The following is a 60,948-nucleotide window of genomic DNA, read 5'->3' on the forward strand; positions in this document are numbered from 1 at the left end:
AAGAATCATTCAGAGGACCCGTAAACATGTCTATATTGGGCTGGAAACAAACATGCTCTCTAAATGCTCCTATTAAGAGAATCATCTGCTCTCTATCAGAAAGCTGCTGCCACTGAGGCCAGCGGTATTATGGTGCACATGAGATGGAATTTGTGATAAACGCACTGAAGGAACAGAACCTCTAACCCACCACACTATAAATCTCCACTTTTCCATCAGCCAAAATTTATTACAGTAGGCAATTGGATATGAAGATATGGTTGAAAGCTTGAAGTTACAGCATCACACTATGCAATCAAATATTTTATTGGCTAATACTATTGTCTAAAATAAGGATAATCCCTGGTTTGGTTTTTATGATTTTTACTAGTTTTCATTTTGTCCCTTACTATTTACTATTCAGGTCAACTTTGAGAGGAACTTTCTTTTGGTGAACTTTTGGTAAAGATTGATGTGACAAATTGTGGCGCTATTTAAAAACTTCCTTTTTTTCCCACAAACACAGTATCTGCTCAAGACACTTTCCCCACCCCCCACCCCCAACCCCCAAGACTTTAGTTGCACTACATTTAGAATAGACCATCATGACTAACAAAGGCTGGGAAATGCACATTTTAAATAGCTTTAAGAATATACAGTAAGATTCTTTTTGAACAGATCATTCAGTCTATTTAGGGTCTCAGGAGTGTCTAGCACCCCAAAGCTGTTTTTTTTTTCGGTTATGAGTCACGTTAAGCTGTCCAAAGCACTAAAAACTCCCTGTGTGAAAACAATTTGTACAAATAGCTTACAATAATTTCCATCTTTTCGTTCTTATTCTGCAATAACTTGCATACTCCACATTATTAATGTTTCTAGTTAATCAGATCAACCTTTGCATTCAATAATTCATATTTGTGGTGCATTAAGAAGGCACTTATGCATTAGATAATTGAAATGAAGGGTATTCTGACCTGAAGGTAGTCACTGTATAGTTGGTGTAGAAAGTGTTCCGTGGGTGGTTTGGTGTTTGGTATGTTAAGAAGTTGGAGAGGGAGAGGTTGAGGATTATGGGGAATATTAATTAATAGTTCAGTGCTATAAATGCATACCAAAATAAATATGCTATATTTCTGAAGGTACATGTTGACAAAAAAAATGAATAATATGAAATGTTGAATTCAAGCGTAAAAAGCAATACAGTATATTTTCAAACAAAAAAGAAATCTGAAGAAAAAATAGTTTAAACAAACTTTTCCTATCAACAGTTGTAATATCTTATATATTTTATAACCTTTTGTATTTGTTTTGACTATATATCTTTATATTTGTAAAATCTGTACACAAACCATATCTATTGGCTCATTTGCCTGTTTGAATTATATTTAGCAGGCCACAAAGTATTCACTTTGTTTCTCTGTCATTTTGAATAAATAAATTCAAGGAAAAACAAACAATGGCTTAATAGTCTTATTTTTCTAATGACCTGTATTTCCCTACATGTTGTCTTTACCATTTTTAATGGTGAATGGCACAGATGATACCAAATTATGGTGTTTGAAATTATACAACAGAACCATGCTGAGGACAAAGCAGGTACTGCATGTGATGGTTTTTCTTACACTGTGTTCCAAATTATTATGCAAATTATATTTTTCTCAGATTTTCCTAAATAGTCGATGCAAATAACAGTCAGCATAATTTTCAAGTCATCAACTATTAGGGTATAATTCGAATGTTATTGAACAAACCTTCCAATGATAACAGTATTTTTTTCGAAAATAAAAAACTTAAAATGCACTGTCCCAAATTATTACGCACAACAGAGTTTCAAAACATTTTGCATTTGGTCATTTGTTGAATTTGCAGCATTAGGAGGTCATATTTGCTGAAATCAAAAGCTATTTCAATCAAAAACATCTTAACAGGTCAAGTTACATTTTAACATAGGACCCCTTATTTGATAGCAGCTTCACAATTCTTGCATCCATTGAACTTGTGAGTTTTTGGAGAGTTTCTGCTTGAATTTCTTTGCAGGATGTCAGAATAGCCTCCCAGAGCTGCTGTTTGGATGCGAACTGCCTCCCACCCTCATAGATCTTTTGCTTGAGGGTTGAGGTCAGGGGAGGATGGGGGCCACACCATGAGTTTCTCTCCTTTTATGCCCTTAGCAGCCAATGATGCAGAGGTATTCCTTGCAGCATGAGATGGTGCATTGTCATGCATGAAGATGATTTTGTTACGGAAAGCACGGTTCTTCTTTTTGTACCATAGAAGAAAGTGGTCAGTCAGAAACTCCACATACTTTTCAGAGGTCATTTTCACACCTTCAGGGACCCTAAAGGGGCCGACCAGCTCTCTCCCCATGATTCCGGCCCAAAACATGACTCTGCCACCTCCTTGCTGACGTTGCAGCCTTGTTGGGACATGGTGGCCGTCCACCAACCATCCACTACTCCATCCATCTGGACCATCCAGGGTTGCACGGCACTCATCAGTGAACAAGACTGTTTGAAAATTAGTCTTCATGTATTTCTGGGCCCACTGCAGCCGTTTCTGCTTGTGAGCATTAGTTAGGGGTGGCCGAATAGAAGGTTTATGCATAACTGCAAGCCTCTGGAGGATCCTACACCTTGATATTCGCGGGACTCCAGAGGCACCAGCAGCTTCAAATACCTGTTTGCTGCTTTGTAATGGCATTTTAGCAGCTGCTCTCTTAATCCGATGTTTTTGTCTGGCAGAAACCTTCCTCATTGTGCCTTTATCTGCACGAACCCGTGTGTGCTCTGAATCAGCCACAAATCTCTTAACAGTACGATGATCACACAAGTTTTCGTGAAATATCTAAGGTTTTCATACCTTGTCCAAGGCATTGAACTATTTCACGCTTTTCGGCAGCAGAGAGATCCTTTTTCTTTCCCATATTGCTTGAAAATGGTGGTCTGTTTAATAATGTGGAACGTCCTTCTTAAGTAGTTTTTCTTTTAATTGGGCTCACCTGGCAAACTAATTATCACAGGTGTCTGAGATTGATTTCAGTGATCCAAAGAGCCCTGAGACACAATACCATCCATGAGTTTAATTGAAAAACAAAAATTTGTATCTTTATGACACTTAAATACAATTTGCATAATAATTTGGAACGCGGTGTAGACCTTGCAGTCTGTACATTTTTGAACAGTGGTAACATTTCTATTGTTTTGACCTTAACTTCAGCCCATTGGATGGGAAATAAAGCAATTAATCTAATAACTTTATATTCAAACAATACACATTTTGGAAGGATTATACTTAGATGTGATGGATGTTAATTTGATAAATGTCTTATTTGTTTTTGTCATTGTATATACACTACAATCCTCCAAGAGGGCCCACATCACCCCGCTGCTAAAAAAGCCTACTCTGGATCCCTCCATCATCCAGAACTACCGCCCAGTATCTCTTCTTCCTTTTTTGCCTAAAACCATAGAACGAGCCGCTTCTAGTCAACTTTCTTCTTTCTTTTCTAACAACAACCTGCTAGACCCCCATCAGTCTGGCTTCAGATCTGGCCACTCGACAGAGACCACGCTCCTCTCCGTCAGTGAATCACTCCATGCCGCACAAGCAGCTTCCCTCTCCTCTGTCCTCATTCTTCTAGATCTCTCTGCTGCCTTCGACACTGTGGATCACTCCATCCTCCTGTCCTCCCTGTCAGCAATGGGGATCTGTGGCACAGCCCTGGACTGGATTGAGTCCTACCTCTCTGGTCGCTCCTTCCAGGTGTTCCCCAGGGCTCAGTCCTAGGCCCACTTCTTTTTTCTCTTTACACTCGTTCCCTTGGCCCTGTTATCACTGCACATGGTCTATCCTACCACTGCTATGCGGACGATACCCAACTCTTCATCTCATTCCCACCATCTGACACACAGGTTTCAGCCCGTATCTCTGCTTGCCTGAGTGACATCCAGAGCTGGATGGACAACCACCATCTAAAGCTCAACCCAGGTAAGACTGAAATGATATTCATCCCTGCCATTCCCTCTCCCCATCTGGATCTCTCCATTTCCCTCGGGGATACCACACTTACGCCATCACCCAATGCAAGGAACCTCGGTGTGGTGATGGACAACAGACTGTCCCTCTTCGAGAACATTGCGGCGGTGACCGGGTCATGCAGGTTCTTCCTATACAACATACGGAGAATCCGCCCCTTTCTCACCCCCTACTCGACCCAGCTCCTGGTCCAAGCGATGGTTCTGTCCCGCCTGGACTAGTACAATTCCCTCTTGGCTGGCCTCCCAGCATCCGCCACCAGACCCTACACCCCTGCCAGACCTCTTCGTTCAGCCTCCACAGGCCGCTTGGCACCTCCCCCTCTCCGAACTTCCACCTCACACTCACGACTACTGTCTGTTCTGGCTCCACGGTGGTGGAATGAACTCCCTGTTGAGGTCAGAACTGTAGAATCTCTTCCAATCTTCAAGCGCAAACTGAAGACGCACCTCTTCAAGCAGCACCTCTCCCCGTCCCTACCTCCCTGTGAACCTTAATTGTTGTCTTTCTGTGATGTACTTTTTTGTGTATCAGTATTTTTAGTTTGGCTAGGGAAGCAGTATTTGGCTAGTTAAGGGGTTTGGTCATACTTTTGCGTTTGTTTGCTTGTTTGTTTGTTTGTTTGTTTGTTTAAAAAAAAAAAATTCAAATAGGCCCTGGTCCTTATCTTTGTTGTGCAAGTAGCAGTTGAAATTGTACTTCCCTCTAGGGTCTTTCAGCGCACTTATCCCTGGTTATAGGTATGCACTTTGTTGTACGTCGCTCTGGATAAGAACGTCTGCCAAATGCCATTAATGTAATGTAATGTAACAATGCTTTGCAATAAACAGCTAAAACGATACAGCAATCAACACAGCCTACTTCTCTGTATCGGAAATGGTGCTTTTGATTGAATAATTTTTTACAGCTACTGGACACATTCCATATCCGTTAGATCCAACAGGCATATATGATGTTTTTGTATTATTATTTTGTTATATGAATTTAAAAATGAGATTTTGGGCACTAATATGATTAACGCGAAGAACAAAAGGGCATCACAACAACATGTATCCTTTTCCTCCAACCCACTCTGTTCTATGCTTTAGCAAAAGCCCGATGTTCCTCCTCGCCAACGGGCGGCGCGACAACAAAGAAGCCCACTCCAGTTAACAGAAAAGTTTTTTAAGCAAATCTTTTCCGGGTATAGTGCATTGTGGGTAGAGTGGTGTGCTTTAGTTGTGAGGTGCCATTTTGTTGGCTGCATCACTCAGATTTGTGAATTGCCTCCACTGTAATCAATGATTTAAAAAACAAACAAAATCGTATCCAACTGCCAGACTTGAGGTAAAATGTTGTCCGCCGCCCAGTTACTCGATGAATTAATGGGCAGGGATAGAAACCTAGCTCCCGACGAGAAACGATGTGACGTCCGTTGGGACCACGAGACGGTAAGTTTCTTCACCATTCTAACCGTTAGCTAATATTAGCTAACGTTACTAGCTAGTACAGTTAAAAGTCAGTGTTATTTAGCTAGTTAATATTGAGATATAATTCATGAATAAACCCTTCTGGCTAACTATTTGGCTTCCATCACAGGGTTACCAGAAAGATTGGAGCATGAAATTAATACATTTTCTACGACGAACTGGCTTGGAAGTGTGGGTGTGAAATGGCTAGCAAGCGGAAAAAACATTTAGCTAGCTAAGTTACTGTGTTCAATTTAGTATTAGCTGCCCAACTAGTTGGCGAGCAGCACTTCGCGAAACTGACTTTCTTTTAATTCGACTGGCTAGCCAGCTAATTTACTTTTGCAAATTAACAAAACATGCAGTCCTAGCTAGCGTCGCTGTAAATATCTAGGTAGCTAGCCAAGTTGTTGGTATTCACTGTCCCATCGCCACGAGTGTCGCACTATCTAAGTTGCTAATGTTAACGTTAAGTATTCAGTCTCAGAATTAGTCGTTTTGCTAATGCGGGACAACTGGACCAGGGCGAAAGGACTATGGTAGATAAATAGATTTAGTGGTTAAGTGATTGGACAATCAGTCATTGTTAAAATTCGTAATTGTTCAAAGCAGGGCAGTTTTGAACTTCCCTACTAACGTTGCTAACAACACGGCACGCTGCGTCACACAATGACGTAATAAGGTTTTAAGTTATATTACTTTCCAACTTAACTCCAAGTCGGTCTGTGTGCTGTCAATTACGGCATGCTAGTGGCAAGCTCTGCACAATGGGACTCGAGTAAGTTAGTGAGTTTTATTTTGAAATTGCTTTCCATATTTAATCTGTTAGGTGATTATGAAAATGCATTTCTCCTCAAATTAACACAGTTCTGGATGGTTCTTCTTCCCAATATTCATTGTAATAATACTTACCATCCACCTTATGTATGTACAGGTATTGCTAAGTTGAAGATTGTTTTTGAATCACGTTTCTATTTTTTTATACAGGTTTGCAAATACTACCTGTGTGGATTTTGTCCAGCAGAACTATTTACAAATACACGATCTGACTTGGGTAAGTTAATTGTTATTATGGAGTTAATGTAATGACGGCTGCTGGTGTTTTTGTCATATAAACTCAATTCAGCATGTTGCTCTTCTAGGTTGACCGTTTCCCATCAACTGGTTTCCATGCTAAAGGTTTTGTATTTGTGTTTCCCCTTGTCCAGGTCCATGTGAAAAGATCCACGATGAGAACCTGAAAAAAATGTAAGGGGAACATTCTGTTTCTTAAGCGTGTGGCCCTGTCCCTTCAGGCCATCATTAGTGCCCGTACGTGACTGTGCTTGTGCACCTGTGGGATGTGTTCACAGGTATGAGAAGAGCTCTCGCTTCATGAAGGATGGGTATGAGAGAGAGTTTCTGCGCTACCTGCAGTCTCTCCTGGCTGAGGTGGAGCGGCGCATCCGGAGGGGCCACGCCCGCCTGGCGCTGTCCGAGACGCAGCAGAACGCTGGGGTGAGTGTCGGGGTCGGGCAGTGGTGCTGTGCTCCATATCGTTTAGGCCAGCATGCTGTTGAGTTTGTCTGTGCACAGGTAGTACAGCTTTTAGTGGGCCTGCAGGTCGGGGGTTGCTAGCAATGAGAAATTCCCTCAAGCTGCGACTCGGATATTGGTTTTATGTGACTTCTTTTGTTGGGATTTTCTGTTCCAAACATGAAGCGTGACAAGCTCATTTTCACATTTAACTTCTCCCTGTTGAATGTTACACTCCGTAGTCCTGTGCAATAGCAAGCACCCACCAAGGAAGCACAGTAATTGTGAGGTTGCTCTGCTCTGTCCATTCCGTCTAGATCATTCTCAGGCTTTTTTTTTTCTTTCCCTGCAGTATTTGCCATGATCCTGTTTTTTATTGTTTTCTTTAAAGTTGGTGTGAATTGGTTTAGATACATACTTAACACGGTCTACAATTTCTCTCAGGGTTTGGGACCATCAGCTAAGAATGAAGAAAAAGCTAAAGTCTTGACTGAAAAGATTGAGGATCTTGTGCAACAGGTATAGTATCCACAGTGATTGTGCTGCTTGTTCTACATAGAATTTGTGAAAAGACATTTGATTATTACTTCATCTTAAAACATTGTCCTTGCAGTGCAGTTAAGGGTATTGGAAAAAGAAAATGCTATTGCGGCGGCCTGTAGCGTAGTGGTTAAAATAAATGACTGGGACACACAAGGTCAGTGGTTCTAATCCCGGTGTAGCCACAATAAGATCCGCAGCCATTGGGCCCTTGAGCAAGGCCCTTAACCCTGCATTGCTCCAGGGGAGGATTGTCTCCTGCTTAGTCTAATTAACTGTACGTCGCTCTGGATAAGAGCGTCTGCCAAATGCCAATAATGTAATTTCTAATTGCTTTTTGCTAGTTTATAAAACGAAAGGAAAGGCATTCTTTAAATTCCCTTGTATTCAGGCCTCTTAGGCATGCGGTAACTGTGCTGGTGTGTGTGGGTTTGCAGATTGAGGAGCTGGGCTCTGAGGGCCGGGTGGAAGAGGCCCAGGGTATGATGAAACTGGTGGAACAGCTGAAGGACGACAGGGAACTGCTCAGCTCCACCCCCTCTGTGAGTAGCCCCACCACCTCAGTGCCCCCCAGCTCCACCCCCTCAGTGCTGCCCAGCTCCAACCCCTCTGTGAGTAGCTCCTCCCCCTCAGTGCTGCTCAGCTCTGCTCCCTGAGAAGCCCCTCCTACTTTCCTTATCTCCACTCTCCTGAGAAGCTCCTCCTACTTTCCTTCTTATCTCCACTCTCCTGAGAAGCTCCTCCTACTTTCCTTCTTATCTCCACTCTCCTGAGAAGCTCCTCCTACTTTCCTTCTCTCCACTCTCCTGAGAAGCTCCTCCTACTTTCCTTCTTATCTCCACTCTCCTGAGAAGCTCCTGCTACTTTCCTTCTTATCTCCACTCTCCTGAGGAGCACCTCCTACTTTCCTTATCTCCACCCTTGCTGGGCCAGGGTTAAGGGGAGGTTATGGTGCTCTCTGCGATGCGGTTTAGGTGCTCTCCGGTGCGGGGTTAAGGTGTTTTCCGGGGTGGGGTTAAGGTGCTCTCCGGGGCGGGGTTAAAGTGCTGTGGTTTGTTCTTGCGGTGCTCCTTCAGGCCATCGAGAGCTTCGCCTCTCAGGAGAAGCAGATGGAGGTGTGTGAGGTCTGCGGGGCCTTCCTCATCGTGGGCGACGCCCAGTCCCGGGTGGACGACCACCTGATGGGCAAGCAGCACATGGGCTACGCCAAAATCAAGTCCACCGTCGAGGAGCTGAAAGTGAGTCCCTCTACCTGTCTCCACACCAAGCTGCATCAGTGTGGCCGAGGACCAGAACTTTCGCTGGCTGTTTCATTGCTCTTTGTAGTGTCTTAAAAGGTCATGGAAAGTGGTTAAACATCCCTCTGTGATAGATTATGTTCATGTTAAACCAATGAATATATTTGCCTTAAAAAAATATGTTCTTTAATGCTCTTTACATAAGGTGTGGGTTCAGGCCCTGTTTGGGCGCAGTATTGCTTTAGCGTGGGTATCAGTACAGTAGCGGCTCCCTGACGCGTCGGCGCTCTCCCGCAGGAGAAGCTGCAGCGGCGACCGGCGGCCGAGGCGGAGCGGGACGAGAAGGGCCGCAAGGAGAAGGAGGACCGCGAGCGCGAACGGGAGGAGCGCGAGAGGAAGCGCAAAGAGGAGGAGGAGAAGAAGGAGAAGGAGCGGGAGAAGGAGCGCGAGAGGGAGAAGGAGCGGGCGCGAGAGCGGGAGAAGGACCGGGAGCGGGAACGGGAGCGCGACCGGGACCGGGAGCGCGAGAGGGGACGCGACCGCGACAGAGAGAGAGACCGCGACAGACACGGCCGCCGCAGCCACTCCCGCAGCCGCCACTCCAGCAGACCGTCCGACCGCCGGCGCTCACGGTCCCGGGACCGCAAGTGGACCAGGAGCAAAGAGAGGGACCGCAAACGCAGCAGGTAACTTCCTGCGGGACAGCCCTGGGTAGCGAGTGTTCGTGGGTATGGTTTCATCGAGCACTGTACTGCTGAACCAGTTTAAAAAAAGAGTGCTTGCAAATGTTGATGCAGTACTTTCAACTTGAGAAGATTATTATTCTTTTTCCAGAGCTCTACATGCATGTTGTACCTTTATTATCAATGAATATAGCTGGAAATGTACTGAAGCAGTCCCATGGTGCACTGTGCCACGGGTTCAGTCAGCGTTTTCCTCTGCAGCTCAGTAAGTTGCATGGTAGCGAATGAAGAAGGCTCTGGATAAACATTCTTTTATTTAATTGTGAGTCATGCCGCTTGGCGATTAGTCATCGGCGGGGCGGGTATTGGAAGCGTTCAGTGTTGACGCTGCGTTAAGGGGGCTGGTGTGTGCAGAATGTCCTGGTGTCTGGCCGTGTGTTCAGTAAAGGTGTGGTGACCGAACACTGACCGCTTCACGCTGCACCTTCCCTCCCTACCTCACTACCATCATTAGCCTTGTGCATGCCATAGATCATAATAGCACTTATATATAGTTAATGTTGTGCTTGGGGTATTCTAGCTGCCAACCGCGGTGTGCTAGTTGGTTAGTTTATACACTCTTCAAGGGTTCCAGTTGTATCTGTGGTCACGCTAGGCCTCAGAACTGTACTTTTCTCTCGGGTCCTGAACGTGCTTGTCCCTGGGTTTGATTTGCACTCTGGATAAGAGCGTCTGCTAAACGCCTTTAATGTAATGTAGTGTAATGTGCGGTGCGGGGCGGGGCGGGGCGGGTCGGGTCAGGCGGAGGTGTCCTAACGTCAGCGGGCCCTTACAGGAGCCGGGACCGGGACCGGAGGCGCAGCCGTGACCGCTCGGAGAGGAAGCACCGCTCCCGGAGCCGGGAGAGACGCCCGTCCCGCGGCTCCGACAACAAGAGCCACAAACACCGCAGCCGCAGCCGGGACCGCGAGCGCGAGCGCGACCGCGACAGGAAGTCCAGGGACCGCGACAGGAAGTCTCCGGAACGGGACAGGAAGTCCCCGGAACGCGACAGAAAGTCAGCGGAACGGGACCGGAAGTCCACGGAACGGGACCGGAAGTCTACGGAACGGGACAGGAAGTCTACGGAACGGGATCAGAAGTCCGCAGAACGGGACGGGAAGTCTGGGGACAGAGGTGAGGTTCATGACTTGGGCCGTTCCATTCCGACTCCGGGCGGCTGCTCCGCAGCACCGCTTGGATATTTTTGCCGCGTTTAGACCCGCCTGGAGACCAGTGTCAGAAAATTCACCCGACCCTCTACTTAGTTACATCCTAAATCGGCTTAAAAAAAAAAGAATGGGCTTTGGTTTTGTTTATACAACACTTCATACTATCCTTCCAACTATACATCTTTACATACCTGTGACACCCCTATTATCTAAAATGGCAGAGTCCGATTGCATTGACCAGTATAGCCACTGTGGACTATTCCATTTTTTAAACTGGGTTTAATCTATTACTGCACATAACTGCCATATGTCTGCTAAATGACTAAAATATCCTTGATCAGCTGTAAGAAAATAATCTCCCCAGCCGATGAGTCACTGCAGTTCCCTTAGAGAGAACACTGCGGTCTGCAGTGTGAGAAACCATTCTCAAATTCATCACTTGTTGCTGCGGTGATCGTGCCGTTGTGGTTGGATTGACTTGAACATCCCGTCTTGTGTTTGCTGACAATTTGCAAAACAAAAATTGAACGGCTCTATCTAAACTAGATGTTGTGATCTGCCAAGCCGATGATCGCAGGCTTGTCGTGCAGCTCAGTTGGGAATGAGACGTGAATGTAACATCGCCTATTAAACTGTAATTATCATTCGAGTGTCGCTACTAAAGGAGCTAACTTTCCCGGTTCCCGGAAATAGCGACACTTATGAACGCCCGGCCTCTGACGTTGGCGATATGGTCTCCCTCCCTCCGTCCCTCAGACCACAAGGAGGCGGATGAGAAGAGGAGCGGTAAGCCGGCGAAAGAGGAGTCCTCTGGGGAGGACAAGGCCGGAGACGGCGCTAACTCGGAGCCCATGGAAGCAGAGGCCTCCGAGGCCGAGCTGAACGGAGCCACCGAAGACACGCATTCTGAAGGTGACACTCAGTCCAATTAAAACTGATCTGATAGGACCTCAGATCAGACCCAGGTAAGTGCAGCTTCCCCAGTCTATGTCCTCCCTCTTTGGGTAAACCCCCCCCCCCCCCCCCTTCCCTACCCCCCCCCCCCCCTCCTCCTCCTCCTCCTCCTCCTCCTCTCCCCTCCCTCCCCCTCTATTAGACCCCCCCTCGTTTTTTAAAATGCAGCATAAATATGCACCAAAGATGTGGAACTAGACCCATGAAATCAGTGTTCAGACTTCGTGCCAGAAGGAAGGCCGTCATAGCCCTACAAACACTCTTGGAGGTACCTTATCTTGTTTCAGTCGTATTTATACATTGCAGTAACTTGGACAATGTAAGCACACGTCTCACACACACGCATAAATGATTACTCTTCTCCAGACATGGAGTTAAATGCTTGCCACTGTATTCAGCCTGCACACATAGACCAAGGCATTTGATGTTGTGCACAGTTGTGATTTGTGTTTTATGTACAATATTGGATATGTCTGGAAATTTAATTTTTGCTTAATATTTACTGGCCAGCATTTTGCATATTCCTGTTCTGTTTTTAAAGCTTTTTTTTTTTAACCAACCCAACAGCAAGACTAAAACATTTCGAAAGGATATTTTATGTTTGTGGTATGCAGCTTGTTTCCGATGATATGGATGCTAGCGGTTTGTGTGTCTTATTGCTGTGCGTTCCAGTGCAGTTTGCTCTTGAGAGTCGAGAGCCTTTAGCACTGGGATGGAGGAAGTGAACTGTAGGGCTAATGAGTTATCTCAGTCCACCTCCATACCTTATACAGCAGTGCCATTGTGAGCGACCTCATCAAAAGCCAAAATAAAATGCAAGGATACTTTCAAACTGTGCAGGTACTCGCTCCAGGTACTCCTTTCTCCACACACGCCGGTGTTTGAATGCTCTTGCCTGTGTCAGCTGTTGAAGTTTGATGTGTGTTATGTGGTGTTCAGGGCACAGCGACATGGCCTCGACCAGCGAAAGGTCGAACGCCTCCCATGTTTGAGCTAAAACGTGCTAAAAACGTGCTAAAACGTGCTAACGTCTTAGCATGCCGCAGGGTTATGTCTTTCAGTGTACATGCTGTTCTGACACCACTGTTGCCATGTGCAGGTCCTTGTCTCACTGTCGCAAGGTTAAAGAGAGAAATGTACATGCCTTCTTGGCCTCTAGAGGCCCCGATCCGTACCACTGTTTTCACATGGAGGTAATGCATAGAATACGATGGCTGTAATATGCTAGATAAGTGGAAACTGAATAGTCGAGTCGCAGGCTTTTTGATTGCCTACATATCAAAGCCATTCATTTTCAACCTATACTTCAAATATTGGAAGTGATTATTTGTCATTTTTTTATTGATGATTTAATTCGTTTTGTAGTAGGGGTGTGTTGTCCAACTGTTCAGCCAACAAAGCTGTCGTCTTGTTTACGAAATTTATATTGTATTTGTATTACATGTAATACTATCTGTATTTGAATACAGATACAGATGGGATAGCTTTGTCGATTGAGCAGACACCACAGACCCCTATTTCGAAAGGGTGATGAACTTAATCTCTGTATTTCACTTCAAATATTGAACTACAACTCCCAGGACTGCTGTTTCACAGAGACTCGCAGTACCTGCAGTTGTAGTTAAAATGTAAATGTACTGTCTGAAGTAACACATTATGTTTAGACTTTTCCCTCTCCTCTTCACATGCAGCTCATCTAATCGCTGGTTCACTGGCAGGTGCTGCACTCTTGTGTTTGAATGGGCGTACCTTTCCTAAATATGGAGAATGCTCTCGCTTAAAATGAGCAAAAACACCTTTATTCAAAGATCAATCCGGATTAAAAAACTAAAACTCGTAGGTTAATGTCAGGGTGAAAGCATTCGATAGTAAGTGTGAGATGTTCGTCTGGCAGGGGTTTTAAATGTAAGCCTATGGTGTAGAGAATTGCATAACTTGTTGCTATGGAGACTGTTGGCAAATCGGCTGCACTAATGGCTCACCCTCTGACTGTGTGCATGCCAGGGGCTGATGGGATACCAGGAGGAAGAGGATCTGAAGACTTCCTGTCCTGAGCCTGCTGCTTTAAAAAAGGTGAACTACAGCTGTAGTGGCTTAGATGCACAGAAAAAGAAAACCTGTGTTAAACGTATCTGTTGCCCACCCCAATTTCAGGACTTGGTGTTCTTTACATAGCTTACTTCTTTTCTGTAGTCCCTCACAGCACACAGCCTGGAAGCACATCGAGTGTGTCCCTTCTGGGCTTCTTATTTTCCATCTCCATTTATCCGCTTTTGTACATGTGACTCGTTAGGTTTGTGACATCCGGTTGTGCGTCGACTTTTTATAGCGAAATATCGGTTTTCTCACGGCATTTGTACCAGAAACGTCAATTGCTGGAAACATCAACTGGGTTTCCTCACTTGAAATATCACTTATTTTGATTGTTTTCTGTTTTTTGTTTTCTTAGTGTTGAGGCAAACTGAAGTACAATTTTGCTAATTGGATTGATTTTATTCTTTTTTTTTCGTCTGATTTTCAAAGCCTGTAAATTTGTGTTAATAAAAAGTACAACATTTCTTTCCTGGCTTTGGCTTACTGATTTTATCAGTTATGCGCATCCTTCCATTTCCTTTTTCCTATTTTTAATGTCAAACAATTTCACCACATGTTACAATATAATCAGTCCTAACCTTGAATGCTGTTTGTTTATAGACTCTACTGTACGCGAGTTGTCTGAAACTATGTACGGCTGGGCTTTTAGGCAGGTCTCTGAAAATATTTTGCCTGGCCTGTTTAAAGGTAAATGGAAATAAAAAAAATGCTCCCCTTTACAAGTCTCCGCCAAGCCTGTCCACAGGACAACAGTTCAGCCGAACAAGGTGAGTTGAAAAGGGGATGTAGGACTGTTTGGTGCTAGACATTCCTGCGACAGTGTCACATGATCTCTTTACATTGTTATTGAAAATACATTTGCAAACAAAATTGACTAACATCAGAGTGCTGTATGCTTCTGTTTTTTTGATAAACAGTATATACAATATTTTGTACAATATAGCTGGCAAAGAGCAGAAAATGGGACTGCATTTATAAATGGTCTGATGTAGATTCATTTTATGACGACATCTGTGCATTATACGGACGGGACATTCATTGAGTGAATGTGCCAACGGTTCTGTTCTGATGTCACTTCTTGACAGAAGTTCTTGACAGGAATGGAGTTGACGGTCCGTTGGCATAATGCATCGATATCTTTCCGATTGTTCGAGAACAGCAATTTCCGTGCAGGATTCTTGGGGGCTTTGCGTCAATTGAAGTGACCCGGTGGTGCCCAGTGGTAAATCTCGGCTCGGCTCTGTCTTGAAGCCGGATGCCTGCTGAATGCCAAAGTAGCACAATGACGCAGGGCTTGCGTCTGAATACAGACGCCACCGAATTTAAGGATGGAAGGGAATTTTATTAGAATGACGCAGGACAATTCATGGGTCCTCCGGCAAATCTTTATCCTAAAATTGCGCTATTTAAAGCTCATTTAGATTTTTTATGGCGAATATAGAGAGTGGTAGTGTGAATGTGTGCGATGCTCTTCATGTTTGTGCTTGGTTTTGTTTGATCCGCTTTTGAAAGTTGTCCCGTTTTCGTCCAAGCGGAACATATGTTTACACGGATTTGCCAGGATATGTATCTGATGCTCGCAATATAAATAGCCTGACGTCGCATTTCCGCAATTGGCCTATTACACGCGTGAAAGTGCGACGCACCTACATGCAAAATAAATATAAAATCTTTCCATTTTATACGACATTTTTTTTAACAGTATTGAATGTGCATACGCTATTAGAACATGATAAGCATAGAAATAGTTGCGAATAAGGTACCTGGTATAAAACGGCACGTATGTACTTGTAACCTAGCATTTTAAGGAACAACACGCCTATGTTCTGCAAAGTGCGCGCATATTACGTCCCTTAGGCTAATATCTGACTAATCTAACATTTTATGTCTAAATCACCGGTGTCGTCATCTGTAAGCAGCCTTTACATTTTTGAAGTGATTCTATGATTCAGTGTTTATCGATTTCTGCAGTCCGAAAGCAGCTTAGTGTGTGCCATGGCTAGCAGGCTTGGAACAAGGTTTGAGCGAGATGGTGGGACATTCATGGAAAATGTGTCCGGTTGTTCGTAGACCGCGATTCTTAACGAACCCCTTAACAGGACAATGCATCTCTTTATAATAATTGCAAGTGAAATAGATGGGCATGTGGATTTTGTCTGGTTGGAACACGCAGAAATGATGTCATTTAAGGTTAACGGGGAGGGGGATTTGGGTAGGGGCAGGCATTAAGCACAATGACAGCGTGCTTGTGTTGTGGGTAGCACTGACTCGTGCTGGAAGGGATCTGATCAGTCGGGACGCAGCTTTTGTAACATTTTAAGACCAAGTATTATGAATTTCATATGCACTACATCTTTTGCGAAAATTAATATTCTTCATCAATCACAGCACGCTGCGTTGATGGCACACTGATTCACAGGTCCTGTACCACGGGCATACGCACCATTCATTGCGCAGTGAGTGAGGCCGGGGTAATCTGTATGGAGACAGTGGATCGCTCCTAGCCGGGTTGGGCACGCGACAGCCCCGGTCTGTGCCGCGATTGGACACTGACTGTAGTGGGCTGGATTCTTCTCATCCTCCCTCTTCCCCTCTCACATGCAGGAGAGACAGGGAGACAAAAGGGTACCGTACGGAGGTCTGACAGTGGCACCAACAGCTACAGAGACTGGCTACTTTACGAGGTGAAACTACGCTCGACTGAGCCTGCAGTATCAATAAAAGAATCGGCACAACGGAACCGGAGACCTAAAGAATTATCTTTGGATCACAACGTTTATACATTCAATTTAATATGTAAATTTAGCATCCCGAATGAAGAAACAATAAAAGATTCCTGCATGCATTGTGAATCGAAAGGTGAGTAATCGGGTGAATAATATGCACATTCAAATGAATCCACCTTTGGTCACTTGCTTAACGTTCATGAAGCATGATAAGTTTGCGTGTTTTGATTCAGGCGATGCAATGATTGCGCGCAATGCAATATGCACTGTTCTGGTTTCTTGGACAGTATGCTAGAATTGTATTTTAATTTCATCGCGGATCTTAAGTTACGGTTGTTTGTCAACAAACATGACCAAACCTCGTATATCTTATTTTATTTTTAGCCGCGGATGCATTTTGCTACTAAGGCTGATGGGCTAATGTTTATCGCTGGCAGTTTTATTGCTGGCGTTTGTATTTACCTGTATGCTCAGTTCTGTAGCGTATTAATGGTTCGCCGTGCATTTGCAATGTGGGTGGCGGACACGAGAACAATGGGTACATTTCTTGCAAAGGTGTGCCTTCATGTCATGGTGTCAGCGAGAATATTTAAGGAAGAATGTTTGTTATTGCGTTCAAATAGGTGTCGCCCCCGACAGCTGCATTTACGCACATTTCTAATAAAACATTTAATGTGTACCACACACGTACATATCCTGGCACATTACGTTGTGCTAGCCAAAAGAATGTTGAGTGCATTTTAAGATTCGTGTATACTTTAAAAATGTGCGTTCTCTTTCTTGCACGTAGCCTATACAAACTGCACAAATACATAATCACATAGGCTGCTCGTCTCATCCTCACAAACACCCGTATACAGACAGACAGACACACACACACATTGTTCACACAAGGCCACATGCACATTTTAAACATCCACTGCTAAATACACAGCTGCCTGTTTGCTGGTATTATTGCCCGTAGGCTATAGTCAAAACAGTGTCGTCAGAACGCTTCGTCTCTCTCTCTCTCTCCACGTTCATGCTGAGGCCCGGCCCGAAGAGGTGCTGCTGCGGACAAGTACATGCTGACCCCCCCCCTCCCCCAACTCCACTCCACTCCACTCCACCCCACCCCACCCCACCCCACCCCGGCTCTCCTCCTCATTCAGTCTGGCTATTATCTTGACAGTCAGCTGGCTGTGTAGCCTACAGCATTCATATCTGTCCAGGGAGTTGTACGATGGTACATCTCTCAAACCTGCGCAATGCTCCCGTCTTAAACGTGACCTGCATGGAGCCTGACAGACAGAAGCCCGCAGTCAGACCGTGCACGTGATAATTGTTCCTCTTAACACAAACAATGGGTAGTACATTTTTTTCTCTTTTTTTAAGCGAACAGGCCTGTGTTTAATTGAAAAAAATGTTAAAGGAGGAGAAAGAAAGAGCAGTTCACAGTTATTAAACCATTCTTGTCTGGGAAAGTATGACATCAAGGTTTCATCATTTTACCTCAGTTCCCTGGATAAGAGAGAGACGGTCTTAAAGGAGACTTGGGTGATTCACAGGTGCTTGTTTATAGCTCAACGTGTACATTCACAGTTTTGTGTAAATGTAATTTGCTGCTCCACTGTCTTATGATAAGTGGCCACTGAACATTGTTGTATCGAGTGGGGAGAACTAGAACATTGCCCCATTATCTCTGTTGACAGTGGCATGCAGGTATGTGGCTAGCCAATCTAAAGATGAGGGAGGACATTTGAATCTTCCGCCACAGCTGAACCTCCGCTGTGCAAACATGCAAATAGTTTGCTTTTCTGGGGGTCTTGGACATGGCATTTTCATACCTTTATCTGCAGGTGGGGTGGACCGCATGGTCGGACTGTTCTATCATGATGAAAGTGTGACTTATCTAGGGTGACATTAATTGATTCTTTTTTGACATGTTTATTTGTAAAATTGAGTAAATTGACATTACAGTACTGGCATTTGGCAGATGCTCTTATCCAGAGCGACGTAAAGTTGATTAGGTTGACAGGCCACCCCGTCTTTTAATTGAGGTTATCTGTAATGCTGTATGGTCAACTTGGTCAACACTTGCTGCTCTGGGGAGGCTGTTAACCAGGCCTGGCTCTATACACTCACCGAGAACTTTATTAGGAACATTTCTACTTTATTACACCTACTTCATTTAATTATCTAATCAGCCAATTGTGTGGCAGCAGTGCAATGCATACAATCATGTAGATACGGGTCAGGAGCTTCAGTTAATGTTCACAACAACTATCAGAATGGGGAAAAAATGACCATGGAATTATTGTTGGTGGCAGACAGGGTGGTTTGAGTATCTCAGAAACTGCTGGTCCAACATGCAGCAGTTCTGCAGACAGAAACGCCTTCTTAATGAGACATCAGAGGAGAACGGCCAGACTGTTCAAAGCTGACAGGAAGGTGACAGTAACGCAAATAACCACACATTACAACAGTGGTATGCAGAAGAGCATCTCTGAACACACAACGCATCATAACTCTCAGTAGATAGGCTACAGCAGTAGGAGTCTAAAAAATAAGTCTAATAAATACCTAATAAAGTGCTTGGTGAGTGTACATGCTCTATTATGAAGTGTGTACATTCTCATTCACAGATACATGCTCTATATGGACAATGTCAAAGCAAGTTCCTACACAACTGAAAACATTGTGTAGAATTAAAAACAACAGAGAAGCTTCAGGTTAAGAGGCGAGCAATGCCGACGTGGGTAAAAACGGCCAGATGATGATGCCCTCCCCGTAACCCCGTTATGTATGCTGGCGTTGATTTGTGTGCATTCTTCAGTGCAAAGGGAGCTGCAGCAGTTCCAGTTTAAACGGCAGGTGTGGAAGTGAGGTTACGGTCATGAATTAGCCATTTTCCACGTGTAGCTCTGACGAAGGAACAAGGTGCGTGGATGGGCGGAGAAGGAATGTGCGTACACACAGCGTCTGTGGAAATACTGCTAAGGCTGCTGTGGGTACCAGGCACATGCACTTGTAAAAACTGACTGCATTTCCCCCTCTTTTAATTACAAGGGAGAGGCAAACATGGCATGTAATTGTGTCTGTCGAAAAAGCTGCAGCAGGGCGTGTCAAACCAACGACAGAACTAATTCTCCAGAAGAAAGACAGGGGGGCATGGTAACTTGGCAAGCAGACTCAAGGCTGTAATGTGCTTAGCACTGGAACATAGAATATTACGCCCCATTTCAAACAAACACTCCCAAAATGTCATCCTCCGTGTTCCCTGTCAGAATATTAGTATGAGCATCCTGAATAAAAGTACAAGTTGTTCTACATGACAAAAAAAGACTTGCTTGTACTACAGAAGATGGTTAAATCACGATGGTCTCAAATTTGAATTTGAATGCATGTCATATTATTTTCGGAAGTGAAAAGCTTTTTATTTCCGTTAAGAGTCTGTCAGAACTGTGCTTGTATAGACCTTGTACAGAGCGTTCTGATTTTTGTTTTTGTACACCAGGTTTGTTTTAGTACAGTAATAGGTTTTCAAAAATGCCATAAAAATAAGAACATTCTCATTATCTCTGGCTCCCATTCTAAGTGTAAGCCCACAGCCTCATTAAAATGACAAAATTCGGTAACATTGTGGTCTGGTTTTTCTTACAACAGTGACAGGAATGGTTAAGTAACACTTCATATTTAAGGTTTGAGCATGTTCTCTGAGAAATTTGCTATATATCTTACAATTTTGTTTTAACAGTGGTGCTTGAATTTTATCTGGTTTACGAAAGAATCCTCCGAAAGGTGAATGTACGAAGCATTCTTCACAAGTATACATCTTCACAAGTCTTCACAAGTATACATTCTGGGTTTTATATAGAATCATAAATATGTTTCAGAAGCCGACTCAAAAAATCTGGAACCGCTGCCTCTCCGTTTTAAGCAGAGGTGGGCAATGAGGGTTATACCTGTTTCTGGTTTTCATGCCAGCTCCTGGCTTTAATTAATTAATTGACCCTAATATTTATGGCATCTTATATTTTTGGTACATTTCTTGAAGAGCGCATGAATGACAGGGCCGTACTTGTGCCCCTATATGAGATATTATACTGGGATCTAATTTGCGAGTAATCCAGTGTTGGTGCATACTGCCAGTTAGCTCATTTAGCCAGGGTAATTGGTGGAAACAAAAACAGTGGTCCTCTTTCTCCTAATCTAAGGCTTGGCTTCAGTGTAGCACATCACAACCCTCTGTTCTTCCCCTAATCTAAGGCTTGGCTTCAGTGTAGAACATCACAACCCTCTGTTCTGCCCCTAATCTAAGGTTTGGCTTCAGTGTAGAACATCACAACCCTCTGTTCTTCCCCTAATCTAAGGCTTGGCTTCAGGGTAGCACATCATAACCCTCTGTTCTTCCCCTAATCTAAGGCTTGGCTTCAGTGTAGCACATCACAACCCTCTGTTCTTCCTCTAATCTAAGGCTTGGCTTCAGTGTAGCACATCACAACCCTCTGTTCTTCCTCTAATCTAAGGTTTGGCTTCAGTGTAGAACATCACAACCCTCTGTTCTTCCTCTAATCTGAGGTTTGGCTTCAGTGTAGCACATCACAACCCTCTGTTCTTCCTCTAATCTAAGGTTTGGCTTCAGTGTAGAACATCACAACCCTCTGTTCTTCCTCTAATCTAAGGCTTGGCTTCAGTGTAGCACATCACAACCCTCTGTTCTTCCTCTAATCTAAGGTTTGGCTTCAGTGTAGAACATCACAACCCTCTGTTCTTCCTCTAATCTAAGGTTTGGCTTCAGTGTAGAACATCACAACCCTCTGTTCTTCCTCTAATCTAAGGCTTGGCTTCAGTGTAGCACATCACAACCCTCTCCTGTGCTCGTCTCCAGTCAGGGTTGCCGGTTGATCGCCCTCCTCAGCCCCGCGCCCCACGCCCCGCGCCCTCGGCAGAATGAGCGCCTCCCCCGTGGCCTCCCGCCCCTCGGTCGACATCCTGGAGGAGCTTCAGCTCATCGCTGCCCAGAACCTGGAGAAGCTGGAGATCAACAAATACTACGATGTCATTCAGGAGCTGGGCAAGGGCACCTACGGCAAGGTGGACCTGGTGGTCCATAAGATCAGAGGTGAGCCATTTTTCATGCCATTTTCAGATCAACACGCCTAAACTTTGACTTAAAGTTTGTATTGAGTACATTTATAAGATTTACCAATGCATTTCAAAATTTCTAGTAATATTTCTCAGGGAAATGAAATACTTGTTGGCAGTACACACATTTCTATTTCTGCTTGTCCTAATTGGAGTAGGTATTGTCAAAGAGCAAAGACATGTGAGAATGGACATATACAGTGCAGGCTATGATTAATGATGTAAATGAGAACACATCCAGAGAAGGTTGAAAGATGTTCTTCTTTTGCATACTTGAGTTTTCGAACATTACCCACTAGACCAGACACATAGTTCTGCACTCCCTGCATTAATGTGGCTGTGTGTTCTAGAACACCAGCCCACATCAAAGAGCTTTCCTCTACTGTTGTCTGTGTGTCTTCAGGTACTAAAATGGCGCTGAAGTTCCTCCGAAAGAAAACGACCAAGCTTAGGAGCTTCCTCCGTGAATACAGTGTCTCCCTGTACCTGTCTCCCTGCCCATTCATTATCAACATGTACGGCATTGCCTTCGAGACCGACGAATACTACATCTTTGCACAGGAGTACGCCCCAGCCGGGGACCTCTTCGATATCATCCCCCCACAGGTAAACATGCTCAAAGAGCCTTTCTGTACAGGCACCGGGACACTACGTTCTGTACTTACAGGCATTGTTCTGTTTGTGTTTTCATTCAGTACATTACATTACAGGCACTTCAGAGACACTTGTATGGCTTGCACAACCTTTTATGAAGTATCCATTTATTCAGCTGGATATTTACTGAAGCAGCTCGGGTTGAGAACCTTGTTCAAGGGTACAACAGCAATGGCCTACGTGGGAATTAAACCCACAACCCAGTTTATTACACTGCCACATGCTGAAATGAGTGTGACTCTGTGACCAGGATATTCCCAGAATCTCTGCTGGATTTAATGTAGATGCATAGCATTGTGGACAGTGGCAGTACAGATGAGTGGCTGACTTAGCTGGCAGGCTTTCCTGAGAATGACTGGTGATGTTTTAGGTTTGGTGTGTCTTGGTTTTGTATAGACCTGGGTCCAAATAGTATTAGTTTTGCATTAAAATACTTTTCTGTGCTCTATTGATCTTTCCTGGTGCACTTGAACAGATGGGCAGGGTTTACACTTTTGGGATAATTTAATTTGCTCCAATGCAGCAGTATTTGAATCCAAAACAAATACTATTTCAACCCAGGTATTTTTTACAAAAATTTTGTACAAAAAAAAAGAATCTTATTTTGCCTTCTAATTATCATGATGTGTGTCATAGAGTGGAGACCTTAACTTTAACTAACAAAAATCTTTAAAATGAGAATTTAAAATGATGCTTGAGAAAATGCTTGGTTGTACAACACTGTATGCGTGAAGTCTATGCAAAGAATGTTAAACAAAAGACCCAGAGCTCTAGATTCCCTATGTCTACCATCTTGTCTGAGGCTCTGGTTCCTAATAAGAGGTTTCAGATGTTTGCCATCTTTAGGAACACCCTCTCATGAATATTCTCAATGAGGCAGCAAAGGCTTTTAGCTTAAGTAAAGGCAGAGAGAAATTTAAATGTAAAAAAATGCACTAAGCTGACTCTTCAGGAAATAGATGATCTGTAGTCAGTGGGTGGTTGTAGGCCGCTTTGTGAATTCCTAATAGTTTTTTTCCCCTTGTAGAACCAGCTGAGGGTTTGTTTTTAACGGATGTGTGCGGTGCATTGTAATATAGCTCGGCTCTCGCTCTTGCCCGACAGGTGGGGCTGCCGGAGACGGTGGCCAAGCGGTGCGTCCACCAGGTGACCATCGCCCTGGACTACCTGCACTGCAAGAAGCTGGTGCACCGCGACATCAAGCCCGAGAACGTGCTCCTGTTCGACCGCGAGTGCCGCAAGGTGAAGCTGTCGGACTTCGGCATGACGCGGCGGGCGGGCTCCCCGGTGAAGCGCGTGAGCGGCACTATCCCCTACACGGCCCCGGAGCTGTGCGACGCCTCGCGGAGGGAGGGCTTCTGCGTGGACTACAGCACGGACGTGTGGGCCTTCGGCGTGCTGCTCTTCTGCATGCTGACGGGAAACTTCCCCTGGGAGAAGGCCCTGCCGTCCGACGGCTTCTACGAGGAGTTCGTGCGCTGGCAGCGGCGGCGGGGCGGGGCCGTGCCCTCCCAGTGGCGGCGCTTCTCGGACGAGGCGCTGCGCATGTTCCGGAAGCTCCTCTCCCTGGACCCGCTGCGCCGCTGCGCGGTGAAGGAGGTGTTCGCGCACCTGGGCCACGGCTGGATGCTGGACGGAGAGGGAGCGGCCGCCTGCTCCGCCGAGCTCAGCCCCGCCTCTTCCTCCTCGTCCTCCTCCTCGTCCTCCTCCTGCGAAGAGGACGTGCTGGTGGACCGCATGAAGCAGCAGACCCTCTCGCCCGTGTGCGGCGCGGCGCAGGCCGGCGTTGTCGTCATGGACGCCGTGCCCTCCCACTTCGCCCCGGTGTCCACAAACAGCTACGAGCGAGTCTCCCGTGACAACACCAGCGGTGGGCGCATCCTCGTGACCACGCCGATTGAGATCTGCGTGTAGGGGTGGCCATTCTCCTTGTGAACCGAACAACTCCCCCCCCCTCCACTGCGTATATACACACACTATTGGGCACACACACAAATAAACATGAATGCACACTCTCACACACTTGCACTCTCGCTAACAAACAAACATAGTTGAATACGGTTCTTATTTTATTTTCCAAGCGGGATTAAAAGAAGATTATCGCATTTCATTTTGGGGGAAAAAAAGGTAATGCAAATGAATTCGCGATCGCCAACTCATTTGTTTTTAACTGCTGATTCCCAGTGTTCTGAGTCACAGGGAATTCTTCTGGAAGGTCTGGTTTGACTTTCATGATTCCCAAAAGCATTCCTGATGATGACGTGGTCTGAGGGAGGTAGTCAGTCAGTTCTAGGTGTGTCAGCAGACCGAACACTAAACCAATGACAGAAGGAAAACGTGTCCAGATAATGTGTTGCACCATTCCCGATGGAAGGTCGATCCATAGGTTGTTTCTTAAAGCAATACCTTCAATGTTTTCTCTGCAAAAAAAGGTGGAAGGAGGTTCAGACGTGTCCAGGTATTCAGTGGCATCAGTGTGGAGGGAAAGTATGACTTTTATTTCTAAAGCTGGCAGAAATGCAGCACTTTAAAAAAAGAAGACAGACTAACATGTTTCTTGAAGAAAAAAGAAAAAAAATCATATTGTGCCGTTTACTGTACTGAAATGTGAACAATGGCACTATGATGTGCCTGTATGTAAGTATACTGTGTGTTCAAATGGAGGTTTCACCAATGTGCGAGGCCAAGTCTTAATTTCATCTTTCTGGTTTATGTTAATTATTTGAATCTTGAATTCTCGGAAATATATTTTTGCTATTTGTTGTAAATTGATGTTAGATGATTTTTTTGATACTTTGGTTCGCTAAATCTGATGGGTGTGCTTACCAGATGAATCAAGTGGGCACGGATCAATGTTAATTTTTTACGAATAATTTAAGTCATCATGCTCGTATTTCTGAATGGAAACGGTGTCAGAAAGCACCCGGGACAGTGACCATTGACTGCGGTGACCAGCAGTTATCTAGGACTATAACCATATTGTTTTTTTGTACAGTGGTTCTTCATCTCAGTTGGATTCTCTTTTTGATCCACAGTATGAACCCAAGCTTTGTTTAATGGGACAGTGAACATACCTCCATTTACATTCCTGGCATAACAACCATTATATTCTATAACTCCTAATATATAACTCCTCAGCCATGCTGCTGAGATATGAGTTTCGGGAAGTTTCTTGTCATTTCACCCAGACTGTTGCCCTGAAGATTAATGGGAATGAGTGAACTTGGGTCAAAGGAGACCGGAACCTTTGAATATGAGCTGGAGTAATTATAGTCCCAAAACTAATGTTATAAAATAATTATTCAGCCACTCTGTAAACCAACAAACTGCCTGTCTTCATTATTTATTCAGTGATGATCATCATGGTTAAAATGGTGGGTAATTATAATACTTCTAATGTACAACATTGTGTCAGTTGATGTGGTTTAACCACAATCATTGCACACAGTAAATGCAGAGGTATTGTGTTGGAATATTACTGATTTAACAAAATGTGGAACAGTAGTCATATCAATTGTAATGTGGGGACTTGTCTAATATTCCATCCAAGCAGCTTGATTAGGACTTCATTCAAGACCAAATGAATTATCTGCCAGTTGACACTCTTTGTCCTGGTGTCTTTCTATCATAATGATACCAGCTGGTGCTTGGAAACTGATGTCAATTTCAGTGTAAAACCAGTATGCTAAATTCAACCGATACTTATTAAAACATACATCCATTACATGTGAATCAAAAACAGAGCTACAGTGTTATGTTTTTCTTGATTTTTGTAGACACAATCCGATGATCGGCCACTCTGTGGTAATTATAATTGTGTATATTGTGTTTACAAAAAGAAAAGAAAAACATTGAAGATGTTTAAGGGCATTTAAAAAAAAAAATTGCATGGAGCTATAAACCACCATCTTCTTAAATGTAAATGAAAGTGGCGCGCTTGCATATAAGTTGCTGTGTGGTGAAATTTTGCTATTGCACAGTTTCTTGTGGAATATTCCAGAGAATGGATCGTCTCCATGGTTTCTGGAAATAATCTACAGTAGGGCTAAAACAAATTCAATTGTGTACTCTATTTGTACTGTATATGTTGTAGTTGTTTTATTACAAAGTCTGACATAATCAAGAGGTCCTATGAGCTATTGCTCATTGCATGGGGGATGCAGCCTGCATTTGACTGATGATTATCTCTGAGATAGAGGGACTTAATATCGTCAGACGTGGTAATAAAATGTTCCTTTCTCCTCATTTGGTTGATGGAATTTACCTTTTGAGAAAAACCTCCACGATGAAAAAATTTGAAAATGTGTGAAGAACAACCAAACATTGTCTTCATTGAAAAAAAAAAATCTGAAAAAAAAAATCTATGTATTTGGGCAAAAAAAATGAGTGAGAGGTATTTTGTATTAGACTGTCTTTGTGTGTTGTGTTTTGTAGAAATGATTGCATGAATTTAACAATATTGTCATGGAAATAATGACGTCCTTTTGTGCAGGAAGCGCAGCATCTTTTGCCATGCAGAATCATCACAACACAATCGCATTTATATTTCCCATGTCTTCCTCAATGCTAGTAAACTCATATTATGACATACCTTTGCACTTGCTCAGTGACTTCAGAGTGCAACCAACGTTCCAGTCCTTAAGTATAGATATCCACTGCATATCACACTATCTATAGGGCCAACTGTTTGTCTCCACCATGTGATCTGCAGGGATTTAAACTTGTTTTTCAGTGGTTGTTCTCCACAGGTCCCCATAGGACCTCTGAAGGCACAGTCGAGTGACTAACTGTGCAGCTGATTTTCTAATTAAGACATTCATAAAAACATTTAGTTGATCCAGGAAGGAAAGTGAACATGGATTTAAATGCTATGATAAACAGTGGTCTTCACTCCTGGTCACAGAGAGCCACAGGGTCTGCCGGCTTTTGTTATCGTTCAGAACTTCAGTAGCACTGCAGTTGATTCATTAATGCAGTTTATTACATAGTTAACGCCGGTAGGCTGGGTTCTTGGGTCTGAATCAATCGCTGATCTAAAGAAAACTAAAACGGCAGACTCAGTGGCTCTCCAGGACCAGGATTGAGGATTGAGTATCACTGCTGTAAAGAGATGCGTCAGTATGAAGCAGGGGAGTCAAATGTTATCCTAAAAGGGCAGGTGTGGCTGCGGGCTTTCCTTTTAGCCCAGCACAAAAACACCTCATTCTATGTAAAAGTCTTGATTGAAGACCATGATTAGTTAATGAGTTGAATCATGAATTTGTTTTATGTAACTTTTCTTGGACAAGTTAAACGTTATATAACCGCTCTCATTTTTTTTAACGTGGGTATTTCCTACTGCTTCTAACAAAATCATGTCCCTGGGCAAAAAAACAAATACTGCAGCATGTCCACAGTAGTAAGTCATCAAATAGAATTTAACATCATCTGTGTGTAATTAGTGCCAAGTACTTTATCAATTTAAGATTATTGAGGTGGTGCAAATGGGAGAACTGTTTGAGAAGGGGCTTGACAAATCGGCTATCGCAACCTTCCAGCTGGCTGTGGTCTGAAGAGCAATGCAAGGAAACAAGGGGAGACAAACTGGTGGTACAAAAGTTTCTTCAAACATTCATGGTCCCAGTGCTGAAATGAGATTTCTTGTCCCATCTTCATGTGACATTTCGATGCTGCTGCTGCGTTTTCTTTCTTTCTGTGGAGTTCTAACTAGAAGAAAAACACGACGGTAGAATTTGTCCAACTCAGCCGTAGCAATACAGTCTTCCTCGGAAGCTACTTCTTTCATTGATTGAAAATAAAGATAAAGGATGTTAAAGCTAAATTATGGATGTCTTGCTTTAATTGTTTTCTGTTAGCTGCCAAACCGAGTAATGGATATTAAAGTGTGGCTGACGGACAGACATATATTTACTGTGCGAAGCCAGAAGTAAAGAAGCCATGTAAAAAAAAAAAAAACAGGAGTTGCTTGGCTTCAGTTTGAAACACATGATGAAAAATACAGGCTTTTTCAACATGCAACCTATCTCCATAGTTATATTTCATAAGCTAGAAGTTTCGTTTCATTCATTAATTTAAACATGCTTGTGAAGTACTTATGGTTTCTAATACAACTGAAAGAAAAAATAAGAAATGTCATATTTTTGAACTAAATTCAGCATGTAAAATTGGTTTCATCCCTTTTTCAAATGAACTAGATTTTTCTTTGTAAATGTTCATTTATTTAAAGGTTGTTGAATAAACAATTTCTTACAACCATCTGGATGAAAATGAAATATTTAGAATTTTTGTTTTTTTCACTTCAGAATTAAGGTATTTTGCTAAATTTTATTTCTACTGAAAAAACATTCAACATAATTTTGCTTAATGATCTTTTAAACATTTCTTCAAAACATTTCTATTTGTTAATTTCAGCTTTTCAGTTTGACACAAGACTATCATCTTATATAGGTGATTATTTTTCCACTGAATCCAATTTTCATCATAGATTTATTCAATTACATTCACAATTATTTCACTGTGGTTGTTATATACACATAATGTCCTATCTGTCAGAATGAAAAAGAAAAAGAAGACATTTTAGTAATTTATTTCACCATGATTCCTTCATAAACATGGCTGCCGATGCAAGTGAATCATAAAATAAAATTGTTGAGTTTCTGCATATTTTAACTTTTTGGACATAAGACATAATCTTATGTAGTTTACAGTTTTTATCCCATTTCTATCATGTTTTTTTTCAAAAACATTTTGTTGTACTGTAGTTGTTACAGTACATAATCATGACTTCTTATCCAACTGAATAAAATTACATATGTACATATGTATATGCCATTTTTTCACTTTTTGCATGTCAGACAATAGCGTTATGTATTTTTACACTTTCCCCTGAAACATATATCAACATCATAATTAAAAATAATTTTAATAATTTATTCCACCATGATTACCCATTCATCTGCTTGAATGTTAATCTTTTAACACAAGGTTCTTCTATAAACATGAATTCCTCTCCAACAGACATTGTTTTATTTTGGACATAAGACATAAGACATAAGACTATAGTATACTCTTATATATTATGTGAAACAAACATTTTACATTAATTCACTTTGTGTTCAGTTTTTGGGCATACGTTCATACTATAAATCTCATGCATGTTCCTATTTTTTCTTTGTTTGGTTCACTGAGGCTGTTACATAAATAGGAATTCCTATCCAACTGAATCATAAAATTAAAAAATATGTATTTATTTTTGGACATTTTATTTTGCTGCCCTTACCACTGAAACTCATTTCCACATTCACCTCAATTTCTTAAAATTCTATTAATTAATTTCACTGCTTTTATTATAGATTTCCATCTGAATGAAAAAAATGAAATGCCTTTGTTCACTTTTTGAACATTAAACATTATTTTTTGCTGTTTTGGCACTGAATCTCATTTTTCATCCATTTCTTCAAAAATATTTGTTTCACTGTGTATTTTTTTTTTTTTTAAACCCATTTTTCATTGTGGTTGTTATTTAAACTTTACTTCCTAGCCAATTCAACATTAATTCATCCTATCCAACGTTTTTTTATTTTTTTATAGAAAATTACATTTAAATTATAAATATATTGAAATATATTAAAAGATAAAAGGTTACATGATGCTCAACTTATGAGCATCCTCTGGAGTCCCAAGAGTGAGGTCCCAAGATCGGAAGTTTGAAATCCCATGCTAAATTAAGGTACGAGGTTCGAGCCCTGTAGAGCAATGGCCCTCACATCCTGAAGAACACAGGGTGTGCTGGTTTATGGTGTTACTCAGCACTTCACTGTAATCAACTGCTTTAATCGATCAATTAACTCACCTGACCTGGGTTCTTGGGTCTGAATTGGTTGCCGATATCCAGGACCAGGAGTGAGGACCACTGCAGCTGGTTGTATGCGAGTACTGGCCACAGCCCCGGTCAGGTTACATACTTTACCTTGCTGGGTAGCTCACTCCATAGAAATGCCACTTGTGGCACATGCATGAGCACCATGGTCTGGGTTGACTCTGCAGGGGCAGTGCACAACAGGCTTTGCATTGCCAAAAAGATATACAGGAAGGATTCAGTCAATGGGGACAGTAGTACAGCAAGGACTCAGTCAATGGGGACTCTTGCGGTTGCTCTGTGCATGCGTATGATTGGGTCTCCTCCAGCACTTAGTGCATATGGGACTGTGCAGTGGAAAGCAGCAGCTGGCTGGCACCATGCGTTGTTCACAGCAGGCTGTTCCTGAACCCTCCTGAACCGGCGGGGCATCGATAAGCATTCCTGCGCAGAGTTCATGAGATGGACATTCCAAATTTGCATGGGATTGGGAACGGCACATTTAAAATAAAAAACATAGATGACATTCTGTACCGGAGCAACTTACAGAAGTAGGAATACAAAACCACAGGACGTATGGCACACAGAACACCAGTTCTTTAAAAAGACAATTCAGACCAAGTCAGACGGAACAAGCTCACCTTACAGACCCTTCTGGGTAACTAGATTACATCAAATGCAGTAAGATTTACACAATCGATATCAAAGAATCCATCAAAACAATGCAGCAAATGCTTTATTTAAGGAGATTGCGTACAAAAAGCAGGAAAACAAGGTGTAAATTCTGAAGGCAGTCTCACTTAAGCATTCATAATACCCAAAGTCGTCCTTATTTCTATCAACCTACATTTCTAGAATTTTCCAGAATATTCATTCCAAAAAAACGGTGTCTCAGACTGCAGTGAAACACACGACCATTTCGACATGAAGGAATGAGTGGGGCAATATGAAAGTCCACATGCACACAGAGCCACACAAACACACTACCATTTCAACATGAAGGAATGAGTGGGGCAATATGAAAGTCCACATGCACACAGTCACACAAACACACTTTGTTTCGTCCATTCAGAACTGGGATGCAAAGAATTAAACAGAAAAGGAAAAAAACATGTCAGAGCTGGGTATGTGGTGTGTCTGTGCGTAGTGTCTTTTATCCCTCCCAGCATTTGGAGATTCTAAACACACTTTTTAGTTAGCCATTTTGATACACGTCTTTGCAACAACCTCCTATCTAGCTGCAATACACCTCCCTGCCAAAGACACGAAAGGACTCGACCATGACTGGGGTCGATCGAGTGTAAAGGGAGAAGCACCCTAGACCAAAGGATAGCCGTTAAACCAACTAGAACTCAAATACAGATCTCTCAATAACTGGGAGCGGGGCACCAGTCGGTCTCCAAACCTCTTCTGAAGAGCACTGGTTACTGAAATCCTGCAGAATTGCTCCCACTTACATAATGACAACAGCATACCCGCTGCCAAGGGAGCCTGCTGACAGCGGTCCCCACGGTGTGGTAACGCTGCCTTTTCCGTATGATACAATACTTCTTATGAAAGGAGAATTATGAGAGCCTTCCAATTTATATAAAAGCATTCCCATCAGTGACTGTGCATACGCTCTACAATTTCTGTGCACTTGGACGGGATGCTATTTTTATTTAAACACCCTATTCTATATGCCGTGTTCATACGCATGTGGAAAACATTGAGCGGTACAAAATGTTCTCACGTCAAGGATAAATAAAATAAATAAAAATAGAAAGATCACATTACAAATGAATACGTTCCTTAAGCAGACTTAAGTGGTTAAAATACCACTTCAAATGTCTTGGGGATTTCTAGATAATTAAAATGAATAAAAAATATTTCATCTTAATCTCGATGTAAAATTGATCAGGCATGTAAGAATGTGTGCTTCAATGCATTAAGAACCTTAATCACAATTAAAAGGTTGGCTGGACATTCTAATGCTGATGCAATAATTAATATAGGTAATTGAGATGAATGGAGCTCTAGAACACTTTGAATTTAGGGAGAGAAAAAAAAAAAACATTCAAAAAAAATCTAGGGTTACCATGGCATCACTGAATGCATTGTTAACCAGAGAGAACAGAATGGTCAGAACTGGGAGATCAGTCCGAAGAAACACAAAATACATTCTCCCTGAGATTAGCGTCTTAAGTACACATTCAATCAAATCATTTAAACCTGATCAGATCTGCAATTTATTATTATTTTTTTAAGCAAGCATGTCTGTTTGGTGCAGTTTTGACTTGGTACATGATATTCTGCGTGTTTGGAACACTGTCCAAAAAGATGACCCTCACTTTCAATAAGAGAAATAACCTTACAGAGGCACACTATGAAAAGTGCATGCAAACAAACACACAGACAGACACTTAGTTCTTTTTTTCTTTGACCTGTTCGTGACCTCGCTTAGCTACAGGGCCTCAGACATCACCTTGGTAACAGTGAGCCGAACATGGCAGACTCAGCCCCGTTTAACATTAAAAAGTCCACCGCCTACACAAAGAAGCACTAGAACATCCTGAGAACTCGCAGAGCCAAACCTGATGCCAAAAAAGAAAAAGCAAAAAAAAAGGCAGAGATATTTAATACATTATCTTGCTCATACCTCTCCTGTTGTTAAGAAGAGTCTCCTGTCACACAATAGATACACAGAGACAAATGTCTTCACGCCTGGGCTCTTACAAGTAACGAAGCAAGCACACCTTCAGTTCTGTGGGCTCTCCGGACAGAAAAACACGCCTGAGGAGATTGTTATGAACGCTAGAGCTTTACAAAGCCACGCCTTCTTGGGCAGGATAGGTCACTCACAGTTATAGAAATCACCTGGGGAACTGCGAGCCAGACAAACACATTTAACAGTGACTATGTACATTGGCAGTATTGTGGGGCTTTCTCCATTGACACACTCAGAACTGGGAAGGTAATCCGAGTCAGTTTAATGAATACAATAATTCAGCACAATTTGCAGAAAAGACTCCAGAACCAGGCTGAAGTGGCCTTGATATACAGGGTAAGAGCACCCAGATATTCACCCTCACATCACAATCACTGTTCTGTCTGTGCCCATTCAGACCAGCATCGTCCCAAGAGAAAAACAAATAAACTCCACAGCAATTTGTTTTAAACAGACCAAATTTGTAAGGCCAATTTTCTTAAACAGACCAATCATTAATACCAGTTTAAAGGTCAGGAATTTTCACCCGCACTGCTTGGTCGTGGAAGATTCTGAAAACAGTATTAGGAAAACAATTAGAATTTTAAATGTGTTATTTCCAGCTTGAAAACAGATGGCTTACATTTCAATCTGTAAGTAACAAATGCTCGCATTAGGCCGACCACCCTGGTCTGTCTAGAAAAGGACATTTTCCTTACATGGGAACACTAGGTACAATACACGGGCACATAAAAAATATAAAATAATGTTTTAATAAAAATAAAAATAAAAGCAGATTGAACATTTTTGGGAAGTAAGGCTTGTCAAGGGACTAGAAATATTTCCAACCATGCCAGTGCACAACTCAACCCAATCTAGGGAAAACACTCCAGATGTTGAGCCATACCAGAAACACAAAAAAAAAAAGAAAAGAAAAAGAAAGGAATTGTAACCTTCTTCAGTTGCTTATCATTAGTTCATGTTCACAAGTGTAATGTCAAAACTGAAAAAGCCCTAACTCGGTCAGATATTTCTCACTGGCACTGAACACAGTGACAATGAAACTGGTACATTCAAACAGATCTGGCCTTTGACTGAACAGGCTCCACTTAACCTGAGCATCTCAATCATTTCATTATGCTTCGGTTGTTTTTTCGGTTGTCCTCATTTCTTTTGTTGACAAAACGCATATAGAAATGATAAATATCAGATTTTAAACAGGGACAGAAACAGACTAATTGGTCAAGTGCTTTCTTTTTTTCCCCCACCATTAAAAAGTAGGCAAATAGTCTGGTACATCAAAATATGCCTCAAATAATAATTTACCATTCTTTGACATTAATATAAATTAAGACAAACCTTAAATATGTAAAACCCTGTTCCATGCCCAGATAATCGTACACAAAAAAAAAAAACACTTGACTGACCAATAAATTTGTAATCATTAGGCTTCTAACATTATCGTCGGGAGATTTTGCCAAAGCAGCACTGCTAATTTCATATGCTGTCCACTGGCATCGTTAATAAAGACCAACGAAATCTGTTGCCATGGAGAACGGCCAAACATTGCGAACAGGGCTTCGTGACCCAAAGACGACATGACTGACTCTTCCCTTCTACGAGGTGTCTCTCTCTCTGAACATCTCCTCCTCTTCAGGCCTGGCTCCTGCAGCAAGGTGCACTACACATGGATCTAGGCGTGGCTGGGCGTGGCTGGGCGTGGCGGCTGTGATGAGGCGGGGCGTGCTGGCGGCGCGGCGGAGCCGGAAGGTGAAGCGCTGGAGTCCTGCTCCACCCGACGTTCCACCGCCGTCGCCATAGCCACCGCTGTGAGTGACGGGATGGCATCGTCGGCAGCAGCCTGCGGGAGAGGGAGGAGCACGCGGAAGAGACGGGCCGTTAACCTTGAGCTACAGAGCTCAAAACAATTCATTTTTTAAAAACCCTGTTCGGTTGATTTTATTTTCCATCAAGACGCCCCGCCGACTGGCTGAATGCTCAAAGGAAGGAGGTGTCCAGATGGAAACGATATTGATCGGAAATTTGGGGGTTACATTCAGATTCCTTTGGCTCTCCCGGCACGGCTGGAACATCAGACGTGATAGAAATGATTCAGTCACCCAGGGACAGCATCGGCAACTAAGGATTTGCGAGCTTATACTGATTAGTAAGCTTATATATTGTAGGCAGTAGCAGTGAGCAACGAGACGGAGAGAAAAGTAGTGAACCGAGCCGTCCTTGTGAACTGGAGCTCCCCTTCACAGCATAGATGATTTTACCATTTCAAGAGCAGGTTTTTGGGAATGTTTGCTCAATCTTCTAAATCAGGGTTCTTTCAATTACCAGTAATGATTACCATCAACGCATTACATCAGCATTAGAATGTTCAGTTTAGAACATTCTACTCACGTATTAGTGATGTCACACCTTAGAGGGTTGGCAGAGACTACACTTCAAGAGCAAAGACCCTGCAGACAGCAGCCGTCTGCATGAGTGCCGTCTGATCTAACACTAACTGATCTAGTGTAGAAGCTCACCATGTGTTCCACTTCAGCAGAGGCACACACGCCTCACCCCAGCAAGCGCACAGAACTGGAGAGAGAGCGAGAGCAAAGAGCAAGCAAATCAACAAGGTTAAACCTGCAAAACATCGTAGAGCACGCTTTTACGGCAGATAACACACAGACAGACACGTTTTGATGTAAATGGAGTTGTATTGGCTAACTGCCCAGGATCTTATTGGTATGGGCCCCGATGCTGAGATACGACAGGCCATCTGTGCTCATGTACTTCATCCATAAATGCAGAAACCAGATGCATTTCTGCTATAATGTAAAAAAAAGGCCTGTATCGGCATCAACAGCATTGACCAATGGGGCCAGTCAAATATCAATTATTGATACAGCTGGGTATTTGTCACAGAATTTGTCACAGAGCAGACATGACAAAGTTCACAGAAAAATCCAGGAGAAATTGGAGGAAATCACAGCGGAGTTTTCTTTTTTTAATATACATATATAAAATAAATGAATAGATCTAATTCACAGCAGTGGTAGACCATGCATGCTACTGTAGCAGCAGTAACAAGAGCTGAAGTATTGATATTGGCTAAGAATTTCCATATCATCCATCTCTATTTTTAATCGCACACTTTTAGGACATATACCTTGTGAAGGTATACACACACTACAGCTATAAGATATTTGAAAAATCAAAAGGTCGAAGTAGCGTTCATTTTCTCACACTATTGTCAGGCTTGGTTAACACATATATACATGCATGTGTCAGGAAAGCAACTGCTCTGCTTCCCAGGTACACTTTAAAGCCGTGCGTGAACCTCTGAAGGGTGAACACCCTGTGTTTTACTGACACGTACCCTCCCTCCCCAAAAGCAAACCTGGCACGGGGCTGCCTGCAGTCTTCCGTCACCTGTTCTCCGTTCTGCTCACACCTTTCAACGACTTATTCTGGTCAACAGAAGAAAGAAAATAAAAACCATTGCAGTAATTCAGACCAAATACATTTCTCTACTGACCATCACCTTTATCCCAGAAAGAGTGAACCAATAAAGGACACTGGATCTTCAGGTTGCCTTAATAACAATAATAATAATAATAATAATAATAATAAAGGGAGGGGAACAGCATTCTGTGCCTGTATATTCACTGATTTAACCATCACTAATACCCTCCGACTGCACTCTGAAATATAGCCCATGCTTTGCTATGGTGGGCCCAGAGTATGCAGGCTTTCATTCCAACCACCTGCTAATTTCACCAATTAGCACATCTTCAGTGAGAGAGGAGAGAATTGATTAAGACAGCAGGATTTGTGGAATCAAAACCTGCTTAATCCGGGCCCTCCACGGCACATGATCGGGCAGTGCCGGTTAAGGCAGACTGCACACGAGGACACGCGCTCCCTTTCAGGAATCCTCAGTGTCCCTTTAACACTGCTCACAAGCAGCCTGCAGGCGCCCTGCTGGCAGGAGATTCATCAGACAGACAGGGCCGCTGAACGGCCAGCAAGGCAGCCGGTTAGCATTAGAACTGCCATGAGTGAGATGCAGACCGTGGTGGGTGTCGCACACGGACGCCAAGTGTTCAGAGTGTCAGGATGAGCTAGGCTTTTAGCAGCAGAAACCACCCCCCCAATACTCCTTTATTCAAAAGATGACGCCCCCACTTAAGAGTTTGAAACAAAGCTAAACACAGCAACGCCTACAGAAGAGGCCTTCAGGCCAAACCGTGTGGGCTAATTATCCCATTTCAGAAAATCTACTTTGGTGTGACAACTACATTTCAAAGGCTATATTTGCTTTTTCCCCAAACTGGGAAGGTTACCAGCAGGGAACATGCGACAATTCATTCACTCAGACAGACGTAGCACTTAAATCAGTTCAGTCAGAATTCAGTCTTCGTTACCTTGTGCTTTGTACACTTCATGGTGAAGTTCTCATCGTTGAGCACGCAGTCTGCAAAAGTAGCACAAAGACCGCCCGTTAAAAAGTGGGAAGGATCCCCAAACGGCCGCTCAGTTCTGCCACGTGCAGGGCCTTCCGCAGAACCATGGCAACGGCCTCCCAGACAGTCATCGACCAGCAGCAGCCTGATGCCCGTTCAAGAGCTGCCACCAACACTGGCTGTGGCTCAAAGCATCGTTCAGCCTGCGCAACGAGGCTACATCAGCACCCCTTTCCTGAGTGTCCAGCATTACACAATGCAAACACTGTGCTGGCAGTCAGAAAAGCACAAGAGGCCCATGTGTGGTGGAGGTGCAGTCTGCTGGCCATCAGACCTGCCCTGTAGCCAGGCTGCTAGACAAAACTTGGTGAAACCAGAGGAAGGGACATCACCCTGAACTGATTCCAGGGGCACAAATGGATGAAATATAAAATCATTATCTATACAACTTGCCTCGAATAAAGGCGTCTCTCAAGCGACTACTCCTACTAGGCTACTCTTGGCAAACAATATTAATGATTTTAAACCTTTAAAATCTCACCAATGTGGTTGTTTATCTTCCCACAGGGGAGTATTTAAAGTCAATTACTGGGTTCAAACTTTTCTTAATTCACATTTTTCTACTTGCTTATTTTCCTGTGAAGCATCGTTGTGCCAGCGTCTCTGTGAAAAGTGCAATATAAATAAAACTGAATTGTATTGAGCATGCACTTTGCAGGCACAATGTCACATTAAGGTCTAAGCTTCCCTTCATCTCCAAGTCTCATATCAGAGGACAAGATACCACATACATCAATATCCACCTCAACATAGTACTGTGCAAAAGTCTTAGGCACCCTAGACTTTTCAGATTGAATAAAATTACTTGAGGCTGTCTGGAGATTACCTGGAGAGCAGGGCCCTCTTTCAAATACGCCACTAACTCGGTTAGGCCGATTTGATTGTTGATGTTTTGGGATAAAGTCAGAACATTTGTTTTCATAAAGGGATTTCACAATTTAGATGGTCTTGTTGCTGGGGACAACAGTGTCTTAAGCACAAACCTGCAAAACCCCAGGTTTAAGGTTAAGTTAGGAGGATAACATGTAGATAGCTAACAAACCACCTGGTGAAATCAGACTCAGAACTGAGCAGAACTGTGCTCAGCTTTTGTAGGAGAATTTAATTTATCAGATAATTTGACAATAGATGCATCACATTGATCTACATTGCTCAAGCGATGTATATGAAATAAGGCCCGGCACAGCCAAGTGGGACAGCCAAAGTCGAAGAACTGTGGCCAAACAACCTAATTTAGAGCCATTTTCTTATAAAACTGGGGACGTGTACCTAAGAGAACTGATGCCGTTTTAAAGGTGAAGGGTGGTCACTATTGGGGAATATTGATTTTATGGGGAATATAACGAATTATCGGCTCATGAAACTTTTTCAAAGAAACTTTTAATTGTTGTTTTTGAAAGCATCTTCACTTAACAATTAAAACAAAATATACATACATATTTTTTTGCTTTACATGTGCCGAAGACGTAATGTGCGCATATACAATAATTGCACTTACCTGACTGTACAGCACACCTGTAGTGGTATTTATTGGGGCAGCCTTTGAAAAAACAGCCCAACGTGGCCCCATGTTCATGGCAGGTGGAACAGACCTGAAAAACCATGGAAACACCCGAATAGACCCACACTTTCTGTAACGAAGAATGTTCCACATATGTTGAGCCTTAACGGACCACTTTCTACATCTTATCTCTCTGGGAAGGCAGATGGGATCTAATTGAATAGACCAAGACATTTCACTTGACCTTTTCCTTTTTAATGAGTCTAGTTCCTATATGGACTTCTAGTTTGCTCATGAGCCAGAAGGAACTACTGCATTTCTCAATTATGCTCGAAAAGCTCAGGATGTTAGTTGGTAAAAAACTAGCATTTTCCTATCAAGTGAAATCTTACCGTTCCTTGTGCGAGCCGGACTGCCTCTTCCAGGCCGTACAGCCTCCCTCTCACGAGGAAGACGCCCATCGACCATACGCCGCAGTCTTCATGAAGCCAGAAGTCCCTGGAGACCTGCGCCTGTGTCGGGGTGCTGTGCTTGTCGCTGTGGTTGGACACAGGGCAGGGCGTTTTGGCGACCGCGCCTGGCAGGCTGTCTTCATCGCAGACCCATCGGCACTGAGCCGCCACCGCCGCCTCTCGCTTCGGCCCATGGGGCTGTGCGCTCCCCCCCTCCACCGGCTCGCTCTTCCCTGGACGCCCCTCGTAGGAGGAGTCCGAGTCGCTGCAGGCCTCGCGGCCTTTGGGGCCCTGCGGCTCAGCGGGGGCCCCGGGTCCTTGCTGGCCCTCGTGGGGACGGTACGGCCCATGGAGGTCGCCCAGATCCAGGGCCCCCGATGAGCCGCTGCAGAGGCAGCACACCTGGTCCGTGCGCCGCCGTTCCTCCGGGTCCAGACGACCCAGCTCCAAATACGACGAGCCGGGAACCGTGCCAGTCACCAAGCCCTGACCCATCTGCCGTGGCCGTCCCTTCTTCAGATTGCCAGTCTCCTCCTCCAGGTAGTTGATGACGGTGTAGCTGGAGTACTCCTTATTCTCCAGGTGCACGTACGGCGCGAAGGAGACAGCCCTGGAATCTCTCTTCTCCTCCCTGTAGCTGGCGTACTTCAGCTTGATTTCTGGCTCCCGTGGGGAGAAGGCAGAGGGCTGGCTGGCTGGCTTGTACTTCTTTCTCTTTTTACTGCAAGCACTCTTTTGCGCAGCTTTGCTGACCGTCCTCGACCGTTTGGCGTGACCCTGCTGCGTTTTTTTCGGCCTTTTAGCGGTTTTCACAATTTCTTTCTGCGGGCAGCCGCGGGGTGGGGAACCGCCTGCCTGCCCCTTCTCCATCTCGTTTGGGGTGGACGACGTGCTGCAGTTGTGAGAATTGGAGAAGATCCCATCTTCTGAACCTGAGGTAGACGGCTGGCTCTTCTGCCTGCTGGAGCGGAGGTTATTGCAGTGGCCGTCTGGCAGAACTGCTTCAGTCAGGTTGCTCGCCTCCGCCTCGGAATCGCATGCCGAATCACTGACTGAATCTTCTCCGTCCGAAACTGCAGGATGGTCCGCCAGAGTTTCGGGCTCAGCACACGGTTCCACAGACTGGGTGTGACTGGATGACTTGGACCTAAGTGGGGTAACATTCCCAACAACAACCTCCTGCCTCGCTGCACGAGGAGGTTGCTTCTTCCTTCCAACTGCTCTCTCTTCCACTAGCGTGTTCCCGTTCAGACGCTCCTCAGGCCCCTTCTGCTCCGTCTTCTTGGTGGCATGAGTCAGCTGCTTTTTTTTTGATAGGCACTCTTCTTGCACTGGTGACTTCCTGAACGACTGCGGTAACCCTCCTGGCAATACTGCTAACCTGTTGGTAACGGGAACCTCTATGACATCACTATCATCACTACAGCTGTCTTCTGGAGAGCTGCTCACTTCCACAAACTGCACAGTGAACCGACAGCCTTCCCCATCCGCCGACTTCACCCCGGACACGTCGGCAATGTCTTCCTCTGCGTAAGGGCTGTCAGAGCTGGGAGAGTTTAGGGTCTGAGGAAGACAGCCCAAGTCCTCCATTTCGTCTTCTGAGCTCTCAGCAGGGGACAAAGACTCATCCAAAGGGCTCATGAAGTCCTCATTTAATGAGCTATAAAGTTTCCTGGAGGTTCTCTTCCCCCGATGAGAAGACTCCCCTCCGCTTGTTCTCTGCTCCACGCTAGGTCGGAAGTTTGAATACTTGCCCATGCAGGACTCTGCATCCCAGAAGACACCGTTTGGAACCCCTCTTCCCAGATCTTCCCTGCACTGGGAGAACCTGCGCCCACCTTCCGCAACGCTGTCGACATGACAACGTTGAGGCCTCGCCGCTCCACCAGGTCCGAGAAATTCATGTTTCCCATTGAAGCCGGGGGCCTGCTGCGCAAGACGAACTATTCCACCCTGTCTGCCCTTAGCCCGCTCCATAGGCAGCACCTCAGAATAAGCCTTGACGTTCTTAGACTGTGATGCCAGTTCGTCTACGTGTCTGTTAGCTGCTTGCAAGCGACACCCGCCTCTCTCTCTGCCAGCTGCACTCACAAGTCTGCACCCCTTGGAATCAAGTGGGGAGCGCTGGGAGAGACTACCTGTTTGAGTTGAAACGGAATGGATCTTGGGAGCGATTTGGTCCTGGGTAGAATGAACATGCGATCTATTGATATAGGACAGTGTGACTGTAGTGTTGGAGAAGGCATTATCTGGCTGGACCTGCTGAGTGGACAGGGAATTGCGATAGGCGGCGGAGCTGTTCTCCGGGGGATCTACCCCTCTGCACCACCTGGGAGCCCTCGCCACAGGGCTGGAATTCATTGGGCTGTGGCGCCGTCTCGTTGACAGATCAAAAGCCGTGGGGAGGCTGCAGGTAGACGGAGACAGGGGAAGTCCATCATCCATCGAGTGGCCCTGAGATAAGGGGTCCATGTCAACTGTAAAGCAAGGTATAATGGGGCTTCAGTACTATTTTTAGACAATCCAACTAATGTTTCAAGCACAGCAACAGAAAATGGTAGGCCCAATGAAAATTAGACCACAAATATATATACATTTTTAAATGCTGTAATCTACCATTAGTTATTGTTGCGTTACCAGCGGTGCATGAATTACACTCGCTAAGCGACTTGTCTAACGTTAGGACGCGTTTAGCAAGTTAGCCGCTAGCTACAACATTAGTGTGAACAAACAATAGCTAGCTTCCGTTAACTACAAACACATTTTATATAACGTTAGTGCCTGATAAGTTAGCTTGCCAGCGAACGTTTTATAACCAGATTTCGCAACATGATAAAAAAAGGCGGGGGGGACAGCAGGCGGCACATCTACTAGCTAGCTAGCTAGCTATATCTTGCCCGATTGTCTGAGGAAAAACACAAGTTAAAACATTAGATTCACCCATCACCTGCCTCATCCAACCCGTTCTTTCGAGCTCGCAAACGTTAACTTAGCCATCCAACTTTACTTGACGTTGCCGGCTGAAGTTACCCATTAGCTAGCTAGCTAACGTTCGTTAGCTTGTAGCTACTTAGCTAGCTCATTTTGAACTCAATTTCGTCGCTGACCAAATAACTAGCAAGCCAGCAAGCCAACTATTGCATGTTAAATTCGTTAGGGGTCTAAAATCTCATTAAAGTAAGAGTGAACCGAGTGCTAATATGGTCGACATTTTCCCATCTCCAGTCTCTTTCCAGCTAAGGTTAGCTATCCTACCTCTGGTTCTATTGTCAGACCAGCAGCTAACTTAGCTGTTAGCCAGCTAGCATAGGCCCTTCGCTGCTGAAACAAAAGAAGCTGCGTTCATTTAGCTAGCTACGTTAGCCAATCTGTGTACGTTAGCTAAACAAGAAACTTACCGATACCTGAAGCGGGGATTTAAAAATAAAAAGGATTGAAGCTGAAAACACCGTCACCGCTCATTTCTTTGGAAATTCTGTTTCCCAACAACCTAAATATAAATGTCTGAATAGCTTCTTCTGATAGAATGAATACAATGAATAGACAAATCAAGCTAGCATGCTAGGCTCCAACAGCGTAAAATACTTCCTGAAAACACCAGAGTAACTAGTAGAGCAGAGAAGCAGAGCCCTTCCCGAACAGGCCACCAGTCAGCTGGTAGCCATATCCTATGGCATCATGGGAAATCTATTTTACAGAAAGGTTAAATAAATTTTGGTTTTTAAAAATGTATTACAATAAGCGGTGGCTTACCTTTTCATAATGTAGGCTAATTCTGAGTTGTAGTTTAGTTGTGAGCTACTTTGAAACGTAAAGCCCAGTAACGTTACGACCGAAAGCTTCTACATAAAGTTAAATAACAGCAGGACTCTTGTCTGTTGCCTATGTATCCATATTTCTGCCTTCTGTGAATTATTATTATTTACACTTATGCTATAATCCTGTCCTCTTCAACACTGCCTGTTATCTTCTATATATGACTGAGGAAGCGTGTGATTCGGACACACATATATCACAGGCCAGAATCATTCAACTCCAAAGTATGCAGCTGGATGGTGAGAAGGTTGTCCTTGGTACTGACACAAAAAAGCTCCAGCTTCTCTAAGAGGATATAAAGAATGACTGTAAATAATGATTTTTCATAGGCATTGAATTTGTAATAAAGACCCTTATAACTGGAACAAGTGTGAAGTGGTTTCCTGACTGCAATCTCTTTACTACAAGGGTGGATTTGACCGTCTCAAACCTAGCACTATCAAAATTTAGATTTCAATATTTGAAAGTTTTGCGATTTAAAGTGACAGTTGAAACATATTTACTGATTATAATCCAGCAGCTGGCTGTTTTTTAAATATACACCTACAGAGTAAGACTTCATTCAATTCATTTGACACGCCATTTTGTTGTCCTCGTAAGAAAGTAACTAGCTTTCTCAATTACTTCAGGAAACAGTAAGTCTAAGCTTCAAGAAACACTTTCTTTTGTCTTTTACAAACACCTTTGCTACCCAGAGGAGTTCTATAACAAAACAAAGACATTAAATTGTTATGCTAAATCAGCAGACTATTCACCTAGAAACTCATTCAGCGATCAGCATGTGACTGCTGGGCTAATACTACAGGAATCATTGTAACTGGCAGCACAGTGAGACGTCAGGGAGGATGTTAGCAAATGAATGTACCACCATCAGGAGATGTAAGTGCTCTAAAATCACTTTTCTAAAAGCTGGTGTGTTCGGTGTGTCCAGAACTGGGCACATACTCAAACAGCTTTCATGTATATTTAACAGGGATGCATAGACTGGGGTTGCAAAATTTTTTTCAAGCTTTTGCAATCAGAAGGAGCATCGGAGGAAAAAAGATTTGAATTCGAATTTTGAATACATTTGAGAAAAGAGCAATACAAAGGTTAATTTACATACATCAGATCTCACCAACAGCTCCTTAAATAGAAACGTCCCCTTCTGACCCAGGAACGACAGCATCATCCATCCATCCATCCATCCATCCATCCATCCATTATCTTAACCCGCTTATCCTGAACAGGGTCGCAGGGGGGCTGGAGCCTATCCCAGCATACATTGGGCGAAAGGCAGGAATACACCCTGGACAGGTCGCCAGTCCATCGCAGGGCACACACACCATTCACTCACACACTCATACCTATGGGCAATTTAGACTCTCCAATCAGCCTAACCTGCATGTCTTTGGACTGTGGGAGGAAACCGGAGTACCCGGAGGAAACCCACGCAGACACAGGGAGAACATGCAAACTCCGCACAGAGAGGTCCCAGCCGACGGGGATTCGAACTCAGGACCTCCTTGCTGTGAGGCAGCAGTGCTACCCACTGCACCATCCGACGACAGCATCATAGTAAAATAAATTTATCAAAACTGGTCAGAAGGTGCATTCATTTATTCAAGGCATGGCAGTGGTAAGTCGGGGTTTACAAAAACCAACACTTTCCCTATACGCACTCACACTCAAAACTAAACTTACTTACGGAGATATTCAAGAGTTTTTAAAGCACTGAATAGGATTCATTCCCCCCACGGAGCTTTGCAAATTCACAATCAAGACAAAACAAACAAATCTTTCTTAAGAATTTGCGTCATTCTCCAGTACACCCCCCCCCACCCCCCCCTCCACATCCAGGTGTCAGAAGAGTGCAAGTAAAATACATTGATATTACTTGTCAGCACTGTTGCTACAGTAACACCTCATTTCATAACAATTGTATACATAACAAGAAACACCTAGTTAACGCAACCCGTTTATATTTTATTAATCAGTACTTCAAACTTAATTTACCATGGTGTTTGCTAAAGTAAATTTAATGAACCAGAATAGAGCCATACTTGGAACAGAGGATTTACATTCCGACAGACATTATTTACATAATTGAACCAATTAAAATAATTCCAATTACAGGTGTTTTTTTTTTTTTGGAGCATTGCTCTTTTCAGAGGGATCACACACAAATGTAACTCATACTCATAATACACATACATACATTTATTTCTATATTACACAAACATGTACAACGCTTTATTAAAATGTAACTAAATCTAAAGGAAACTGCTCTCAAAATGCTTCTCACATATGTTCTACTAAAATGCTAAGACTAAACCCAATCAATAAATATGTCTATCTTGTAGTCTGAAATCTAAAATAACTGTCTCTGTTTATAGTTATTTTGTGTTGGATATACAGTATATGCAATTCTACTGTTAGAAACCTGACAGTTGACAGCATGATGAAGCAATATTATTACTATTTTTTGTACATTTTCATTCCAAAATCTGTCATTCACTGCGTAAGTTTGATGGTCAGTTAAGCAGAGAAAAATATCCTAAAAAGGTAGCTCACTTTGTGAGGTCTTTGATATTCTTTCTGTTTCAGAGTTAGTTTTATTGGCCCAGACAATCTTTTTGATAAAGATGAAGGACATTATATATATTTACAGATGATTCTGATGACCATTTGGGGGTTCTTGGTCTAAAGCAAGAACATTCACTTGCAAGTACCTCCAAAGCAAGCATGGACAGTGATGTAATGCCTCCAGAGGTGTTATGTGCGTTTGGAGAATTACATTTAATCTGCTATCTTTATGCCACAAACCCACCCAAAACGCCCCTACACTAGCCACAGTAAAGCGGACTTGTCATTCGAAAATTGTATAAGCAGCCTTCATTTTACGGGAAAAATGTCTGGGCCAATCCTAATTACATACATAAAACTAAAATGGAGAAGAACCCCATGAAGGGAGCTATCCCTTTCAGGAGGAAAAAACATTTTTTAAAAGCTTTCTTGTTTTCATACGTGTATGGGTTAATGAGGAAAAAGGTGTACCCAACGCTGTACAGAGGGAACATATTCATTCCGCACTGGACAGAGCGCTCTCAGCATTGTGGTTAGGGTGGGCCAGGCTGGTGCCTGTTCCTGTGCCCCTTCACGTCAGCTTCCTCAGAACTCATGCCTGTGGTACATGTCTGGATCGTAGTATTTGGTGACGACCACTCTGTTGGCGAATTTCCGACCCGTCAGTGCCTGCATGGCCTTCTGACAGTCCGCCGCGGAAACATACTCCACAAAAATCTACCAGGAAGAGAAAAATTTATAATTAATGCGCCACACAAATACTGTGCTAGTGCCTTCACTAAATCTTCAATGCTCTACACTGATACAATTTGTAACAAGATCTTCCCCACACCATTGGTGTATGCATGGATTGATTACTTCAACAGTATTCATTTCAATGTTATCAATTCAATGGCTTTTCAACTCCTTTCATGGTCCCATTCTCCCTGAACTCAAGGACAGATAGATAAGAGCTGTATGGTTGGCGGTTTTGTAGTGTTGCAGACCATCAATGATGAGATATGGGTTCAATATCTCTGAAAATTTATTCTGTCCCAGGATCTGCTCTTTCACCTTCATTCAAAGCCCCAAGCATTTGGAGTAGAATGCAAATTATTATCCAGGAGCCAGGCTGAATAGATATGAAATGTGTACAAGAAACATTAAAGATAATCGTCAATCTTTCTCAGCAAAAACAGATTATACTTTTCTAAGACCTTGAAGAGATTGGTCTGGGGAAGGAGTGTGTGGAAGAAATAAATGCTATTCAGCATCACCCATTCATTATCTTAGCACTGAGGTATATCTATTCAAACCACAAATGCTTTTCATATCTACATCTTAAGGGTGGTGGGTGCTTTTCAGCAAAGCTCTGAATACATTCAGTGAATTAGCCAGAGTCCTGCACCATAGACGTAGAATTAGAAACACTGTTCAACTGGATGCTTGTGCCCCATGTATGTGACAGCTTCTAGGGCAGCACGGTATGAGGAAAATATGCTAAATCTGATAACGTTGTTGAATATTGTGATGACAATAAATAAACAAATATTGAAGTGTGCACAATTCTAATGTCTTTGTGCTTCAGGTACACTGTGAACATAGACCCCAGACAATGAATAGCCTATGCCCTCCAAATAAAAAAATAAAAAACAAAAAAATGTATTTCCAACATGCTCTTACTGATACAATTGCACATGAACAGGCAATCAATTTAACAGAACATCAATTTAAATAAATACTATTCATTGCAGTTCAAGCAGTCTTTTGCAATGTATTTATATCATATCTCGATGACGATAAATATTCAATACATCGTGCAGCCTTAACAGCTTCCATATGACACCCTGCCCACCCCCCAGCATAGCCTCTCACCTTCCCACAGCCCGGCACGTCCACCTCCACCCCCCAGCCTCTCACCTTCCCACAGCCCGGCACCTCCACCTCCACCCCCCAGCCTCTCACCTTCCCACAGCCCGGCACCTCCACCCCCACCTCCACCCCCCAGCATAGCCTCTCACCTTCCCACAGCCCGGCACGTCCACCTCCACCCCCCAGCCTCTCACCTTCCCACAGCCTGGCACCTCCACCTCCACCCCCCAGCCTCTCACCTTCCCACAGCCCGGCACCCCCACCTCCACCTCCACCCCCCAGCATAGCCTCTCACCTTCCCACAGCCCGGCACCCCCACCCCCACCCCCCAGCATAGCCTCTCACCTTCCCACAGCCCGGCACGTCCACCTCCACCCCCCAGCCTCTCACCTTCCCACAGCCCGGCACCTCCACCTCCACCCCCCAGCCTCTCACCTTCCCACAGCCCGGCACCCCCACCCCCACCCCCACCCCCCAGCCTCTCACCTTCCCACAGCCCAGCACCTCCACCTCCACCCCCCAGCCTCTCACCTTCCCACAGCCCGGCACCTCCACGCCGTCGACGGGGCGCGGGATCTCCACGGAGCGCACGTTTCCGTACTTGCAGCACTCCTCGCGGATGTCCTCCAGGATCTCCTCGTAGTCCTCGTCATCCACCAGCTCCTCGGGCATCACCATGTTCAGGAGGCACAGCACCTCCGTGGGCACGCCCGAGGTCTGCAGGCCCTGGAGGCCTGGGACCTGCAGGGTGACTGGGGTCTCCATGATGCAAGTCTGCCGGGGAAACCCATCTATTCAGAGGCAGGCTTGATTATGGCTACAGATTTAGTCAGGTAAATTATGCAACTGTACAATGCAAGGCAACTAACAACAATCTAAGAACCTGTCTTCAATGCTTTTAAAATGTTACATTTCTGTACAACCCATGAATTAGTTCCGAAAAACATAATTCCTCTGAAAATGGAATATTGTACTTTGTTCTTGCAGCCTTCCCAGTACTCAGTGAAACCCATTTATGGATTAAATAGTGTATGCTCTTCAGTTGTCCTTGTAATTGGATAAGTACTGGTAAAAGGAGCCATGCTCACAGGATTAGCATTCTTAGCTCCCACGCTTGCCCTCTGAACGATCAGCTTTTTGTCCCCAAGTTGCATGCCATTGAGTCCTGCCACCGCCTGAAAACACACACACACACAGACAGACACAGACACAGATACACACACACACACACACAGACACACACAAACGCACACACACACACACACAGACACACACAGACGCACACGCACACACACACACAGACACACACAGACGCACACGCACACACACACAGACACACACAGACACACACAGACACTGTTAGCAACCAAAAAGAGTTGGACATGGATAATGTGAAATAAGAAAGTGGTGTTACCAATGAACATCTATCCATCGTCTCAACTCTCAGTATTAAGTGTGGTGGAACATTTGCTTATCTTGATTTTGCAGACATTTGCAGACAAAAATCTCAATTATCTGTAATTCTTTACATTAGCAGGATTACATGACATTACATTATTTGCATTTGGCAGACGCTGTTATCCACAGCGATGTACAGTTGATTAGACTAAGCAGGAGACAATCCTCCCCTGGAGCAATGAGTTAAGGGCCTTGCTCAAGGGCCCAACGGCTGTGCGGATCTTATTGTGGCTACACCGGGGATCGAATCACCGTCCTTGCGTGTCCCAGCCATGTACCTAAACCACTACGCTACAGGCCGGAATACATGTCGAGCAAATACATTTGAAAAAAAGACACATTATTGGATGACCCAAGACTATTTACTTGAAAATGACGAGTTAAGGAGACTCCATTACTGGCCAATCATACCTGGTCAGTCGCACTGATATCTACATATTCACAAAAGGCGTAACCTTTGGACAATGAGGTGGCACTGTCCTTCACAAGGTTGAAAGCTTTGAGGGGTCCGAACGAAGTCAAGAGCTCCTTGACCTGCACAAGAGACCGAGACAAATGAAACAATCAGCTTTGCCAAAGCAGCCATCTTGAATTACTTGCATTACATTGTTACAGTCCTACCCTATATTGCTGGAACATTCCAAACCGATAAAGGCCAAAAGTGACACCAATATTGTGAAACCTGCTCTGTGTCTTTCAATGTGCCAGCTAAATAACTATTAATACGAATTTAACGAAAGGGAAATCTTGCCATTTCGCAAAACAAGGACACAATAGCCTTGTAATGTTCTTATCCGAGGGCATATACTTCACATGTTGTTACCTTATCATTCATGTAATTTATATACTGTCATTTTGGTTTCATTTCACCTCAGAAGAATTATGAGATAAAGCCATGCTAGTATGAATGGCTTTGAGTTCATCTTGTAATATAATCTTCTTTCTAAAGAATCCTTAAAATAAACAGAACAATGAAGAAGAATGAAACAAAGAATCCAAATCGTGTTTACAATGAGAAACACTCAAAGGTAAACACAACTCTGATTAAATCAGCTCACTTAGCCCACTTTAAAATCATTGCACTGTTCAGTTAGTAAAGTCAGAAAAAAATTACCTCATTATGTTCAATCGAACAACTGTGTTAATTTGAGTTGAAAAAGCCAAATTTCAAAAACAAAATGGTAATACAACTATACGTACGATATACACCATAAAAAAATAAACCTCTGCATGACTTCATATTTCCTGCAGATATAAGAAAATGGTTTTTTTGTGTGCCGGATGTATTGGCTCCGTTTCATAAGAAAAGGTTGCAGAAACAAAATAAGAACGCACTTAGCAAACTAATAAATAAAGCACACAAATACACCCCAGTTACAAATAGAACTGATCATACTGTAAACCTGTAAACATACATACCTACGCATTTTATAAATGCTATTCAGCATTTACTTATCACACTTACTTATCACTTATACTTATCAAACCTTCATGAAAAAGCAGGCTTTTAGGTAACCCTTAATTTATAAATGTGTGTAAAAGAAAAGCCCCAAATATCAGACTTTCATAGTAATAAAGACATTCTCTGAAACCCCCCCCCCCCACCCCACCCCACCCCGCACAACCATAGGAACCAAGGACGTCACCCCGTGGGCCTGAGCGCACTCCATTGGGTGATGGAGAGAGAGAGAGGCGGCGAGAAGGGGGCCCCCTGCTGGCTGAGGGGTGTATCCGTGCGAGGGCCGGAATGTCTTACTTGCCTTGTGTTACATGTTGGCATGGCAGCAGTAGGTCAGTACTACTGAACAAATTATGCGCGAAGGCCTAACGATCTTACAGCCCCTAGCTGGGGACAAAGTGGGGGAACAAAAATGAAAGAGCTGTGAGTATCAGAGCAGTTGGAGTGACTGCATAAAATAAATAAATAATGAAATTATGAAATATAATTAACACCAGGGTACAATCACGCTGTTCGATCTCAACTTACATTTAACAATGAATTTGAAACGATTCCAATTCCAACGAACAGCATAACTGCAGAACAGTGACATTCTTGCACGTTTCTTTTGGAACTTAAATCTTAAGATGGAGCACCGTCAATTATTTTTTTGCATTTGGCCTACAAAATACCTTGATTTGTAATTGTATGAGAAATTTTACACTGGCACCCAAACCATGTGTAAGTATGTGTATGGTAAAATATTACTAATGAAAAATGTATGAATCCTTTTCAGCAGCAAAAGTATTTTTTGTGCATCAGGGGTGCCAATATTTCTGGAGCCCACTGTATATAGATTGATCACTTCTAAATGACTATCTTTAAAATGGGGATCATGTAAATAGTAGAAGTTTACATGCTAATATCATCATCTATATGATGAGATTTGTAACTGGACCATAATCTGGTGAATGCATTATTCTTGGGGTACATCATCTTTATTGAAGGAATCTTGCATTACTCCTTCAAACTTATCAGCATTTGTATGGATATAAATCGTTCCACAGTAAACACGGTTAACCACAAGGTAATGTGAAGCTACCCTAAACAGCTCCTGTGTAATCTCTGTTTCAGAGATATTTACTCAACTTTTTGAGAGAAAGATGTCTGCTGACTGCATGGCAGTAAACCACAAGCTGTGTATACAGCCTCTGTATTGTTTAGACACACAAACAGATTTCACATTACAGACACAAGTAATCCAAGGCAATGCAATTTGGAGAAAAGAGGGGGAAAAAACCTGCAGGAGAACAATTATTATCCGTTAATTGTGACGGGCTTGAATGTGCAGGGTTTGGGGACTGAGTTTGTGATCGGAAGGTTGCCGGGTCAAATCTCTGCCTGTGCCCTTGAGTGAACTTCACCCGAACTGGCACTGGCAATATCAGCAGGTGTGTAAACATAAGCAATGAAGCGCTGCAGGATAAGGGTGTCCGATAAGAAAATAAATTATAGCGATGCTATCACAAATCACGCTTTTTATCCTCAGACAGTTTGAAAAATGTTTTGTTTTTTTTATCAATGGAAAAATATAAATGATAAAGAGCCAGCAAATTTTCATTCTCATTCAGTAAAAACGTAGTTTATCTTGATAGATCCATCATCATCATCATCCTATCCACTTATTGTGGAAATAATTAAATGATGCAAAGGTAGAACTACAGTGTTGGTATCTGGTGACGAATAGTCTATCATGGCGTGGTTTCTATACATGGTGGGGAATCCCGTTTCACTTGGTGTCGTTTTAGCGAGTATTCGCTAACCCTCCATGTTTTGAAAAGAACCACAATGGTCGACGCTGCTATGAGCACAATTTCTAGCTCCAGGAAGAAGGAGAGCGAAAAAGACAACCTTATACCAAGTGTGTGATTTGTGTTATTTGTGTCAGAGAGAGTGATAAATGTAAGAAGTCAGACTTGGCAGAAAGGTTAAGTACCTGATCATCATTGAGATAGTTAGGCAGTCCACCGATGAAAAGTTTGTGCGGGGAGTCGGGGACCACCGTGGAAACCACACCTGCACAAAACAACACATAAAACACAGCAATGCTTCACAAACTACTCCACGTAATGGCATGCTGAAGAACTGCATGCTCCCATTTTACTGCACAGTATGCAGCCGGGCCCATATTAATGCCATCAACTATGCTTTCTTAAGCATTAGAACACAAAATTAAAATTATCTGTAATTGACTGTACACCACCACACTGTGGTCCAGAGAGTGGATCTTCAAACATGACTCAACAGAAGCACATAGCCTAACGAAAGAAGAAAGAGATGACAATACACCTCATAAATCTACAGAGGGGATATATATGTTCTGTATGTTGAGGGCTCTCTGTACAACAATGGTGTGTATTAAAAGCCATGGTGTATTAATACTGTAATATGGTATACTTAAAAATTCTGTTTCACAGATACAAGATAGGTAAGTACAAGTCCAGTAATCTAGTAAAATGAACTCTGAACAGCATGGGTGTCGAACTCCAGTCCTGGAGGGCAGCAGGGTCTGCTGGTTTGTTTTAGCACAGGAGATACATTTCAAAATCTTTCATTGGCACATACCTTGTTCTCAAGGCCTTAACTGGCTACACATTGAAAGGAAACCACAAACACCTGTAGACACTGCGGCCTTCCTGGACTGGAGTTTGACCCCCCTGCTGAACGGTATCATCAGCTATGACTATTTAGGATGTTTGTATTGAATATTGCGCTAGTTGACCCTTGGAAAAGACAGACGCTGCATTCAGAATAAGCAGAGGTAAAGCAGGGGTAAAGCAGAGACAGTCCGTCACCCAGACCTGGGACATGGAAAGCCGGCTGCTCCGAGATGCCAGGGAGCGGGCGGTAGTCGTGTGGCCTCCTGATTTTTAAAGACTGACCCTGGAAGATGATGCCGTCGAAGGCCATCGCTTGCGTGGTTTCATCGACGGAGCGAAACTGAATTCATATTGGGGAAAAAATAGAAAACTGTAAATTACTTACAGCGTAGCCCAGGAACACATTACAGAGGGAACACTACGCTGTAAATCTCATATTGACTGCCCTTCACATCACAGGAGGTAAAAAGAATATGGTTAAATGATAGAACTGCAGTGCTATATTCATTTACACTACAACGATTACACAAAAGAACAGAGCAAAGTCACAATTTCACCAGATAAAACTGCCATAGAGCTGTAAAGACTGATCAAACTGTTCTTCAGCTACAGCAGACAGAAAGCCCAGGGCTGTTTGATAACCGGTGTGGACAGGGCTCTTGGGACAGCATATCTAGCTAATGCACTAACCCTCGAAGCAGAAATGAGCTCTATGCTTTGGAGCAGAATCTGAAGGGAGAGGGGGTTCCTGTGGGCAGGTTATTCCCCCACCTTGCTGCACAACAGTGACCCCTCTGGTTGACTGCGATTATTGCGATTGTGATCTTCCTGTGTCAGGCGTGGCAGTGTGGTGTCCTCTATTGTGAAGTAGCTGCTTAACTCAGCAGAAAGTGTTTCAGATCATTGAACAGATCAATGGAATAGCGCCAGTGAAACATAACGGTACAATGGCTATGGAGCTAGGCTAGCAACTCCACGACTGTAGTGGGGAATTTCTGTTGTACCCTTGATCAATGTACTTGTATTACAGGTGGGCAACTAACAATTGAGGGAGAGAATGAACACAATAGCTGAAAAGGTGTTTTAAAAAAATATGTATTTCTGATGTTTCCCTTTTTCTCCCAATTTAGTAGCCAATTGTACCCTCCTCTAATTCAATTCAAGTTAGTGTTAGATACACCATCCACACCCCGCCCCTGGTGGAAGAGTGACGTCTTGGCCTTCTTCAAGACGTCTCATCTCTCTAATAGTTTCCGTGGTTCCAAGGCGTCCGAGGCGCTTATTGTACGGCGAACAGCTAACCCTGCCAAGACCCTCCCTCTGGAGCGGCAAGCCAATTATGCCGCTCCACGTGAGCCGGCCAAACTTGGCTTTTGGCAGGACCAGGAATCAAACCCCGGTCCCTAGTGTGCAACCGCAAGTCTGCTGCATCTTAGCCTGCACCGCGGCCCCACCGAAAAGGTGGTTTAAAAACAATGACTTTGATAACGTTTTGAGTGATGTTGCTTCGGCTATTTCACAGCTGTAATGATGAGGCTGCTCACCTCTAGGAAAGCAAAGTTCTTGTCCTGGTTAATCTGCACAGCGAGAACAGGGTTGCTGGGGGCCTGGGAGAGCCCTGCAAGCCGCATTTGGGCATTAAAGAAGTCTGCCATCGATTCCTGGAAACGGACACACAAAAAACTGTGTTCAGACACCAAAATACTCACCACCTACATATACTTTTTTTTTTAAACTGGAATTTTGAATAATCTATTTGGGGCTATTCTTGCAGTTGTTGTTGCTATCAAATGTTGTGCTTCAAACTAGCATCTAAAAATGCTAGCACTATATAACAACATATTTCAATAAATGACATCTCGAATTTGTCTCTATAAAAAAACTGTTTTTAAATTTTTTTAGTCTTAATTAAAATTTTGCAATTAGAGCTATGTGTAAAATCCTGTGGGAAGTGGAATGCATCTGACATTTCTGTATTGCCATGACTAGACAAACCCGTGCTATAAAATGTAAAAGAGAGAAAACATCAGCCGGTGAAATGTTGGTCTAAAGATGTCTTAAATATTTAAAGGCCCAGGAAGTTCACCTCAGTCACCCCAAAAGGAATATTGCCAACATAGAGTCTTCTGGCCTGCCTGGTCATCTGGCTGCCCACCATTGGCACCTGTGTGGGAGTTACTGCTACGCCACTGGTGGTAGAGGTCGCCAGCAGAGCTATGGTGGGGATCTGCCCGGCAGCTGTGAGTGTGAGTGAGAGTGAGAGAGAGGGAGAGAGAGAGGAGGGAGGAGAGCGTGAGACAGAGAGAGAGCACGAGAGAGACAGATAGGAAGGGGGAGAGTGAGAGACAGAGAGAGAGAGAGAGAGAAACAGAATGTGAGAGAGAGAGGGGGTAGAGTGGGAGACAGAGAGAGAGAGGTAGGCGGAGAGCGAGAGGAAGACAGAGAGAACGAGAGGAGGGGGGTAGAGCGAGAGATAGAGAAAGAGAATGAGAGGAGGGGGAGAGCGAGAGACAGAGAGAGAGCAAGACGACGGGGAGAGCGAGAGAGAGAAAGAGAACGAGAGGAGGGGGAGAGCGAGAGACAGAGAGAGAGAGCAAGAGGAGGAGGGAGAGTGAGAAAGAGAGAGAGGAGGGCAGAGAGCACGAGAGAGAGAGCACAAGAGAGACAGAGTGCGAGAGAGCGATTGTAGTAACATGACATTGTAAAAATATTCCACTTCAGTGTGCTGGAGAGGCCGGCCCCTTTTCCTCTGGGATTAGCATGGTTAAACAGGGTTGGGGTCACCATGACCTGACTGACTCTACAGCATATAAAGATCGATAGTCTCCCACACAGTAGCTGAAGGGTTTGTCTACAAAATAAAATGTTCAACTAATTACTTTGCGTAGAGTACCTTCTAGGCTAGGTAAAACCAGGACAAATATGGCAAGACTGCTACAAAATATTTTACCTTTAATATTGGTGATGTCTTTGGTATTTACTCTAGGTCATTTTGACCAACCTTTAATCAGACAGAGGACCAGGGCAGGTGCGCTACCTTGCATGGCCTTGTACTGCATCGGAGTGATGTGCTCGAACCCTGGGGGGGGCACGTCCCAGTATTTGCACGTTCTTTTCTTTCGCATCCTTCGAGGAGAAAAGCTGATAAAAAAACAGATTGTACAGAGTTCATCACTCACAGAGCACTTTAGATATTTTTCATACACTTTTTACTACTGCTGTAGCCTATCCGCTTAGACGTTTGATGTGTTCAGAGATGCTCTTCTGCATATCACACCTTCCTGTCAGCTTCAACCAGTCTGACTCTTCTCCTCTGACCTCTCCCATTAACAACGCGTTTTTGCCCGCAGAACGGCTGCTCACTGGATGTCTTTAGTTTTTTGCACAATACTCTGCACACTTTAGAGATTCTGACATTTGGTCTGAAAAACAACTGAACCTCCTGACCACGTCTGCATGCTTTTTTGCATTCCTGGGCCTCCTTAAGAGCAGGCCGGTTGGGAGTGGCTGAGCGTACCTGTGCTTCTTGTGGTCGCGGGAGCTGCTCCTGCGGTCGCGGCTCTTGCGGTCGCGGTCGTGCTTCTCGCGGCTGCGGCTGCCGCGGTCTTTGCTCCAGCTGCGGTGCTTCTCACCGCGGCCCTGGGACCCGCTGCGGCTTCGCTTCCTGTGTCTCTCCTTCTCCCGCTCTGAAAGGCAGGATGAGACACACTGTGCTATAGAGGGAGAGACCCAGGATGAGACACACTGTGCTATAGAGGGAGAGACCCAGACAGGATGAGACACACTGTGCTATAGAGGGAGAGACACCCTGACAGGATGAGACACACTGTGCTATAGAGGGAGAGACACCCTGACATGATGAGACACACTGTGCTATAGAGGGAGAGACACCCTGACAGGATGAGACACACTGTGCTATAGAGGGAGAGACACCCTGACAGGATGAGACACACTGTGCTATAGAGGGAGAGACACCCTGACAGGATGAGACACACTGTGCTAATGGGGGAGAGATACCCTGACAGGATGAGACACACTGTGCTATAGAGGGAGAGACACCCAGACAGGATGAGACACACTGTGCTATAGAGGGAGAGACACCCTGACAGGATGAGACACACTGTGCTATAGAGGGAGAGACACCCTGACAGGATGAGACACACTGTGCTATAGAGGGAGAGACACCCTGACAGGATGAGACACACTGTGCTATAGAGGGAGAGAGACCCAGACAGGATGAGACACACTGTGCTATAGAGGGAGAGACACCCTGACAGGATGAGACACACTGTGCTATAGAGGGAGAGAGACCCAGACAGGATGAGACACACTGTGCTATAGAGGGAGAGACACCCTGACAGGATGAGACACAATGTGCTATAGAGGGAGAGAGACCCAGACAGGATGAGACACACTGTGCTATAGAGGGAGAGAGACCCAGACAGGATGAGACACACTGTGCTATAGAGGGAGAGACACTCTGACAGGATGAGACACACTGTGCTATAGAGGGAGAGACACCCTGACAGGATGAGACACACTGTGCTATAGAGGGAGAGACACCCTGACAGGATGAGACACACTGTGCTAATGGGGGAGAGACACCCTGACAGGATGAGACACACTGTGCTATAGAGGGAGAGACACCCTGACAGGATGAGACACACTGTGCTATAGAGGGAGAGAGACCCAGACAGGATGAGACACACTGTGCTATAGAGGGAGGGAGATGGGCCTACAATACACCAGAGGCTGAGGCTGCCTCAGTAAAATTTACGGTGGAAGTAAAATACAACACTTAGGGGTATATTTGTTATTAAATTAAGCTTCAGACTGGTTGAAACTGACAATGCAACACCACAGACACCGTACAACCTTTCAAAGCACTTGTATTTCAGTTGATTAGTGTCAACTAAAAGTAATTATTCGGTAGCACAAGTGTCAATGGGGTGAGATATAATGATGTCCTTCATACAGTATATTATTCATATTTCTTATTGTTTAGTGTCCCCAATGCACTGAGATAGAGTACTCCGCAGATTTCTTTATTCCTAAAGAAACTGAAATGGACATTGTTGGAGATTATGTTCTCTTCAACCCACTCTCCCTTTCTGTTGCTATGTTACAGTGCAGAGAATCAGAGTTTTGTACTTGGTTATGTTCCTTCGCAAAAATATAAGATCTATGAAATTTGGAACATTTTGAATATGTCAGTCACCCTGTTTTAATTAAAGGTGTTACATTTCAGATCTTTGAGCGCCAGCTCTCCATATTTCAGGTTAGTCCCTGTGAAGTAATCCGGGTATTATTATTATTATTAATAATAATAATAATAATAATAATAATAATAATAATAATAATAATAATATAATAATACATTTTCTTTATATAGCGCTTTTCATCATACAGTGATGATATCAAAGTGCTTTTACAAAGGCAACAATAAAACAAGCAAAATGCAAACAGTGCAGTAATAGAATAGGGACACTGATACAAATGGGTTTTTAGCCCAGCCTTAATGCATCTTTTTCTTTTATTTTTTATGTTTTGGTGTCAACAGCAGGGAGAATGTTCAATGTTAAAGGCACTGTTCACTTTCTGGAACCTATTTGTCATTTCAGTTTTTAGGTAAGTTTTCGGCCCATTTTGTGTCTGGAATTAATGCAATTTTTAATACTTACAGAAGTTGACCTGTAGACTTCATAATAGCTAGTATAGGGGCTTAATGAAAAAAAAGCAACTCTAAATTATGCCCCCTGCGATGGACTGGCGACCTGTCCAGGGTGTATTCCTGCCTTTCGCCCAATGTATGCGGGATAGGCTCCAGCCCCCCTGCGACCCTATTCAGGATAAGCGGGTTAAGATAATGGATGGATGGATATTATGCTATATTACGCTATATTATGCCTCCAGGGTTAGTGTGTGAATGTTACCTGGTTCTTTTTCAAAAACTAGTTGGATAATGCAACCCGTGACCCAAGGAAAGAAGTGTCGGCACGATATAAAAATCAACATTCATGGAAAAAATAAAATAAAACAGTGAAGAATCACAATAGACTTATTGTGCTCATGTGTAAAACATCTGGAAACCGCAAATCGATTTCTAACTTTGGTGCACATAAGGGAGTTGGCAAGTTAGGCTAGTCTAGTACTTCATCAACTGCGGAGACACTGAGCATAAACTAGTCCGTTAGCTTGGGGGTGAAGAGTCAGCAGTCAGCTGCCTCGGATGCTGATGCTACAGCATTATAATAGAAAGCTATTTTACGTCACTACGACGTTTCTTTAAAAATTACTTAAACCGAATTTGGACCTTTTGCAAATAACCTTGCGTCCTCAGTTTGCTGTTTGTGATTAAGCCACTGAAAAGACTGCTTAGAACACAGATTATTTATATGTACACCAATAAGTGAAAATGGCCATCTTGAGTTCTTTATGCAAATAAAACAGGTACCTACAGCAAATCTAGGACAGCTTCTTACACAAGTTTGCTTGCCAGCTCCATCTTCAACTTGACTTGACAGCACTAAGACCGGCTGTCATAACAGTTTTCAGTTTTCGTATCCAGGTAGCTTTATAACTAACATAAACGTTACCCATCACCAGTTAACGGTGACAATAAGTGTCAGGGCGGGGTAATGTTAACTAATAGTTCACGAAATATTATCGCCACTGCAGTCTTCCAAGCTGCACGGCAAATGTGTTTCATGTTGCACCTGAACTGTACTAGTAACAGCCTCATGAACGATGCGGCATATCCAGCTAGCTGGCTGATTAGCTAACGGTCCAAGACAAGTAGCGCTTACAATATTGAACATACAGCCAACACAAATAGCACGCTCAATGGGATCGTTCAGTTGAGTAACTGTTAGCTTGCTGGTAAGCTAGCTAAATCAATGCATCTAATGTAATGTTAGCTACCAAAGGCCTTTCTCATATATCTAACGTAATGGGAAGCGAGCTTGCGCAGATTATTTTTCTATCTGCTAGTTTCAAATACATTTGCGAACGCCAGCAAATTATTGCACCACAATTTACAAAACACGCAAGTTTGCAGCCAGCTAAACTAAGCTGGCCACAACCAGCACTGTAACGACCTGTCTGGCTAACGTTAGCTAATAAAAACTATGGGTTCCGCTAGCAAATAAGCAAGCAAGCTAACGTTATAACGTTACGTGGTTAGCCGAGTTACCCATTTCACCTTGACCAAAAACTCACCCTGGCGGTTTTCGCTCAGCTGTTTTTCGAACTCGTCGAAATCGGACATTATTATTCCGATATTGTAAACGTGACTGTAGATTTTAGGGTCAGCCTTTAACCTAACAACCTAGTGACATGGGACAATTATTCCACCGAAACTGTCGCATCGACCGAAGTCGTTTCTTCTTCTATGGTTTTTATAGAACCAGTTCTCACTCGAACACAGAACTGTTCTGTGCGCCCGAATTACAGTAGGGTATATCCACAGAACTGTAAGATCACCACTTCCAATAGCCACCTCCAGTAGCCTGTTGTAGTATGCAAATATGATAACACATTTGAATCGATACAATATTTTAATAAAAATTAAAAGTTCAAATAGCCTACAGTCTAATAGGCTATACATTCTGAAAATGCAACAGGAGTGGACATCGTAACAGACTCTGAAATTGCATTGACAATAATGTCTGTGGCTATGACATGTCCCTTTATTTAGACTATTTATGGTGATGTTCTTTCGATTAGACATTAGTGTCGATTAGTTTCGGATTAAACTATTTTTTAAACATACATTCAATTGAATATTTTAGTGCTAATAACGTAATAAGTGATTTAGAAAACAACAATAATAGGGTACTGTTAGTGATAATATACTGAAATGTGCACAAACTAAAACATGGACAATTTTTTTTATAATGGAGGCAAATTTACATCTCAGGCAAACTGTATAGACAGT

At 43.6% G+C, this 60,948-nt stretch overlaps 5 protein-coding genes across 16 annotated transcripts in view; 3 read left to right on the top strand and 2 right to left on the bottom strand.

Annotated features, from left to right (window-relative positions):
- The window catches only part of kank2 (KN motif and ankyrin repeat domains 2), a 22,129-nt gene extending 20,693 nt beyond the window's left edge, over positions 1 to 1,436 (top strand). For all 3 annotated transcript variants that reach the window (XM_061225054.1, XM_061225056.1, XM_061225055.1), the window contains one exon: positions 1 to 1,436. This exon is cut by the window's left edge and continues 1,002 nt beyond it. The gene's annotated coding sequence lies outside the window, so the exon portion shown is untranslated.
- A 3,783-nt stretch (positions 1,437 to 5,219) lies between these two features.
- Positions 5,220 to 14,161, top strand: luc7l3 (LUC7-like 3 pre-mRNA splicing factor). Of its 4 annotated transcripts, none has more exons than XM_061224863.1 (11): positions 5,220 to 5,444; positions 6,450 to 6,516; positions 6,671 to 6,710; positions 6,815 to 6,959; positions 7,422 to 7,496; positions 7,955 to 8,128; positions 8,594 to 8,755; positions 9,053 to 9,441; positions 10,274 to 10,614; positions 11,406 to 11,614; positions 13,608 to 14,161. In XM_061224863.1, the coding sequence occupies exons 1-10, from the start codon at positions 5,346 to 5,348 to the stop codon at positions 11,579 to 11,581; spliced, it is 1,668 nt and encodes a 555-aa protein (XP_061080847.1). In that variant the 5' UTR covers positions 5,220 to 5,345; the 3' UTR covers positions 11,582 to 11,614; positions 13,608 to 14,161. The 4 variants fall into 4 exon arrangements, with proteins under 4 accessions (XP_061080847.1, XP_061080846.1, XP_061080849.1 ...); XM_061224862.1 differs by having other exon boundaries at positions 11,406 to 11,561; XM_061224865.1 differs by having other exon boundaries at positions 7,955 to 8,059.
- Positions 14,162 to 16,061: 1,900 nt separating this feature from the next.
- On the top strand, positions 16,062 to 28,459 carry LOC133113962 (serine/threonine-protein kinase SBK1-like). The gene is made up of 4 exons (XM_061223133.1): positions 16,062 to 16,556; positions 21,294 to 21,527; positions 21,954 to 22,156; positions 23,309 to 28,459. The coding sequence occupies exons 2-4, from the start codon at positions 21,356 to 21,358 to the stop codon at positions 24,116 to 24,118; spliced, it is 1,185 nt and encodes a 394-aa protein (XP_061079117.1). The 5' UTR covers positions 16,062 to 16,556; positions 21,294 to 21,355; the 3' UTR covers positions 24,119 to 28,459.
- Positions 28,460 to 33,016: 4,557 nt separating this feature from the next.
- Positions 33,017 to 43,112, bottom strand: LOC133115054 (transcription factor 20-like). 5 transcript variants are annotated; one of them, XM_061224768.1, is made up of 7 exons: positions 42,978 to 43,112; positions 39,165 to 41,701; positions 38,770 to 38,863; positions 37,173 to 37,222; positions 36,146 to 36,215; positions 35,286 to 35,340; positions 33,017 to 34,609 (listed from the first exon to the last, which is right to left on the bottom strand). In XM_061224768.1, exons 2-5 carry the CDS (start codon positions 41,694 to 41,696, stop codon positions 36,174 to 36,176), a joined length of 2,718 nt encoding a protein of 905 aa, XP_061080752.1. In that variant the 5' UTR covers positions 41,697 to 41,701; positions 42,978 to 43,112; the 3' UTR covers positions 33,017 to 34,609; positions 35,286 to 35,340; positions 36,146 to 36,173. The 5 variants fall into 5 exon arrangements, with proteins under 5 accessions (XP_061080752.1, XP_061080750.1, XP_061080749.1 ...); XM_061224766.1 differs by lacking the exon at positions 42,978 to 43,112 and adding an exon at positions 42,629 to 42,883; XM_061224765.1 differs by lacking the exon at positions 42,978 to 43,112 and adding an exon at positions 42,623 to 42,883.
- A 1,872-nt stretch (positions 43,113 to 44,984) lies between these two features.
- On the bottom strand, positions 44,985 to 60,398 carry LOC133115294 (splicing factor U2AF 65 kDa subunit-like). 3 transcript variants are annotated; one of them, XM_061225139.1, is made up of 11 exons: positions 60,231 to 60,398; positions 56,530 to 56,698; positions 56,050 to 56,153; positions 55,099 to 55,250; positions 54,557 to 54,673; positions 53,295 to 53,352; positions 52,349 to 52,428; positions 49,326 to 49,448; positions 48,545 to 48,631; positions 47,988 to 48,230; positions 44,985 to 46,322 (listed from the first exon to the last, which is right to left on the bottom strand). In XM_061225139.1, the coding sequence occupies exons 1-11, from the start codon at positions 60,277 to 60,279 to the stop codon at positions 46,191 to 46,193; spliced, it is 1,314 nt and encodes a 437-aa protein (XP_061081123.1). In that variant the 5' UTR covers positions 60,280 to 60,398; the 3' UTR covers positions 44,985 to 46,190. The 3 variants fall into 3 exon arrangements, with proteins under 3 accessions (XP_061081123.1, XP_061081124.1, XP_061081122.1); XM_061225140.1 differs by having other exon boundaries at positions 48,058 to 48,230; positions 53,214 to 53,352; XM_061225138.1 differs by having other exon boundaries at positions 53,214 to 53,352.
- Positions 60,399 to 60,948: the final 550 nt, after the last annotated feature.

Source organism: Conger conger, chromosome 16 (assembly GCF_963514075.1).
Source record: "Conger conger chromosome 16, fConCon1.1, whole genome shotgun sequence".
Taxonomy (NCBI): domain Eukaryota; kingdom Metazoa; phylum Chordata; class Actinopteri; order Anguilliformes; family Congridae; genus Conger; species Conger conger.

Bases quoted from the DNA above. Each gene is read 5' to 3' on its own strand.
- luc7l3 (XM_061224862.1), top strand. From the start codon at position 5,346: ATGTTGTCCGCCGCCCAGTTACTCGATGAATTAATGGGCAGGGATAGA. The intron at 8,129-8,593 runs GTGAGTAGCTCC...GTGCTCCTTCAG, and splicing joins TGCCCAGCTCCAACCCCTCT to GCCATCGAGAGCTTCGCCTC. The intron at 11,562-13,607 runs GTGACACTCAGT...TGTGCATGCCAG, and splicing joins CGAAGACACGCATTCTGAAG to GGGCTGATGGGATACCAGGA.
- LOC133113962 (XM_061223133.1), top strand. From the start codon at position 21,356: ATGAGCGCCTCCCCCGTGGCCTCCCGCCCCTCGGTCGACATCCTGGAG. The intron at 21,528-21,953 runs GTGAGCCATTTT...GTGTGTCTTCAG, and splicing joins GGTGGTCCATAAGATCAGAG to GTACTAAAATGGCGCTGAAG. The intron at 22,157-23,308 runs GTAAACATGCTC...CTTGCCCGACAG, and splicing joins TCGATATCATCCCCCCACAG to GTGGGGCTGCCGGAGACGGT.
- LOC133115054 (XM_061224768.1), bottom strand. From the start codon at position 41,696: ATGGACCCCTTATCTCAGGGCCACTCGATGGATGATGGACTTCCCCTG. The intron at 38,864-39,164 runs GTAAGATTTCAC...ATGGTTTTTCAG, and splicing joins TCCGGCTCGCACAAGGAACG to GTCTGTTCCACCTGCCATGA. The intron at 36,216-37,172 runs GTAACGAAGACT...TCTGTTGACCAG, and splicing joins TGAAGTGTACAAAGCACAAG to AATAAGTCGTTGAAAGGTGT.
- LOC133115294 (XM_061225138.1), bottom strand. From the start codon at position 60,279: ATGTCCGATTTCGACGAGTTCGAAAAACAGCTGAGCGAAAACCGCCAG. The intron at 54,674-55,098 runs GTGAACTTCCTG...GTCCGTTTCCAG, and splicing joins TTCCTTTTGGGGTGACTGAG to GAATCGATGGCAGACTTCTT. The intron at 48,231-48,544 runs GTGAGCATGGCT...TTTCCCCGGCAG, and splicing joins GAGCTAAGAATGCTAATCCT to ACTTGCATCATGGAGACCCC.